Source organism: Bombina bombina, chromosome 4 (genome assembly GCF_027579735.1).
Source record: "Bombina bombina isolate aBomBom1 chromosome 4, aBomBom1.pri, whole genome shotgun sequence".
Lineage (NCBI taxonomy): Eukaryota > Metazoa > Chordata > Amphibia > Anura > Bombinatoridae > Bombina > Bombina bombina.
The window spans coordinates 1,075,398,266-1,075,470,354 of NC_069502.1; positions in this window are offsets into that span (position 1 = coordinate 1,075,398,266).

The window sequence follows — 72,089 nt, forward strand, 5'->3', positions numbered from 1 at the left end:
AGTGTCAGAATTAAACTGGATGATGAGAAGAAATGGAAGACGCCTTCTACGGTAATTGGACGCTCTCCAGAACCAAGGTCTTATGTAGTCCTTACTGATGGAGGGACAGTCATACGTAGAAATCGAAAACATCTTCAGCCTGTACCTGAGAGTTTGGAACTGGATGCCTCAATACCACCGCTGATGGGATCCCCTGTTTTAAAAGGGGTGCCTTCCCCTCAGCAAGATCATAGCGGGGATATGTCTTTGCCTCCAGCGGACTCTCAATCACTTTCTTCTGTATCAGAGGAAAGTTCATGTAGAGTTACATCAAGCGGAAGAGTGGTGAAACTTCTGGCCTGATATCGGGATTAACTTTAGTTAGAACAGTATGGGCAGAATAATCCCATGGTCACTGTGGACTAGGGTAGTCTACCCCGATGTTCAAGTCAGGATGTAATTCATGTCGTTTATATTTTCTGTAACTTGTTATTTGTTATATTCTATACAAAATTGTTGTTGTATACCTTGTTATTTGTTATATTCAAATGAAAAAAAAAGTTTATGCTTTGTCCTTTGAAAAGGGGGAAGATGTGATGAGAGCAGGAAGTGACGTCACCAGATTGGGGGCGTGGCTTAGGTCCATTTGTCTGTGTCGCAGTTAGTTAGTGAGATCAATGCTACCATGTTTCCATGCTCTACAATAAAATATTGTTGTACCATCCTTGCTGTGTCCTGCATGTGTCCTGCATCTCATGACAGGTGACCCTTGTCTAAGGAAACAAAAAACTCTTTTGTAAATTGATCCTCCAACCATGTCTTTAAAGAAACCATACTAATTGTTTTGAGTGAGATTCTACTAAATGAAAAGATTTTAGCTAATACCAAGATATCGTACAAATAAGGAAACACTGCAATACCCTGCTCTTTGATTACAGATAGAAGGGCACCAAGAACCTTTGAAAAGAATCTCTGAGCTGTTGCTAGGCCAAACGGGAGAGCGACAAATTGGTAATGCTTATCTAAAAAAGAGAATCTCTGTGGGGGGACTTCCGGGCGGTGGCCATGTTTGGTCGCATCTCTGCATGCTGCTCCAGCTTTTTGGAAGAACTTTTATAATTTCACCATATAATTGCAGCATCTATAAAAATGTTATACAGATCTGAAGTCTAATAGTAACAGAGCAACGAATGTGATAGATACTGACAAAATCGCTGCTGGCATCAGTGCTTGGAACTACTTGGAGGCCTTGGCCTCCTCTATACCCCCCCGGCAGGGAACACTTCTACCCTGTTGTGACGCAGCACTATGCATGTGCTGAACTGCAATCAGGTAGCAACTATCAATTTTGTGGGCCCTTATATTCACCATGCAACACATTCATGAAGCAATCCTTATGCTCCTGGAGGAACATTTCCGTAAGTTGCATTGCCTAGTGGATCAGTGTTTTGGCACTACCAAACTTTCTACTTGTGATCCTATCATGGCGACAGAGGGGGTTGAGGGAGATTTGCAACTTCAACCCCGGGCGCGAGCAGAAACCCTTTGCTACCTGCCATATATAGAGCCGTACCCTCAAGGGATGGAGATGTCCGGAGCGCATGTTGGCGGAGATAACTGCAGTGAGTTGAGGCCGGGGAGCGCTGAGGTCTCGGTCCACACTATGGATATCTACAATGCCGGGAGCCCTATTGGTTTCCTAAGCCTACCAGAGATGAGCAACATAATCCCTTTCTGTCTGCCAAAGTATGGGGAGCTTACAACGCACCTTGCAGCGATCTGTGTGGAGATCCGTTTTACCGCACAGAAACACTGTCTTATCCTGTTTACGAGAAAGAATACTGATGGAGTCAGACTGTTGAAGCGTTCCGGCATAGGATGAAGATTAAAACCCCATTTGCGCAACAGAGATATAGTAGACTATACAAGGGAAGTGTTTCAATATCTCTTGAGTTGCTTGCAGAGGAGCGCTGGAACTGCTCATATATAGCCACCCCGATATGGGAACTTTTTAATCTCTCACTAGATTTAATATTCTGGCCCAAACGTAACATGCTAGAACCCTAATGGCGGCTCCTAAGCCTGAATTTTGAGGGGCTGCAAGTGTCTGGACACTGTAAGAATTATCACACCATAGGTTGTGTTAGTTTCTGTAAATTGGGCTGTCTCCGTGTATGTTTGTGTTCCCCCCCCCCACTCTGTATATAATAGTAGCCAACTTGATTTGATGTCTTACTCATAATGCTTATGCAGCTTGTATGATAGTTTTAATTATTCCTGAAAGACCACATATTGTTCTATGTCATCATCCACAGAGAACAGCTGTTAAATATCGCCTAGGCGTGTGAAGGGTGAAAAATGTATAACACAGGTTTTTGCATGTATATTCTGTTTATCTACTTACCCTACTGTTAGGTCTTGGGCTAATCTGCAATACTGGAGATTAGAGTTAATAATTTGCTAAATAAGTTAAAGGTTTGTAGATTAATTTATCTATGCCACTATAGAGGTTAGTCATGAAGGAGACAATACCCTTATATACATGGCCTTTTAGTGATAATTATGAGTAATTCAAGACTCCAGAGGCTCCTCAAAATTCTTGCATATACATTTCAATAGACCTCTTATTTTGATGTTAGTTCTTCTAACCTTGTAGCCACCCTACGTTTATAATTCTTACTATTCTGACTCATTGCCCCAATGCCGCACTGTCCGCGGCCGGGACAGTTAAGGCATACCCATTATATCTACTGTTTAGATCATAGGGGATTAATGTGATATCTTTAGATAGTAGGCACAGTGGTCTACTAGACCTATGGTTGCAGGGTTAGACCTTATAGAGTCTTTTGGTATGCTGTACCGACTACATAGAAAAGCTAATTTCTACATGATTCTTCTTTAAAAACATCACATTTTGTCCTATAGTTTGCTCTCCTAAAAGTAGATTGACCAAACTTCGTATGCTTGGGTAAATAACTCCAATTTAGCCCTGTCACTTAATTTAGCGATTAAGCTAGTTGTCTTTGTCTCTGTGGTTGTTGAATTTTTCTTTCTTTTTTAAAGTTTAATGCCTATTTACAAGCTATACTTTAATTATGGTAGTACTGCGGATTGACCATTACTCTGTTTATGCCCATAGGTAGTCCTCCAGAGTCCCTTGACATTACAGCAGCCTGCTACTTATAGTATGTTACCTGATTGCTTAGTAATATAATGTTACTCCTTTTAAATTACAGAACTATTGTCCAACTTCCAATCGAGTTTACTTAAACAAGAGTTTACTTAAAAAATGTTTTATTATTATAAAAATGAGGTTTGCACTGTGAGACCCAAGAGTGGTCTCTTTAGACTCAGGTACCTTCTATACATATTATTGCTCCACATGTTTTTTGAGGCCCAAGAGTGGCCTCCTATAATTCTATTAGAAGGTTCATATTTGAAAAGGCAACCTATTCTAACCCCAGTTACTAAATTTATCACTATAATGTATAACGCATTTTACTTTAATGTTGAACTGATCCTATATTGTTCTCTGCATCTTGTAATATGTTTGTGTGCCTTGAAAATAACCTCAATATAAAAAAAAAAGAGAATCTCAGAAAACGATAGTGGTCTGAATGATTTGGAATGTGAAGATAAGCGTCCTGTAAGTCTATTATGAACATAAAGTGACCTTGCTGAACAAAAGGCAGAATAAGCCTTATAGTCACCATCTTGAAAGTAGGGACTCTTACAAACAAATTAAAAGATTTCAGATCCAGAATTGGTCTGAACGAATCTTCTTTCTTTGGTACAATGAATAGATTTGAATAGAAACCCAAACTCCTTTCCTGCAGAGGAACTGGAACAATCACCCCTAAAAATTCTAGATCTGAAAAACATTTCTGAAAAAACCTAAGCTTTCACAGTGTTTTTTGTAACATGGGAAAAAAAGAATCTTCCCATGGGAGTTTTTTATTCTGAAACCTATGCGATACCTTTGGGAAAATAACATTCTGAATCCACTGATTTTGTAAAGAAAACTATCCAAATGTGTTGAAATAAATTCAATCTGCCCCCCCCCCTCACCAGTTGAACTGGTTTGCCTTCAGGCAGTCTTAGGGGGTTTTATTTATAAAGCTTGGATTTATTCAAATTCGGAGTAGATCTCTAATTAGAGACAGAGGCCAAAGGGGAAGGAAAAAAACATTGGAAGCTTAAAATTTACTCTTAGATATCCTATCTTGGGGGAGAAAAAACTCCCTTTCTCCTGGTAATAATGGAGATAATAAAATCCAATAGAAAACCAAAAATATTACTATTCTAAAAAGATAAGATAGTAATCTAAATTTAGACACTATATCAGAGATATAAGCCATAAAACTCTTAAAATAAAGATTTAATATCAATTAAAATTACATAAAGATAGCATCACAAATAAAAAGATTAACATGTTGAAATAAAAGAACCATGCTTAGACAATTCAAGATCTGATAACTAAACTGTCCAACCAAAAAGTTGAAACAGCAGCAACATCAGCCATAGAAAATGGCAGATAAAGGATATACGGCTAGATTAAGAGTTTTGCGGTAAGAGCAGCTCGGTTCTAACTTGCAAGTTATTGTCACCGCTCACCTCCCTATAGCGCTGCTATTACAGGTTTACAAAAACCCGGCGTTAGCAGGCAATGTAGCAGCGTAGAGCAAAATTGAGCTCTATACCGCACTCCAATACCAGCACTGCTTTGAGCTGGTTTTATGTGCTCGTGCACGATTTCCCCATAGACATCAATGGGGAGAGCCGGCTGAAAAAAAGCCTAACACCTGCAATAAAGGAGCGTAAAGCTCCGTAACGCAGTCCCATTGATTCCTATGGGGAAACAAAAGTTATGTTTACAGTTAACACTCTAACATTAACCCTGAGTCTAAACACCCCTAATCTGCCGCCCCCAACATCACCGACATCTACATTATACTTAGTAACCCCTAATCTGCCGCCCCCAATGTCGCCACCACCTACTTACACTTATTAACCCCTAATCTGCCGCCCCCAATGTCGGCGCCATCTACCTACACTTATTAACCCCTAATCTGCTGCCCCCAATGTCGCCGCCACCTACATACACTTATTAACCTCTAATCTGCCTCCCCCAATGTCGCCGCCACCTCTCTACACTTATTAACCCCTAATCTGCCGCCCCCATTAACCCCTAATCTGCCGCCCCCAATGTCACCGCCATCTACATACACTTATTAACCCCTAATCTGCCGCCCCCAACGTCGGCGCCACTATACTAAAGTTATTAACCCCTAACCCTAAGTCTAACCCTAACACCCCTAACTTAAATATAATTAAAATAAATCTAAATAAAAATTTCTATTATTACCAAAATAATTCCTATTTAAAACTAAATACTTACCTATAAAATAAACCCTAAGATAGCAACAATATAACTAATAGTTGTATTGTATCTAGCTTAGGTTTTGTCTTTATTTCACAGGCAAGTTTGTATTTATTTTAACTAGGTAGACTAGTTAGTAAATAGCTATTAACTATTTACTAACTACCTAGCTAAATTAAATACAAATTTACCTGTAAAATAAAACCTAACCTGTCTTACACTAACACCTAACATTACAATACAATTAAATCAATTACATTAATTAAATACAATTAACTAAATTTAAAAAAAACACTAAATTACGCAAAATAAAAAAGAAATTATCAAATATTTAAACTAATTACACCTAATCTAATAGCCTTATGAAAAAAAAAGCTCCCTCAAAATAAAAAAAAATCCTAGCCTAAAATAAACTACCAATAGCCCTTAAAAGGGCCTTTTGCGGGGCATTGCCCTAAAGAAATCAGCTCTTTTACCTGTAAAAAAAAAAATACAATCCCCCAACAGTAAAACCCACCACCCACACAACCAAACCCCCACAAATAAAAACCTAACTAAAAAACCTAAGCTCCCCATTGCCCTGAAAAAGGTTTTCTGCCCAAAGTCCCTAAGCTAAAAATAAAACCCGCCCAATAAACCCTTAAAAAAAACTAACACTAACCCCCGAAGATCCACTTACAGTTTTTGAAGACCCGACATCCATCCTCAATGAAGCGGCAAAAGTCTTCATCCAAGCGGGCAGAAGTCCTCAACGAAGCCGGGAGAAGTCTTCATCCAAGCAGCAAGAAGTGGTCCTCCAGATGAGCAGAAGTCTTCATCCAGACGGCATCTTCTATCTTCATCCATCCGGCGCAGAGCGGCTCCATCTTCAAGACATCTGGCGCAGGGCATCCTCTTCTCCCTTGAATTCTGATTGGCTGATAGAATTCTATCAGCCAATCGGAATTAAAGGTGAAAAAATCCTATTGGCTGATGCAATCAGCTAATAGGATTGAGCTTCAATCCTATTGGCTAATCCAATCAGAAAATAGGATTGAGCTTGCATTCTATTGGCTGTTCCAATCAGCCAATAGAATGCGAGCTCAATCCTATTGGCATCAGCCAATAGGAATTTTTCACCTTTAATTCCGATTGGCTGATAGAATTCTATCAGCCAATCAGAATTCAAGGGACGCCATCTTGGATAACGTACCTTAAAGGAACCTTCATTCTTCAGTCGCCGTCAGAAGAAGAGGATGCTCCGTGCCGGATGTCTTGAAGATGGAGCCGCTCCACGCCGGATGGATGAAGATAGGCGATGCCGTCTGGATGAAGACTTCTGCCCATCTGGAGGACCACTTCTTACCGCTTGGATGAAGACAACTGCCCGCTTGGATGAAGACTTCTGCCGCTTTGTTGAGGATGGATGTCGGGTCTTCAAAAACTGTAAGTGGATCTTCGGGGGTTAGTGTTAGGTTTTTTTAAGGGTTTATTGGGTGGGTTTTATTTTTAGCTTAGGGACTTTGGGCGGAAAAAGAGCTAAATGCCCTTTTAAGGGCAATGCCCATACAAATGCCCTTTTCAGGGCAATGGGGAGCTTAGGTTTTTTTAGTTAGGTTTTTATTTAGGGGGTTTGGTTGTGTGGGTGGTGGGTTTTACTGTTGGGGGGGTGTTTGTATTTTTTTTTACAGGTAAAAAAGGCCCCACAAAAGGCCCTTTTAAGGGCTATTGGTAGCTTATTGTAGGCTAGAGTTTTTTTTTTTATTTTGGGGGGCTTTTTCATTTTCATAGGGCTATTAGATTAGGTGTAATTAGTTTAAATATTTGATAATTTATTTTTTATTTTATGTAATTTAGTGTTTTGTTTTATTTGTAATTTAGTTAATTGTATTTAATTAATGTAATTGATTTAATTGTAGTGTAATGTTAGGTGTTAGTGTAAGACAAGTTAGGTTTAATTTTACAGGTAAATGTGTATTTATTTTAGCTAGGTAGTTAGTAAATAGTTAATAACTATTTACTAACTAGTCTACCTAGATAAAATAAATACAAACTTGCCTGTGAAATAAAATAAAACCTAAGATAGCTACAATATAACTATTAGTTATACTACAGCTAGCTTAGGTTTTATTTTATAGGTAAGTATTTAGTTTTAAATAGGAATTATTTAGTTATTAATAGTAGGTTTTATTTAGATTTATTTTAATTACATTAAAGTTAGTGAGTGTTAGGGGTTAATAACTTTAGTATAGTGGCGGCGACATTGGGGGCGGAAGATTAGGGGTTAATAAATGTAGGTAGGTGGCGGCGATGTTAGGGGTGGCAGATTAGGGGTTAATAAGTGTAATGTAGGTGTTGGTGGTGTCAAGGGCGGCAGATTAGGGGTTAATATGTTTATTATAGTGGCGGCTATGTCAGGAGCAGCAGATTAGGGGTTAATAATTTTATTTTAGTGTTTGCAGTGCGGGAGGGCCTCGGTTTAGGGGTTAATAGGTAGTCTATGGGTGTTAGTGTACTTTTTAGCACTTTAGTTATGACTTTTATGTTACAGCGTTGTAGCATAAAACCCATAACTACTGACTTTCAGTATACGGTACGAAGCTTGACGGTATTGGCCTCCCAGGCAGACTCGTAATACCGGCGCAAAGGAAGTCCCATTGAAAAAGGACTTTTGGAAAGCTGCAGTAGTTACGTTGCATTACGGCCAAAAAAGTGTGCGGTGCAGCTAAACCTGCAAGACTCGTAATATCAGCGGTGGTGAAAAAGAGCCATAACGCTGCTTTTTCACTCATACCGCAAAACTCATAATCTAGCCGATAGCTTTTAAAACCTAGCAAGGTAAAAAGAAGCACTGAGTTTATATTCCTTACTAAACATATGAGAGCATCTGAAATAAGAAAAAGTTCAAGAGTAACCTCAGAAGCTTTAAAAAAACAGAATTCAAACATTTGCTATTCTTGTTATCAAGAGGACAAGATTCCTCAATACCCAAAGTAAACAATACTTCCTTAATAAAGAACAAATACATTCAGTAGAAAGGTTGATTTATCAATAACAGTCTCTGAAGTAGTGTAGTGGTTCACACCTAATTCACTTATAAGGTCTTAAAGCACAGTTATATTGAAATATAAATTCCAAGCACTGAACTTTAAATATTATATCAGTGAAACAGGTTTCATTTCTTACAAATAAAGTTTTTGAGTACAATAAAGAAATGGTACTTGAGAGGATAAAATTGTTTTAATAAAAATTTTTATTATACAAAATAATTAGCATACAGAAGCAATAAAAATTAAATTCATTTAAATCCAAATTACACACAGAGTTAATTGACTATCAGTTAAGCTTGCTTTCAATAACAACTATAACAATTGTTTACATACCACTCAGAATGACTTCTATGCAACCAGTCACCTTATCTCTAGATGGCCTAGAAAGACATGCCTCTTGTTTACAGAAGAAGTGTTTTTATAATGTTTCTGTAATCAGATGTAGACATCTTATGTTATTGTAAACATAAACATTTTATACTTATCCTTGAGAAGTTGTTATGCAAGTTTAACATACGCACTTTAAATTGCAATGAGCATCCATTTTAGAGCTATAAATTCAAGGTTGAATAAACCTCCATTTTAGATCATATAACATCTTATGTTAAAACTATTTAGTTGGTTAGTATGTTAGCAGACAGATAATAAAAACCTTTAATATTGTAAAAGACTTTTTGTTTAAACATATAAAAGTATACAGTTATACATTGTACACATTGTAGAAGTACACATTGTAGAAGAATATATTTCTTACTGTTGGTATAGTTTTTAATCAAACATTTTATAGCAATGTTAATACTAAAACTAACATTTACATAGCAGCTTTTATTGAGACAAGCATGCTATAAACAAAGTTTATTTGCAAAGTTATGCATTGTTAACTAAAAATTACATTTACAAGCACAGGTGTATCACAGGGTTAATGAAAGCCTGTTACAGTAGGATCCTCTGAGTCAGACAAAATCCTCATCAGCAGAAATATTTCAGTATGCTGTTGATCAATACAAACTTTATAAGATTTAGGAGAAGTTAGGAGAGATCTTTTATGTTAATTTGAAGGCAGGAAAGCAGTCATAGGGGCTTATCTATCAAGCTCCGAATGGAGCTTGATGCCCAGTGTTTCTGGCGAGCCTGCAGGCTCACCAGAAACAGCAGTTATGAAGCAGCGGTCACAAAGACCGCTGCTCCATAACCTGTCCGCCTGCACTGAGCAGGCGGACAGACATCGCCGGAAATCAACCCGATTGAGTACGATCAGGTTGATTGACACCCCCCCTGCTGGCGGCCCATTGGCCGCGAGTCTGCAGGGGGCGGCAAGTTGAAACTGTTAGACTGCTGGTGCAATGCTGAATACGGCGAGCGTATTGCTCGCCGTATTCAGCTAGGTCTGGCGGACCTGATCCGCACTGTCGGATCAGGTCCGCCAGACTTTCTTAAATAGGGGCCATAGCCTTCTCTATGGCTGTAGCAATATAAAACTTATATCTACAGGAATATCATGCTCATTAGACTGTGAAGTTTTAACAGTAGATATATTTGTACTATAGAACCATTATCAGTATGAAATAATATAACATACAAGTGTCACATATTTGAGCTGAAGAAATAAGATCAGCTAATCAACAATATACACACTTAACTTTGGTAGAAATTGTGTACAGGCAGCTTGGTTCCTACAGTAACATCAAAGGCAGGATCAGTTAGAGACATCTTGCAAAATGTAACAAAAAAAGAAAAAATAACATTTAAACAAAATATTCAATTTCCTCAAAATAGCAGTTTCAGGAATGGGAAAAAATGCTTATGATAAAATACTTATATGAAAATAAAATCAAACGCAAACATCATAGACCTCTGTAAACAAATGAAAGCAGAGAACAAAAGAGGAAGAGACTTAATATAGCAAATTTTTGTCTCCAACAATGACGCAAAGATGACGCAAATGTTAACAAGAAATGACACGACTCGCATCATAACAGGCGCGATTTTGCGCCCAAAAAAATTGAGGCAACAAAGACGCAAGAAATGACGCAACTCGCGTCGCAGCAAACGCAACCTCCGTGCCAAAAATATTTGTGCGAAGAATGACGCAATAAATAGAAATTCGAAGTTACAACTAGCTGGAACCCCAGGTAAGAAAAAATTACAAAATTTCTCCCAAAAACATAATTTTCAAGCTGAAACTGTTAGACTGCAAAGGGAAATAACAAAAGAAGGAGAGGAGCATGACAGTTCAAATAAAATCCAAATCTTTATTGTAGATATATATTTTAAAAAATATATATATCTACAACAAAGATTTGGATTTTATTCGAACTCGATACAGGCACAAGGTTCAGTCCGCTGTTTTTCCATGGGCTCCAAGGCTAACAGGCTTCTTTGTGGGATTGGTCATTGACACGTCACTGGATCGTCACAGATGTTGCAACCGGATGATTGGCTGAAACTAGCTATGGTCCGTCTGATCAAGGGGTGGGAAGTCTAACGAACAACGCACAGCGTTTGGCGAGGGATCGCATAGACTGTTGGGTCTCACCGAAGTATGGTAACCATTTGTTCAGCCTTGTTGCTTTTGGAGTTTATTGTATTAAGGTGGTCAATACGGACTGTTCATTTCAATATATTGTTGACCTTTAGACGCATATAACAAGGTCTTATCCTTAGTTCCCTTTCTCACTTATATTTGCAAAGGGAAATAAACATAGACCTGACTCATGGCAAATATATGCAATATACCGGTATATTAAAACTTTAAATTATAAAGTGCCAAACATAGCTGAGAGTGTCTTAAAAAATGCTATATACTTACCTGAAGACACCAATCCACATATAGCAGCAAAACCAGTACTGAAACATATCAGCAGAGGTAAAGGTAGAGGAGTATAATGTCGATCTGTAAAGGGAGGTGGCAGATAAATCCCCATGACCGAATTTACAGAGAGCCTTAGAATAGATTTCCCATAGGTGAAAACATGGCATCATCAGGCAATAGTCCCTTCACATCCCTCAGACAAACAATGTACTTTGAGAGGAATTGGGCTTCAAAATGCTTAGAAGTGCCTTTCACAGAAGAAATCAAGCGGTTGCAAAAACTAAGGTATGAGTGAGGTGGGAGGTGTATTTATGGGCATTTTGAGGTTTGGGAAACTTTGCCCACTCCTGGTAGGAATGCATATCTCATACGTCACTAGCTAATGGACTCTTGCCATTTAGATGAAAGAAATCTACATTCTCTCTTAAAATTGTACACCCATTGTCTGGTCTGAGGCTGTGTCTGGGCCCTGCACCATCCTTAGGCTAGGCCTCATTGTCACTTTTCATCTGTTTGTCCCCTGTGATGTTAATATATAGCACACAATGACAAGTCAGGAAGCTGAAAACATAATTTTAACTGTTTGTTTGTTTTTTTGGCTTATTGTTTTTATGCTTACAATTTCACAACTACAACATTCCTTTAAAGCAAAGTAGAAATGTCTCCTTCTTTTATGCAACTGTTAGCGCTCCACTGGCCCATACTTGGAACACCATTACTTTAGCCAAAACAGTTTCATGACAATGTCAAGTCAACACAGCTGTACTTGAAAATCTGACAATAAACTGTAATAAAGGATTTGGGCCATATTACATTTTCTGAAATTGAAGATGAGGCTATTTCCATTCTTCTTATAAGGTGAGCTATTTTATTTCTTTTCAGGCTATTGACTTTTTTTGAAAGCATTCTTAACCACTTGGTTAAAAATAAGTGTTCCTTTAATCTTCCAGATATCTAATTATAACTTTGTTCAGTGCTTTTTATTCCCCTCAGAGTCAGACACTGGCTTTATAGGATTGAGGTAATTTATTATCTAGTGTTGACACTCTCAATTTAATACATTTTGTGATGCTGTATTCTTTTTTTTACCAGATTTTCTTTGATTTTATATTTCTATATCATTTTATCAAGAAAAAATGCCTCCCTGTACATCTTAGCTTAAGCGGAAAGTACTAAAAAAAAAAGGTGGACTCTCCTTTTCAGTTCAATCCACAGGTTTTTTTATGGTGTTCAAGTCAGGGAACTGAGATGGCCATGGCAGGACCTTGATTTTGAGAGTTCATTTAATATCTGTTGATATTTGATAGAGTTCATGATGCAATGGGCTCCATGTACTAAGCTGTCTGCGAGGTCTTCGTGACTATTTCCGTCTAAATTTCTGCGTGCGGATCAATAACCGTATGTACTATGCCACAAATCCATTGAAAACCTTACATTAACATATGTCGAGCGAACTTGTCCGCAACTCTTGAATTCCAGTATTTTTTGTAGCTTGAAAATACTCGCTCAACATAAATCTCGCACAAAACAGTAATTACTAAACTATCTATTTATACGCTCGTGAATTTCTCCGCACCTACCTCGTGAAAAATCCCTCGCCAGCTAATAGGTGGCGAGCACCATAATAAACAATAGGGTCTATAAGATAAACGCCTACAACTGATTTAAAAGAGGGGTACAATTGAATCGTTACTCACTTTTGATCCTGCTAGCCATGGAGACACTTCTTCAACTTTATTTTATTCGTCTGATGCAAATCAGGGGTAGAAGGCAAATTCGTCAACCTGATGCCCCAAATCCGGTTAGAAGAAGGAGATTACGAGTACAGCGGGTATTCCTTCCTCGGGTTCCTTTAGATGCCCTTTCCGATAGAGAGGTTATTCAAAGGTTCCATCTGGATCGACATTCAATATTGACTTTATATGCTCAAATAGCACATTTTCTAGAGCCTGTGACGGCTCGTTCAAGGGCCATTCCCGGAATCCTTAAAGGGACATTATACACTCATTTTTTCTTTTCATAAATGTTTTGTAGATAATCTATTTATATAGCCCATAAAGTTTTTTTTTTAAATTAATGTATAGTTTTGCTTATTTTTAAATAACATTGCTCTGATTTTCAGACTCCTAACCAAGCCCCAAAGTTTTATGTGAATACGCTCGACTACCTACTCCAGCTTGCTCCTGTTTGTGTAAAGGGTCTTTTCATATGCAAAAGAAGGGGGAGGGGGGGAGTGTCTTATTTGCCACTTGCAGTGGGCTTTCCAGCTACCTTTTCAACAGAGCCAAAGTGACAGCTTCTAAGTAAGTTTTTAAACAGTTTTATACTGGATTTTTATATCAGTATCTGTGCATATTATTCTTTATAGTAGTGTCTATTACATGCAGTTATATGAAAATGAGTGTATACTGTCCCTTTAAGTTTCTTGCTGCCTTGCACTTTTTTGCCACCGGATCATTTCAGGCAGTGTCCAGCGTCATCATTGGTTTCAGTCAGTCTGCCTTTTCTCGTCATCTATCCAAAGTTATCGATGCATATATTCCCCGAATATGTTTGTCTACCATCCACCACAGAAGAGTGGCAATCAATAAAGTCGCAATTCTTCGATCTTCGATTTGGACTGTGAATCAGATCGAGAAGTAGCCATACTTAATTTATCAATAACAATAAAAGTCAGTAAAGCTTCAAGTTCGGGAACTATGCATTCTGACAAAATTGATAAATTCTACTTTATATAGTGCTGCAATATGTTCCCGCGACAAATCTGATGTTTCTGACACCTTACAGTCACGTGGGGCAAACATGACTGACAAGTTGTAAGTGAATAATAGTACATTCGCAAATAGCGAGGCGTCATATGTATGAATCATTCGCCAGTGCTTGATGCACTATCCCAATGATTCATTGGGATAGTTTTTAGTACATATGGCGGGCGGCCAACATCTCGCTAGCTGCGAGTTCAAGCGAGTCGAGCAGACACGTTGTCGGCGAGAAAATTGACGCTTTAGTACATGGAGCCCATTGTATCCTAACAAAATGTCCAGGTCCTCTAGCAGATAATCAACCCCAAAATATTATTGAACCACCACCATATTTAACCATGGGCATGAGGAACTTTTCCACATGGCTACCTCTCAGTGTGTGCCAAACCCACCTCTGGTGTTTATTGCCATAAAGCTCTATTTTGGTTTCATCTGACCATAGAACCCAATCCCATTTGAAGTTCCAGTAGTGTCTGGCAAACTGTTTTTGGATGAGAGTAGAGGCTTTTTCCTGAAACCCTTCTAAACAACTTGTGGTGATGATAGATTGTAGTTTTGGAGACTTTTTGAACCCAAGACACAACTAACTTCTCCGATTCTCCAGCTGTGATCCTTGGAGATATTTTGGCCACTCAAAACATCCTCTTCACATTGCGTTGAGACAATATAGACACATGTCCTCTTCCAGGTTGCTTTATAACATTTCCAGTTGACTGGAACTTATTAATTATTGTCCTGATGGTGGAAATTAGCATTTTCAATGCTTCTGCTATTTTCTTATAGTCACTACCCATTTTGTGAACCCAGGTGTACTAAAAAATGTAAAATATCAATGGGAATATAATTCAAATATATTTTTCTCATATGAATTCATAGGTATGCTAATAGTTGTGCTACACATATATTTAACAAAGATTTTTTTTTTTTTGGAAAAAACCTTGTATTTGCAATTGTTTGATATCCATGAGAGCAAAGTATTTTTGTGTATTTTGGAAAAAAAGATCAAAAAGTTAAACAAAGGCAATTTTTCATCGCCTTCTTTGCTCATATTTACCAAGGGTGTCAATAATAGTGGAGGGCACAATATAAATATACATATACACATACATACATATAGATATTTAGACATGTATATGTATGTATCTCTATGTTAAAGCCCTTTGCCTGCCTTTTGTTCTAACAGCTGATACCTCATATCTTTGAGCCTGTCAGGGTTTTTACCTGTTTTGTTTGCCATGTGCTGCTGGCAGCCATTTTACTCACCTCTCTTGCAGACTATGGTGCATTGTGGGGGATGCTGCTCATTTCCTGCACTTCCTTTTATGGCCAGCCTGGTGTGCATCATCCATGTGAGACAGGATGCAGTCTCAGAATTGTGATGTCATCACTTATTATTTAAAGGGCCTCTGCTCAGTATGCTTTGCCTTTGCGTTGTCTCAGACCTGCTTGTGAGAGCTCCTGTATATTACCTGGTTATCTGATGTCCGTCCTGGTTCCTGAGTCCTGGCTTGTTCCTGACTCTGCTGTTTTCCTTGTTCCTGATTCTGGCTCGTCTGACTACTCGCATTGGCTCCTGACTCGCAGAGGGTTTTTGAACCAGGTGGGCATTTACTTTGAGATGTTACCTCATGCGTTTCCCTCTGACAGAGCTAAGGTGGGATTTCTCATCTCGTTACTCTCTGACACAGCTCTTGCCTGGGCTAATCCCTTGTGGGAGACTAATAAACCTGTGATTTCAAATTACCCTGAATGTGTGGCCTCCTTTCGAAGGGTATTTGATGTTCTGGCTCGCTCCTCCTCTGCTGCTAAAGACTCATGTCCATTCAGCAAGGTACAAGATCTGTTGCTCAGTATGCCATTGAGTTCCGTACACTTGCCGCAGAGCTAGGTTGGAACAATGAGGCCCTTGTTGCCGCCTTCTTTCATGGGCTCTCTGATGCGATTAAAGACGAAGTTGCTGCCAGAGATTTACCAGAGGATCTTGAGGCATTGATGTCTTTTTTGATCCTAATTGACATCAGACTAAGTGAGAGGCCCTCTTTCAAGGAACGCTTGTGGAAGCCTCCTGTTCTGTTGTCCCCTACGTGTTCTTTCCCACCCATGCCTCCCTCTCCTCCCTTGCCTCCTGGTCCCGAGTCACCAGGTACTGCTGAGCCGATGCAGTTGGGATTCACACGTCTCTCCACGGCGGAGAGGGCCTTTAGGAAGAGGGAGGGGCTCTGCCTCTATTGTGGGTTACTGGTCCACCTTTTGAAGTCTTGTCCTACACAGCTGGGAAACGCTCACACCTAAGGTACTGTTCGGGGCAGACCTTGGGTGGTTTATCCTTGTCCCCGGAACCACTAAAGGAGAAACCTTTGGTCATGGTTGTCCTTTCCTGGGTGGACTCCTCCATAATCACCCAGGCTCTTGTTGACTCCGGTTCTGTGGGCTATTTCATTGACAGTGCTTTTGTATCAAAACAATCCATTCCTGTTTTGCCTCAGTCCATTCCACTTGCTATTGAGGCCATTGATGGCAGGCCCCTTCAGCCCGCACTCGTTACTCATGAAATTGCTCCGTTATCCATGGCTGAAGGGGCTCTACATTTTGAAACCCTCCAGTTCCAGGTGATTAACTCTCCGCATTTTCCGGTTATTCTGGGATATCCCTGGCTCCAAAAGCACAATCCCAGCCTCGATTGGCGCAGGTCCGAAATTTTGTCGTGGTCTCTGCAATGTATTTCCACTTGTCTTCGGAAACCAGTTGAAGTCTTGTGCTCTTCTTCGGTATCTCAATTGCCAGAGAAGTACTGAGAGTTCCTAGATGTTTTTGTCAAGGTGCGTGCCGGTACGTTGCCTCCTCACCGGTCTTAAGATTGTGCCATAGACCTGCAACCCAGAACCATTCCTCCTTGGGGCCGGGTTTACCCTCTGTCTGTTGCAGAGAATTGTGCTATGGAGGAGTATGTTGCTGATGCTCTGTCGCGGGGGATCATCCTGCTCTCTTGCAGGGGCTGGCTTCTTCTTTGTGAAGAAAAAGGGTGGCGAGTTAAAGGGCCATTATACACTCATTTTTTCTTTGCATAAATGTTTTGTAGATGATCTATTTATAAAGCCCATAAAGTTTTTTTTTTTTTTAAATGTATAATTTTGCTTATTTTTAAATAACATTGCTCTGATTTTCAGACTCCTAACCAAGCCCCAAAGTTTTATTTGAATACCGTCAGCTACCTTCTCCAGCTTACTCCTGTTTGTGTAAAGGGTCTTTCATATGCAAAAGAAAGGGGAGGGGGGAGTGTCTGATATTTCCCACTTGCAGTGGGCTTTCCAACTGCCTTTGCAACAGAGCTAAACTGAAAGCTTCTAAGTAAGTTTTTAAACCATTTTATACTGGATTTTTATATCAGTATCTGTGCATCTTATTCTTTATAGTAGTGTCTATTACATGCAGTTATATGAAAATGAGTGTATACTGTCCCTTTAAGGGGTCTTAATCGTCTTACCATTAAGAATGCTTACCCTATTCCGCTCATTACGGAACTCTTTGACCGCCTCAAGGGAGCTATGGTCTTTACTAAACTTGATTTGAGAGGAGCGTACAATCTCGTTAGGATCAAGGAGGGCCACAAATGGAAAACAGCATTTAACACCAGGAGTGGGTATTATGAGTATCTTGTAATGCCCTTTGGCCTATGTAATGCTCCTGCTGTTTTCCAGGAATTTATAAATGATGTCCTACGATATATGTTGCAACAGTGTGTTGTGGTGTACTTAGACAACATCCTCATACACTCACCCACACTTGAGGCTCATCGTTCTGATGTTACACGGGTTCTTCAGAAACTACATGAGAATGGCCTGTTTTGTAAACTCGAGAAGTGTGAGTTCCATCAGACTCAAGTAACCTTCCTAGGTTATGTTATCTCCATTGCAGAGTTCTCCATGGATCCTGACAAGTTATCTGCAGTTCTGCAGTGGCCTCGCCCAGTTCGTCTTCGGTCTATTCAATGTTTTTTGGAGTTCGCCAATTACTATAGAAAGTTTATTAAAAACTTTTCTTCCTGGGGGCGGAGCTTGGCCACGCACTGAGATGGCTGCATGTTAGCATAGCTCCTAGGCCCTGATCCCCCAGATCAGCATAACCTTATCTAATATGTAAGCTAGCATACCCTAAAAAAGATAATTTAGCCCTAGCAAGCATCCCAGAACATCCAGAGATCGCACTTGATGACCCGCTCCCCTCACCAGCTGACCGGCAAATAACCGCCGCATCAGAGAAGGCCCAGAGCTGAACGGGACAAGCGGCCGCATAATTGCAGCAGGGAGCGACAGCAACGCTCTCCCCGGAAGACACCTAATATACCCACAACACCGGGACACAAGCACAGCAGGGGACCCGCTGCGGTAGAGGTGAGACACCGGCGCTGACCCCCGCTAAGACGGACGTTACAACTCAGGCAAAAAGGCCCCTGACTGAGACGGTGACCAGCATAATACAAAGGTTTAGGCCCACAGACACGAGGAGAGGTAGGAAAAGGTGAGAGAACCGGCTACTTATCAGAGGCACAGTACTACCTCAACGGGCTGGGGGCAGCTGGCAAGCCACGTGGCTGACAGGAGAACCAAAAAAGGCCCCTGACTGAGACGGTGACCAGCATAATACAAAGGTTTAGGCCCACAGACACGAGGAGAGGTAGGAAAAGGTGAGAGAACCGGCTACTTATCAGAGGCACAGTACTACCTCAACGGGCTGGGGGCAGCTGGCAAGCCACGTGGCTGACAGGAGAACCTGACAGAGATAGGAACAGGAAAGCACTCTGGCCCTGTGAATAAAAGATCCCCTGACATAGCATTTGACACACATAAGAAAGTTACTGCAGTTGGCAACTGGTACGATATACCCTGGTGAAAACACGGTCAGACCTAACAAGTACATAAAACAAACAAGGCCGCACAGTCTTGTATAGAAAGCCCAGTGTGCTATATGAGTAGTAGCACACAGGTATCCAGAGGGGTAATGCCGGCCAAAAAATTAGCAAAAGCAGATAACCCCAAAATAAAAATGGATCACTATCTGAAAGCAACAGAGGGCCCATCTCACGCCTTGCCAGATAACACACAAGAAGTGCAATCATCAATGGAGACAAGAGACGTAAGCCCAGTGCCCCAAACCCCATCTAATAAACACACAGAGATTACAAGAGAAGATCTAAAACTCCTGGCCTCAAAGGAGGATATAAAACTAGCCATGGCAGATATGCGCACCATGTTTCAGGATATGAAAAGAGACATGAAGCGGATAGATACCAGGGTGGTCGCACTGGAAGAAAGTCACGAAGTCACAACACAAGATATGAACCATTTGTCGCAACTCTTATATAATCAAAAGGACACTATACAAAGCCTACAAGAGAAGGTAGAAGACCTCGACAATAGAGGGCGCAGGAACAACCTGCGTATCAGAGGCATCCCAGAAAGTATTCTTCCCAATGCCCTGATGGGATATCTGCAGGATTTATTCAGAACTCTAAAAGGTACAAACACGTCAACAGATATTGTGATGGAGAGAGCGCACAGAGCCCTGAGAGCTAAACCATCGCCAAAAGCCCCGCCAAGAGATGTAATTATAAAGTTTCTAAACCACCAAGATAAAGAGGAGATAATGCGACACGCCAGACAAAAAACCCAATTTACACACGCGGGAGTTCCCATACAGGTATATGCTGACCTTAGCCCCACTACCCTTCAGAAGCGAAGGGAGCTACAATTTATCACCACGATCCTGAGAGCAAAAGGTATTCAATACAGATGGGGGTTCCCAGTCAGCATAATTGTCATGAAGGGTGACAAAACAGTAGTCTACAGGGGCCCAGATGACTTGGAGCTATTTTGTGAAACACTAAAGGTGCGAATTGCACCCCCAAAAGAACAACCACCACTGGACAGAAACACACCTATAGACAATCATGCCAGAAAAAGTGAGGCCCACAAAGAGGACTGATATTCCACAAAGCTGATAACATAGAGACTGTGCGGCTCAAGCATAGAGACTGTCGAGCCAGATGGAATGGACACTTCTACAATGGTTGGGTAAGGTTACCTTTTGGTTATAATTTAATGTACTCACAATGTTACATGGTTCATACCCAGGTTCATGACTTTTAGCATTAACTTTGTGTGCAGGGGACAACCCTGGCCATAGGCTGCCTTATGGGTAAAATAGAACATTTTTATCATACCCAGGACAGGGGAAAGAACTACAGACAACAGTCTTCAAATGGTCCAGTTTTATTTAGGTTATGCACTCAAAAATGCTTATCAAGATGACATGTATAACGGTAGACCTATATGCATATGATAGTTTAGCAAATAGACAGTGAAAGCCCGGCTATCTGATGTTCTGTTCCAGAGATTAGTTAATATATGTTTAAGATAGCCGATCAACGAAGCAAATTGTTAATTCACAATGTCAACAATAGTAATGTTCTTTGCTTGTTATGTTAGATGTTTATAAAAATATGTTACATGGGCTGTACACTCCCTTTCTTGTTACACTAATGAATGTTCACACTCTCAAACAAGGCAGAGTGGTTTGTCAGGTTAAACGGACAGACCTGCTCGGCAGATATACAAATATAAGGTCAGACATTTTTATATACAGTTGCAAGAAAAAGTATGTGAACCCTTTGGAATGATATGGATTTCTGCACAAATTGGTCATAAAATGTGATCTGATCATCATCTAAGTCACAACAATAGACAATCACAGTCTGCTTAAACTAATAACGCACAAAGAATGAAATGTTGCCATGTTTTTATTGAACACACCATGTAAACATTCACAGTGCAGGTGGAAAAAGTATGTGAACCCTTGAATTTAATAACTGGTTAAACCTCCTTTGGCAGCAATAACTTCAACCAAACGTTTCCTGTAGTTGCAGATCAGACATGCACAACAGTCAGGAGTAATTCTTGACCATTCCTCTTTACAGAACTGTTTCAGTTCAGCAATATTCTTGGGATGTCTGGTGTGAATCGCTTTCTTGAGGTCATGCCACAGCATCTCAATCGGGTTGAGGTCAGGACTCTGACTGGACCACTTCAGAAGGCGTATTTTCTTCTGTTTAAGCCATTCTGTTATTGATTTACTTCTATGCTTTGGGTCATTGTCCTGTTGCAACACCCATCTTCTGTTGAGCTTCAGCTGGTAGACAGATGGCCTTAAGTTTTCCTGCAAAATGTCTTGATAAACTTGGGAATTCATTTTTCCTTCAATGATAGCAATCCGTCCAGGACCTGACGCAGCAAAGCAGCCCCAAACCATGATGCCCCCACCACCATACTTCACAGTTGGGATGAGGTTTTGATGTTGGTGTGCTGTGCCTCTTTTTCGCCACACATAGTGTTGTGTGTTTCTTCCAAGCAACTCAACTTTGGTTTCATCTGTCCACAGAATATTTTGCCAGTACTGCTGTGGAACATCCAGGTGCTCTTGTGCAAACTGTAAACGTGCAGCAATGTTTTGTTTGGACAGCAGTGGCTTCCTCTGTGATATCCTCCCATGAAATCCATTCTTGTTTAGTTTTACGTATTGTAGATTCGCTAACAGGGATGTTAGTATTTGCCAGTGACTTTTGTAAGTCTTTAGCTGACACTCTAGGATTCTTCTTCACCTCATTGAGCAGTCTGCGCTGTGCTCTTGCAGTCATCTTTACAGGACGGCCACTTCTAGGAAGAGTAGCAGCAGTGCTGAACTTTCTCCATTTATAGACAATTTGTCTTACCGTGGACTGATGAACAGCAAGGCTTTTGGAGATACTTTTATAACCCTTTCCAGCTTTATGCAAGTCAACAATTCTTAATCGTAGGTCTTCTGAGAGCTCTTTTGTGCAAGGCATCATTCACATCAGGCAATGCTTCTTGTGAAAAGCAAACCCAGAACTAGTGTGTGTTTTTTATAGGGCAGGGCAGCTGTAACCAACACCTCCAATCTCATCTCATTGATTGGACTCCAGTTGGCTGACATCTCACTCCAATTAGCTCTTGGAGATGTCATTAGACTAGGGGTTCACATACTTTTTCCACCTGCACTGTGAATGTTTACATGGTGTGTTCAATAAAAACATGGCAACATTTCATTCTTTGTGTGTTATTAGTTTAAGCAGACTGTGATTGTCTATTGTTGTGACTTAGATGATGATCAGATCACATTTTATGACCAATTTGTGCAGAAATCCATATCATTCCAAAGGGTTCACATACTTTTTCTTGCAACTGTATCTGTAACTTTAGACAAATGTCCTCTGTATGTACTTATGTTATATGCCACATACACCTTAACATATTCATAGCGGGTCAATTCAAGTAGGGAATCATGCATTCTATAGACACTCTGGGACAATTAGATAACCATTCACATGGTTAAAAAAAAAAAAAAATAGGGGTAAATACACATCAGATTGCTGGTCTGGGGGTAAGGGATAACACCCCACAACATTACCTAGCCTCTGGACACACTCCACGTTAGGACATTTGGCTAAAGCGCATATCAACTCACTAGAAACATAGACCAGTTGGGGTAGGGACCGCTGTCAACTCCTTTTATTTAAAACACATCTTGTGATCTGCCAGTACACTTACTACTATTTTCCACAGCGGGGGGGACCCATCACTTACTTAGCCTCAGAACCAACCAGCCCACATGGAACCGAGGGAGGAGCGCCTGCAGGCACGCAACATACGCTTAATTACTATTAATGCTAAGGGACTCAATAGCCCTGAAAAACGGTCCATAGCATTTAAGGAATTACATAGACAAAAGGGGGATATTCTCTTCATTCAAGAAACCCACTTTAAAAAGGGTAGGGAACCAAAAATACTCAGCCCAAGATACCAAAACAAATTTTTAGCGTTGGGCCCCACAAAGACAGGGGGGGTGGGAATTCTTATCAGCAATAACACTCAATTCCAGCCAACACATGTAGACCGGGACAAAGGGGGGAGATACATACTAGTGGTGGGACTACTATATAACAGATATGTAACTCTGGCAAATGTATACCTACCTAACCAACAACAACATATAACATTGAAAGCGGTTACACAAAAAATACTGGAAATAGGCAAGGGAGAGGTAATTATGGGAGGAGACTTCAACGCGGCATTAGACCCTAGTATGGACACTTCCAGCGGCTCCTCTAACGTCCCTAAGAAAGTCCTAAAATCACTCCATACCCAACTTCAACAGCTTTTATTAAGAGACACATGGAGGGTACTACACCCAAAGGAAAAAAAACTTTACCTTTTATTCTCACTCCCACCACACATATTCCAGGATAGACCTTATTCTGACAGATCCAGCAATGTTATCTCAGGTAGCAAACACTGACATCTTGGATATCTCTTGGTCAGATCATGCACCAGTGGTGTGTGATTTCGACTGGCAAGAGAAACCAATCATCCCTTTCATCTGGAGGTTGGATGAGACCCTGCTGGGTAATCCACTAGTCACACTAGAAGTCTCAAAAGAACTAGAGGAGTACTTTAGATTAAACAAAACGGATCAGATCAAACCATCTATGGTATGGGAGGCACATAAAGCAGTGGCAAGAGGGGTACTAATTAAAATCAAAGCACAACAGTGCAAACAAAATAGACAGTATTACAATTCATTGAAGGCGCAGATCGCCTACTGGGAGGGAGAACATAAGAGAGACGCATCTTCCACAACCATATACAACTCACTGGTAAAAGTAAGGGGGGAACTTCAGAAATTACAAATCAAAGAAGCGCAAAAGAGGGCACTTCATTTAAAACAACACTATTTTGAATATGGTAATAAACCCGGTGCATCACTCGCAAAAGCTCTCAAGCGAAAACAAAACAGGGCCTATATAACAAGCATTACATATAAGCAAGGGAAAAACATGAGGACAGCAAGGGAATTGCAGAAACACTGAGACAATATTACTCCACATTATACAACCTGACAATGAACCACACACCAGACGCAGAGTTAGAGACATACCTAGGTGATATAGACAACCCACAGATTAACACAGAAGAGGCAAAACAGCTAGAAGCGAACATAACACCTTCGGAAATCCTAAAAGCAATAAAAGACACCCCTACGGGGAAAAGCCCCGGACCGGTTCGGAATAGCTTACTATAAAAAATTTGCACATATATTGATCCCACACCTGGCAGACACATATAACACACTTCTGGGGGAAGGGGGATTTTCACAAAATCTACTGGAAGCACACATTACAGTACTCCCAAAACCCGGGAAAACGCCGGATAGACCTGAGAACTTTTGCCCGATCTCCCTTCTCAACTCCTATGTCAAAATCTATGCAAAGATATTGGCCACACGACTAAACAAAGTCCTACCAGGACTAATTAACTCAGACCAGGTGGGGTTTGTACCGGGTAGAGAAGCGAAGGACAACACCTTAAAGGTAATGCAATGAATCTCCCATGCCAAACATAAAGAAATCCCAATGACATTGACATCTACAGATGCTGAAAAAGCTTTTGACAGGGTGAAATGGCCCTTCCTACGGGCCACCCTGTTGAAAATGGGCGTTAGCAAACACTTTGTGGAAATTATATTTTCTCTTTACACAGCCCCATCCGCCAAGATTAAAGTAAATGGCCTCCTGTCTGAGAGTTTCAGAATCACGAACGGTACCAGGCAGGGTTGCCCCCTCTCGCCAATCCTGTTCGCCATATCTATTGAGATATTAGCTCTTAAACTACGCGCAGACCCACAGGTTACAGGGATTAAACTTGATAACACAGAACATAAGATAGCCATGTATGCGGATGACATACTCTTAACGCTCACTAATTCCGAAAAATCACTCCCGAGGGCCTTGGAAATAATACACGAATATGGAGCATACTCCAACTTCCAATTAAATGTCACTAAATCAGAAGTTTTAAACATAACTGTAACAGAAGACAAGCTATCCCAGCTAATGTCATCTATCCCGTTAAGAAGACAACTAACTAAAATGAAATATTTAGGTGTGTACCTATCAGCGGACCCGAACATAGTGTTTGAAGCTAACTACAAACAGTTGGAGAGATCGATAACTAATGATCTTTCCAACTGGAAAAATAAAAAATTGTCGTGACTGGGTAGAATCAGTGTTCTAAAGATGAATGTCCTCCCTAGGATACTCTACCTCCTACAAACGTTACCTATCCCTCTACCGGGAGATTACATCACAAAACTCCAGAGTACATTGGAGTCATACATCTGGAATGGGGTAAAACCAAGAGTTAACAAACAAACTCTGTATCTGGCAAAGGAGGAAGGGGGATTGGGCGTTCCAAATATTCAGACATATAGACAGGCCATAATGCTGCAAAGACTGGTGGATTGGAGCACAAATGATGCCACAAAACACTAAATACAAGTGGACAGAGCAATTTTACACATTAATAACCCTGGGTACCTAGCTTGGACACTAAAAAAAGACCGCCCAATGATTATTGAAAGATACCCCCTCCTTAAGGAATTGTTCGAAATGTGGAACAAAATCGCACATAATCTCACACACATATCCTCTCCAACATCCCCCATGACACCATATATGAGCAACCCGGCCCTTCCCTTAGGCTCGGTAGTGAAGTACACACATCAGGGCCAGCCGATTAAGCTGAACACAATATCACACTTAACACAAAGTCACAAAATTAAAAAGTGGGAAGACTTAGCGGAAGCAGAGACTCACCTAAACTGGTTAGCACACGCACAGATAACACACTTTGTCACGTCCCACAGAGACAAGAAAGCCCTCCTAAGACAGCTGACTGACTTCGAAAAACTCTGCTTAGCGGAGCGCTCCCGCCCTCACCTAATCTCCTTCCTATATAAAATACTCCAAAAGCATGATACTGACCATCACCCAACTTACACAAAAGCCTGGGAGAGGGAACTGGGAACAGAGCTATCTCCAAAAGTCTGGAAGAGTATTTTTGTTGACAACAAGAGCGCTTCCATATCAGCACAAGTTCAAGAGAATAATCTTAAATTCTTAACCAGGTGGTACCTCACCCCGAATAGATTAAAAATGATGTACCCATCATCCTCGGGTAAATGCTGGAGGGACTGCGTGGCAGAGGGTTCCATCTTACACATATGGTGGGACTGCCCCAAACTCCAACAATTCTGGACAGATGTTGTAACACATATTTGCAAAACACTAGAAGTTATTGTCCCCCATGACCCCAAAATACTTCTTTTCACAGGACTACCGCAGTTTAAACTCCCGGCAAAGCGTAAATTACTTTTAACAATGCTAAGTGGCGCAAAGATGCTGATCCCCCGATACTGGAAAACCACTACAATCCCCACTCTACAGGAGTGGATTAAACAGGTAGACACACTTTTACAACTAGAGTGATTCCACTACATCAAAAACGGTACGGCAGAGACACATGAGATGATGCTTCACATATGGGACCCAAACTAGTTGTTTTCGGGTATATCCAGAACACAGACCCCATCACACGCCCCAGCCCCGCACCACCTCCCTCCCCTCTTTCCCTTCAACAGCGGCTTCTGCCCCCTCCTTTGCCCCCCTCCCTGGGCCCCCCCCCCCACTGGTTAAATAATTTCAAACAGAGTAGTTAGGAGGGACACCCTAAGAAACACTTACTCTTACAACCATATTAATTCAGCATAGGATGGGGAGATATGCAGGAAGGTACAAGTCTAGCATAGATGTGCTCCTGTTCGACTTCACCGTGGACCTACAGACACGCAAATCTCACCCTTAAGCACAAGCAGTTGACATGATGGCCCTCTGGTGGGGTTGGGGGAGGGATTACAGGAGGGGTGCCACAGGGGGGAATCTGAACATACAGTTGAGCAAACTAACCCATTGTTATAGGATGTATCGATGTGAGGCAATTAAACATTGTTTTGATTTAATGTTGCATTATGTTTTATAAACTATGTTGTAAACTTACAAATATTCTAATAAAGCTTTTGAAAATTTAAAAAAAAAAAAAAAAAACTTTTCTTCCTTGGTCAAACCTATCACAGACATGACCCGTAAAGAGAATGATCCACTCCATTGGTCACCTACTGCTATTAAGGCATTTGATAGTCTTAAGACTGCCTTTGCTGCTGCTCCAGTTCTGGCTCATCCTAACCCTGTCCTGCCTTTCATTCTTGAGGTCGATGCGTCTGAGACTGGAGTAGGTGCCCTCTTGTCTCAACGTCCTACGCCTGATGGTTCCTTGCATCCATGTGGTTTCTTCTCTTAGAAATTGTCTCCAGTGGAGAGCAATTATGAATTTGGCAACAGGGAATTACTGACTATAATTTTGGCACTCAAGGAATGGAGGCATCTTCTCGAGGGTACTAGCGTGCCAGTGCTCATTCTTACTGACCACAAGAATTTAAGTTATCTTTCTGAAGCAAAACGTTTGTCACCCTGACAAGCCAGATGGGCGCTATTTTTGTCTCGGTTTAATTTTGTGGTCTCCTACCCGCCTGGTAGTAAGAATGTTAGGGCTGATGCCCTCTCTTGACAATTTTCGCCTCTGTCCAAGGAGGAGTCTGTACCTACTCCAGTTATACCTCCTGACCATATTTTGGCTACTATATATCCTAATTTGACTTCTCCCTTGGGGGAGGAAATCCTGGCTGCACATACCAATGCACCTCCTGAGAAACCTAGTGGTAAGTGTTTTGTTCCTGAGAATCTTCAAACTAAACTTTTGCACACTTACCACTGTCCTAAAGCCGCAGGTCACCCAGGCAAAAACCAAATGATTTGGTCAGTGACTCGACAATTCTGGTGGCAAGGTCTTCATTCTGATGTTGCTGCGTATGTTGCCACCTGCTCAGTTTGTGCACAGAATAAGACTCCTCAACGTCTTCCTGTGGGTCTTCTTCAACCTATTGCTAATGGTGAGCATCCTTGGACACATCTTTCCATGGACTTCCTTGTTGAGCTCTCTGTTTTTGACGGTTTTTCTAAAATATCATATTGCATTCCCTTGATTAAGCTGCCTACCGCTCAGGAGCTTGCTTCAATTTTTGCCCGTGAGGTCTTCCGTTTACATGGGTTACCCAAAGAGATAGTGTCAGACTGGGGTAGCCAGTTTGTCTCCAGATTTTGGGGTTCCTTTTGTGCTCAAATGGGGATCCAGCTTTCCTTCTCCTTGGCATATCACCCTCAATCAAATGGGGCTGCGGAACGGTCTAATCAAGCTCTGGAACAGTTCCTCCATTGCTATGTCTCAGATCACCACAATAATTGGTCTGAACTGTTACCTTGGGCTAAGTTTGCTCGTAATAGTGCTATTAATGCTTCCTCCAATTTATCCCCGTTCATGGCGAATTATGGGTTTCAACCATCCTTATTGCCCGATTGATTCATGTCTCAGGGTATTCCGGCTTTGGAGGAGCATCTCCGGCAACTCCGTTCCACGTTGGTTCAGATTCAGAATTGCCTTCATCGTTCTATGCAGTGCCAAAAGTTCCAGGCTGATCGTAGGCATCTGCCCGTGCTTTCCTATCAGGTTGGTGAGAGAGTTTGGCTGTCCTCCCGCAACTTGAACCTTCATGTGCCTTCCAATAAACTGGCTCCCCGTTATGTTGGTCCTTTTCAAATACTCCGACGAGTCAATCCTGTGGCTTATGCTCTTGACCTTCCTCCTGCAATGCGCATCTCCAATGTTTTTCATGTCTCCCTCTAGAAACCATTGGTTTGTAATCGGTATACCACTGTGTTGCCTTATCCCCGTCCTATATTTGTTGACAAGCATGAGGAGTATGAGGTCAGCAGCATTATTGACTCTCATATGTCCAGGGGCCGTGTACAGTATTTGGTTCACTGGAGGGGCTACAGTCCGGAGGAGCGTTCATGGGTTCCCTCCTCTGATGTTCATGCTCCCGCCCTCCTCCATGCTTTCGATGGCCGTTTCCCCAATAAGCGTTTTGTCCTCCCACGGGGGAGGGGTCATTGAGGGGAGGGTACTGTCAGGGCTTTTACCTGTTTTGTTGGCCATGTGCTGCTGGCAGCCATTTTACTCACCTCTCTTGTAGACTATGGTGCATTGTGGGGGATGCTGCTTATTTCCTGCACTTCCTTTTATGGCCAGCCTGGTGTGCATCATCCGTGTGAGACAGGATGCAGTCTCAGAATTGTGATGTCATCACTTATTATTTAAAGGGCCTCTGTTCAGTATGCTTTGCCTTTGCGTTGTCTCAGACCTGTTTGTGAGAGCTCCTGTATATTACCTGGCTATCTGACGTCCCTCCTGGTTCCTGATTCCTGGCTTGTTCCTGACTCTGCTGTTTTCCTTGCTCCTGATTCTGGCTCATCTGACTACTTGCTTTGGCTCCTGACTCGGCTCGTCTGACTACCAGCTCTGGTTTTTTATTCCTGGCTTGTTATTTGACTTGTGGACTTTTTATTATTTTTTGCCATTAATAAAGGTGTGATTATTTTTGCACTTCTCGTCTCAGTCTGATTCCTGGCACCCTGACAGAGCCCTTATAACTTTGTTTGTGCAATTTTGTAAATAACTTTTACAGATACTGTTATAAAGGGTGTAACTTTACCTACTAATGTATTTTTTAGGTGTTTTGGGTCACTTTTTTCTTTAACAAAACAGTTAACCAGAGCTCTGAGGAAGTTATATCCTGAGGAGCATTAACTTCAATTGCGCTCAAGCGGTCATATTTAATTTCAACTTGTAATACGAACGAAAAACCTGATACATGCGATAAACTCCTTTTCAATTAAGTGTAGCTGTTAGCGCTCCACTCGTAATCTGGCCCATACTTGGAACACCGTTACTTTAACCATAACAGTTTCATGACACTGTCAAGTCAACACTCTACTGTACTTGAAAATCTGACAATAAACCGTAATAAGGGATTTGGTCCTTAAATATTCTGAAATTGAAGATAAGGCTATTTGCATTCTTCTTATAAGCCGAGTTATTTTATTTCTTTTCAGGCTATTGACGTTTTTTAAAAAGCCTTCTTAACCTCTTGGTAAAAGAAATTGTTCATTTAATTTTCCAGATATCTAATTATAACTTTGTTTAGTGCTTTGTATTCCCCTCAGAGTCAGACACTGGCTTTACAGAATTGAGGTAATTTATTATCTAGTGTTGACACTCTCAATTTAATACATTATGTAATGCTGTATATTTTTTGTTTACCAGATTTTGTTTGATTTTACTTTTCTATTTAATTTTATCAATAAAATTCAGATTTTTTTTTCTTAACATGCCGCCCTGTACATCTTAAATTAAGCAGAAATTACTAAAAACAGAAAAGGTGGACTTTTTCAGTTCACCCCACAGGTTTTTTATGGTGTTCAAATCAGGGGACTGGGATGCCAATGGCAGGACCTTGATTCACCACCAAATGCGATCAAATAAAAAAAAGCTAAATTTTTCACAATTTTAGTTTCTCACTGAAATTATTTACAAACAGCTTGTGCAATTATGGCACAAATGGTTGTAAAAGCTTCTCTTGGATCCCCTTTGTTCAGACATAGCAGACATATATGGCGGAAAGTACTAAAAACAGAAAGGTGGACTCTCCTTTTCAGTTCACCCCACAGGTTTTTTATGGTGTTCAAGTCAGGGGACTGAGATGGCCATGGCAGGACCTTGATTTTGAGAGTACATTTAATATCTGTTAATATTTGATAGAGTCCATGATGCCATGTATCCTAACAAAATGTCCAGGTCCTCTAGCAGAAAATCAACCCCAAAATAACATAATTTATGTAAGAACTTACCTGATAAATTCATTTCTTTCATATTGGCAAGAGTCCATGAGCTAGTGACGTATGGGATATACAATCCTACCAGGAGGGGCAAAGTTTCCCAAACCTCAAAAAGCCTATAAATACACCCCCACAACACCGACAATTCATTTTAACGAATAGCCAAGTAGTGGGGTGAAAAAGAAAGGAAAAAAAAGCATCAACATAGGAATTCGGAAATAATTGTGCTTTATACAAAAAAAAATCATAACCACCATAAAAAGAGTGGGTCTCATGGACTCTTGCCAATATGAAAGAAATTAATTTATCAGGTAAGTTCTTACATAAATTATGTTTTCTTTCATGTAATTGGCAAGAGTCCATGAGCTAGTGACGTATGGGACAGAAATACCCAAAATGTGCAACTCCACTCCGCTGAGAAAATAAAATCCACAACCAAAAAAATAACGGCTAGATTACGAGTTTTTGTCGGTAAGGCTGTGTGGTGCTAACAAGCATTTTAAGCTCACCGCTAACCTACAGACAACGCTGGTTTTACGGGCTTTTACGAACCCGGCGTTAGCAGAAGAAAAGTGAACGGAGAGCAAAAATTTGCTCCACATCTCACCTCAATACCAGCGCTGCTTATGGTAGCGGTGAGCTGGCTAAACATGCTCGTTCACGATTTCCCCATAGGAATCAATGGGGCAGAGCCGGCTGAAAAAAACCTAACACCTGCAAAAAAGCAGTGTCCAGCTCTTAACGCAGTCCCATGATTCCTATGGGGAAATACTTTTTATGTCTACACATAACACCCTAACATGAACCTGAGTCTAAACACCACTAATATTACACTTATTAACCCCTAATCTGCCTCCCCCGACATCGCCAACACCTACATTATAATTTTTAACCCCTAATCTGCTGCTCCGGACTCCGCCGCCACCTACATTATAGTTATGAACCCCTAATCTGCTGCCCCCAACATTGCAGACACCTACATTATATTTATTAACCCCTAATCTGCCGCCCCAATGTTGCCGCAACCTACCTATAATTATTAACCCCTAATCTGCCGCCCCCAACATCACCGCCACTATATTAAAGTTATTAACCCCTAAAACTAAGTCTAACCCTAACCCCCTAACTTAAATATAATTTAGATAAATCGAAATACAATTACTGCAATTAACTAAATTATTCCTATTTAAAACTAAATACTTACCTATAAAATAAACCCTAAGCTAGCTACAATATAACTAATAGTTACATTGTAGCTAGCTTAGGGTTTATTTTTATTTTACAGGCAAGTTTGTATTTATTTTAACTAGGTACAATAGTTACTAAATAAGTTATTAACTATTTAATAAATACCTAGCAAAAATAAATACAAATTTACCTGTAAAATAAATCCTAACCTAAGTTACAATAACACCTAACACTACACTATAATTAAATTAATTCCCTAAACTAACTACAATTAAATACAATTAAATTAAATAAACTAAAGTACAAAAAAACAAACACTAAATTACAGAAAACAAAAAAATAATTACAAGTTTTTTTAAACTAATTACACCTAATCTAATTCCCCTAATAAAATAAAAAAGCCCCCCAAAATAATAAAAAGCCCTACCCTATACTAAATTACAAATAGCCCTTAAAAGGGCCTTTTGCGGGGCATTGCCCCAAAGTAATCAGCTCTTTTACCTGTAAAAAAAAGTACAATACCCCCCCAACATTAAAACCCACCACCCACACACCCAACCCTATTCTAAAACCCACCCAATACCCCCTTAAAAAAACCTAACACTAACCCCTTGAAGATCACCCTATCTTGAGAAGTCTTCACCCAACCGGAACGAAGTCCTCAACGAAGCCGGGCGAAGTGGTCCTCCAGACGGGCAGAAATCTTCATCCAAGCCGGCCAGAAGAGGTCCTCTAGACGGGCAGAAGTCTTCATCCATGCGGCATCTTCTATCTTTATCCATCCGGCGCGAAGCGGGTCCATCTTCAAGACCTCCGACATGTAGCATCCTCTTCCATTGATGTCCAACTGAAGAATGAAGGTTCCTTTAAATGACGTCATCCAAAATGGCGTCCCTTGAATTCCGATTGTCTGATAGAATTCTATCAGCCAATCAGAATTAAGGTAGAAAAAATCCTATTGGCTGATCCAATCAGCCAATAGGATTGAGCTCACATTCTATTGGCTGATTGGATGTTTATTTCAATTTCTTTAAATTATATTTACGTTAGGGGGTGTTAGGGTTAGACTTAGATTTAGGGGTTAATACATTTAATATAGTTGCAGTGACGTTGGGGGCGGCAGATTAGGGGTTAATAAATGTAGGTAGGTGTCGGCGATGTTATGGACGGCAGATTAGGGGTTAATAAAATGTAACTAGTGTTTGCGATGCGGGAGTACAGCGGTTTAGGGGTTAATATATTTATTATAGTGGCGGCGATCTCCGGTTCGGCAGATCAGGGGTTAAAAATGTATTATAGTATTTGCGATGTGGGGTGACCTCGGTTTAGGGGTTAATAGGTAGTTTATGGGTGTTAGTGTACTTTTTAGCACTTTAGTTAAGAGTTGTATGCTACGGCGTTAGCCCATAAAACTCTTAACTACTGACTTTTTTTTTTTTTTTTTTATAAATTTTTATTGAGGTTCTTTTCAAAACAAACAATTATTAATTGTCAACACATAATAAAAAGGAGAATAAAATGTTACAGAGTAAGCTGCCAAAACAAGATCGTATAGGTATATAAAACAGTTAAATTACAAATTACCTCTTAGATATAAGCAATAAACTCTGCTCAAACATTATACCTACTATAAGATATAAGCGGCCACTTGTAGACCGCAAAGGTGCTGTAACATAATTTAAAGCAGGTAAGCAGTGATGTGACAGGGCCACATGTGGACCCCTGCTGGAGAACCTCTATTTTATGTATTTTTAAAACTGTAGTTAGGATATATTTTAATAAGGCTTACAAGAAAATAATTTCAAGGAATAGCAAAAGTTGAAATATGCGAAAAACAAGGTAAGTTTAGAATACTAGGTACAAGCTAGATGAAAAGTATGTAGCAATATATGCTAAGCCTATGATAAAATCTGTTGAGTATATGTTAGTGCGCTGCACAAATTAAATGGTCTTAGGATGCGGTATAGACTAGAAAACCATGTTTTTAAGTCACCTAAACTAGGTGATATATTATTGCGTAGGGGGGGGAGGTGGTCGGATAAACTATGGTTTCACTGCTGGAGGATTGGAAGTTACACCTAGACTGATAGACATATTATATGGGGGGGTATGGGGAGGGAGGTGGGCATTTAAGTATGGTAGGTGTGATAAAATAGACTTCTCGTTATTGAAATAATTGGTGAAAGCAAATAGTAATGGAAATGCATGACACCGCATATAATAAGAACCTGTAGGCACTTAAGATTTCTGCAAGAGCTTATGTGAGATGTATTGATAAGTTTAACTGTGTATAAATAGTATGATGAAATTGAAGACTTAACTCAATGTGTAAACAAAAAGGGCTGATCATTTTTGCTTGTGTACATGGGAGAGATAAAGTCAGCTCTGCAGTAAAATGAAAAGCTGTAAATAAAAAAAAAGGGAAAGATAATATAGGTTTGCAGTGGTAAGTAGAGAGACCGCCTAGATAGTCCTCCTACTCTAGGAGGCATATTATAGGGTGGTGGGGGGGGAGGTGGTCATTATAATGCTGTAGTTTATTAACACACTAATTGTATATGGGATTGTATGCCTAGATTCAGGGAGCCATAGGTTATATATTCACAAGATTGGCATAGTTTATGAGGCTTATTCAAACTATAGTGTATAGGAATGGTATAAATGATAATAGTAATAATGCAGGACCTGCCTGCGCTAGAAACACTCTGTTAAGCTTCAAAATATAACTACGCGTCGCAGTGTATCGATAACTATATCAGTAGGTTATGGAATTGTGTGCTATGCCTTAAAGTAGGACGGTAGGGCACTCAGTAAGATGCCTGTAAGCTACACAGCTAAGCTTAGTGATAAATAAGTTGTGGCTGTCAGCCTCTTTTCAGATCTGTCAGTCTATAGTAGGGATATCAGAGTGAAACATATTTAGGAAATATAGTGATGTAATGAGCTACATAGGTGATAGATGGAATCTAATGTGGGTGAGATGTGGCTAATCATCTTAAGTATACAAATGGGAGCTAGGATGAGACCTCTGTAAAACACATCACAGATAACTATAAAAGACTACCCCTAAACTAATATGGAGCCTGTAACTGGGGTTGGTGTGGGAGCAGACAATATACTCTACATAAACTGTGTGACAGATATGGAACTGCAACATTATAGCGAAAGGGACAAGTCAACTGGGCATTATAAAACAACTGCGTGATAAAACATATGAAATAGGAAGGCGCAGCCTCGGCCGCTGGCAGCGCCTGTGCTATATTGACAAAACACAGAGTTCAAATCAGTAAGCCTCTAAGTAAGTTCAAATGGGTGTCAGTTGGGGTATAGAGGCAATAAGTGTCTCGCATGCATAAGAAGAGTATTATCCCAGAATATAGCTGTAAGCAGAGACAGGCTATAAGGTGAGACACCTCTTGTGAGTGGTGTCCAATGATAAGTGTAATAAGAGTAATGTTAGTAAAATATATAGACATCTACAGTAAATGTAGTCAACACTGCTAAATAGAAGCTCATGTAACCTCCAATAGTGCACACACGGGGTATATCTAGGTAGTGTACCCAGGGCCATGAAATGATAACCTCAGAATGCATCCTACAATTGAGATGTGATGATGAGTCTGAATATAGTACAATTTGACATACCCCAGAAGAGAAAAATTGCAAATACAGACCTGAGGGGTATCTTACACTTAACTTACTAAAGTCACTGAAAAATAGGTGGTCAATGGAACAATAACTAGCTTGGTAATCAAATAGGTATTTCCACCCTTGAAAAATCGAAAATTGAATATCACAGTGTGAGAAACAAACAGTATAAGTGTCCCAAATAATCAGTATTCATCAAGGAAATACTGTCTCTAGACCCCTATTGAATATTTAGTGCAACACTTGAAAGTATAACTATAATAGAAACTCATATGTGGCATAACATTTAGACTTAATTTTTAACTTGAAACACACAAAAAGTCTGGAAACGTAACAGTGCTTGGTGTATTCACTAACAAGTAGGCTAGATGAAGAGCTGGAGATCTATCCAACTCCAGTCTTTAGTCGGAGTATTTTTATGAGCTGTTGTAAGTTTGCAGTAACCATAATAGTCTTTGTTGTCTCCTCTGGGCTTACCGGTCCCCCTTTGAATAATATTCCTGCTGTACTGATGTAGGGTAAGCTGACTAACCTCAGCCGGTATAACATAGATCCCTCGTGAGCAACGTTGGGGGTTCCCTCCTTGATGTTTAAATCCACTGATAAAAGGGAAAGAGCAGATGTAATCTCCCCTCCATTACAACCGACCTTGTTGTTTATTGCTGCGTCTTCCCATGACTCTTGAGCAACATGTGTCTCCGGATGATTGTGTAGACGCGGTGATACTCTGAGCGGTTCTCCCATAGCCCTTAGAAGTCCACAGAGCAACTGCTCTAGTTCCCAGCTCTGTTCATTGAAAAGTTGTTCCATCTCGATCTCCCAATTGTCCAGCGCTGCAAGAGTGACAGAGAGCTCAGAGTAGCATTGGGTAGCCATTTTCTGTTAAGACTTGTGGATACACTGTACTCCAGTATTCTTGTTGCAGATTAAATGTCTCATGGGTAAGGTTCCTATAGATAAAGGGAAGATTCAGGCCTGTAGTTACATCTTATGTATTCAAAGATGGCCGTCAGTTAGTTGTGCCACAAGAGAAAAACTGCACCGTTGCAGCAATGACAGCCCTCATCACACTCTCAGTTCCAAGATTTAAAGATTCTGATATTAAGTCTCTTCATTGGGAAAGTTGGGCAACCCTGAACTGTCTAAAAACGTATATGTAGTTGAAGCATTCTGACCTTTCCCAGAACCAGAAAATATAACAAATAGACTAGATGTCTTGCTGAAATCTTTAGTAGCTTCAACATAATATTTCAAAGCTCTTACCACATCCAAAGAATGCAAGGATTCCTCCCAAGAATTCTTAGGATTAGGACACAAAGAAGGGAATTTTTTTTCTCTATTAATGTAGTTAGAATTCACAACCTTAAGTAAGAATTTAAATGAAGTCCACAAAACTGCCTTATCCTGATGGAAAATCAGAAAAGGAGATTCACAAGAAAGAGCAGATAATTCAGAAACGTTTCTAGCAGAAGAGATGGCCAAAAGGAACAACACTTTCCAAGAAAGTAGTTTAATGTCCAAAGAATGCATAGGCTCAAAAGGAGGAACCTGTAAGGCCTTCAAAACCAATTTAAGACTCCAAGGAGAAGAGATTGATTTAATGACAGGCTTGATACGGACCAAAGCCTCTAAAAAACAGTGAATATCAGGAAGCTTAGCAATCTTTCTGTGAAATAAAACAGAAAGAGCAGAGATTTGTCCCTTTAAGGAACTTGCAGACAAACCTTTATCCAAACCATCCTGAAGAAACTGTAAAATTCTAGGAATTCTAAAAGAATGCCAGGAGATTTTATGAGAAGAACACCATGAAATATAAGTCTTCCAAACTCGACAATAAATCTTCCTAGAAACAGATTTACGAGCCTGTAACATAGTATTAATCCCTGAGTCAGAGAAACCTCTATGACTAAGCACTAGCCATTCCATTTCCATACCTTCAAATTTAATGATTTGAGATCCTGATGGAAAAACGGACCTTGAGACAGAAGGTCTAGCCTTAATGGAAGTGGTCAAGGTTGACAGCTGGACATCCGAACAAGATCCGCATACCAAAACCTGTGAGGCCATGCTGGAGCTACCAGCAACACAAACAATTATTCAATGATGATTTTGGAAATCACTTTTTTAAGAAGAACTAGAGGCGGGAAGATATAAGCAGGTTGGTAACACCAAGGAACTGCTAACGCATCCACTGCTTCCTCCTGAGGATCACTGGACCTGGACAGGTACCTGGGAAGTTTCTTGTTTAGATGGGAAGCCATCAGATCTATTTCTGGAAGACCCCACATCTGAACAATCTGAGAAAACTCATCTGGATGGAGCGACCGGGGGATGTAAAGTCTGACGACTGAGATAATCCTCTTCCCAATTGTCTATACCTGGGATATGAGACACAGAAATTAGACAGGAGCTGGATTCCTCCCAAGCAAGTATCCAAGATACTTCTTACATGGCTTGGGTACTGTGAGTCCCACCCTGATGACTGACATATGCCACAGTTGTGATATTGTCTGTCTGAAAACAAATGAACGGTTCTCTCTTCAACAGAGGCCACACCTGAAGAGCCCTGAAGATAACACAGAGTTCTAAAATATTGATTGGTAACCTTGCCTCTTGAGGTTTCCAAACCCCTTGTGCTGTCAGAGATCCCCAGACAGCTCCCCAACCTGAAAGACTTGCATCTGTTGTGATCAGAGTCCAGGTTGGACGAACAAAATAGGCCCCTTGAACTATACGATGGTGATCTAACCACCAAGTCAGAGAGAGTGGAACATTGGGATTTAAGGATATTAATTGTGATATCTTTGTATAATCCCTGCACCATTGGTTCAGCATACAAAGCTAGATAGGTCTCATATGAAAACGAGCAAAGAGGATCACATCCGATGCTGCAGTCATGAGACCTAAAACTTCCATGCACATAGCCACTGAAGGGAATGACTGAGACTGAAGGTTCCGACAAGCTGAAACCAATTTTAATTGTCTCTTGTCTGTTAGAGACAGAGTCATGGACACTGAATCTATCTGGAAACCTAAAAAGGTGACCCTTGTCTGAGGAATCAAATAACCTTTTGGTAAAATGATCCTCCAACCATGTCTTTGAAGAAACAACACTAGTTGATTCGTATGAGATTCTGCAGAATGTAAAGACTGAGCTAGTACCAAGATATTGTCCAAATAAGGAAATACCGCAATACGCTGTTCTCTTATTACAGAGAGTAGGGCACCGAGAACCTTCGAAAAGATTCTTGGAGCTGTCGCTAGGCCAAATGGAAGATCGACAAATTGGTAATGCTTGTCTAGAAAAAAGAATCTCAGAAACTGAAAATGGTCTGGATGAATCGGAATATGAAGATAAGCATCCTGTAAATCTATTGTGGACATATAATGCCCTTGCTGAACAAAAGGCAGAATAGTCCTTATAATCACCATTTTGAAAGTTGGCACTCTTACATAACGATTCAAAATTTTCAGATCCAGAACTGGCCTGAAAGAATCTTCTTTCTTTGGGAGAATGAATAGATTTGAATAAAACCCCAGACCCTGTTCCTGAAACGGAACTGGTATGATTACCCCTGAAAGCTCCAGGTCTGAAACACACTTCAGAAAAGCTTGAGCCTTTACTGGATTTACTGGGATACGTGAGAGAAAAAACCTTCTCACAGGAGGTCTTACTCTGAAACCTATTTGGTACCCTTGAGAAACAATACTCTGCCCAAATGTTTTGGAAAAATCTTAATCTGCCCCCTACCAGCTGAGCTGGAATGAGGGCCGCACCTTCATGCAGACTTGGGGGCTGGCTTTGGTTTCTTAAATGATTTGGATTTACTCCAACTTGAAGAGGGTTTCCAATTGGAACCAGATTCTTTGAGGGAAGGATTAGGTTTTTGTTCCTTATTTTGTCTAAAGGAACGAAAGCGGTTAGAAGGTTTAGATTTACCCTTAGGTCTTTTATCCTGAGGCAAAAAAACTCCCTTCCCCCCAGTGACAGTTGAAATAATTGAATCCAACTGAGAACCAAATAACTCATTACCTTGGAAAGAAAGAGATAGTAATCTAGACTTAGATAACATGTCAGAATTACAATATTTAAGCCACAAAGCTCTTCTAGCTAAAATAGCTAAAGACATAGATTTAACATCAATTTTGATGATAACAAAAATGGCATCACAAATAAAATGATTAGCATGTTGAAGCAAGCGAACAATGCTAGACAAATTAGGATCCGTTTCCTGCTGCGCTAAACTTTCCAACTAAAACGTTAATGCAGCTTCAACATCAGCCATAGAAATGGCAGGCCTGAGGAGATGACCAGAATATAAATAAGCTTTCCTTAGATAAGATTCAAGTTTCCTATCTAAAGGGTCTTCAAAAGAAGTACTATCTTCCATAGGATTAGTAGTACATTTAGCAAGAGTAGAAATAGCCCCATCAACTTTGGGGATCTTTTCCCAAAACTCCAATTTGCTGGCAAAGGATACGATTTTTTAAACCTTGAAGAAGGAATAAAATAAGTACCAGGCCTATTCCATTCCTTAGAAATCATATCAGAAATAGCATCAGGAACTGGAAAAACCTCTGGATTAACCACAGGAGGTTTATAAACAGAATTTAAACGTTTACTAGTTTTAATATCAAGAGGACTAGTTTCCTCAATATCCAATGTAATCAACACTTCTTTTAACAAGGAATGAATATACTCCATTTTAAATAAATAAGTAGATTTATCAGTGTCAATATCTGAGGAAGGATCTTCTGAATCAGATAGATCCTCGTCAGCTGAGGATAATTCAGTATGTTGTCGGTCATTAGAAATTTCATCAACTTTATGAAAAGTTTTAAATTTACGCTTATTAGAAGGCGGGATGGCAGACAAAGCCTTCTGAATCACATCAGCAATAAAATCTTTTATATTCACAGGTATATCTTGTACATTCGATGTTGAAGGAAAAACAGGCATAGTACTATTACTGATGGACACATTCTCTGCATGTAAAAGTTTATCATGACAACTATTACATACCACAGCTGGAGATATAATCTCCACAAATTTACAACAAATGAAGCTTTGGTAGAACTGTTATCAGGCAGCAGGATTCCAACAGTGGTTTATGAGAGAGGATCAGATTGAGACATCTTGCAAATGTAAGAGAAAAAACAACATATAAAGCAAAATTATCAATTTCCTTATATGGCAGTTTCAGGAATGGGAAAAAAATGCAAACAGCATAGCCCTCTAACATAGAAAAAGACAAGAGGCACATAGGAATGGGGTTTTAAATAATGAAATTATTTGGCGCCAAGTATGACGCACAACGTAACTGAAATTTTTTTGGCGCTAACAACATCCGGAAATGACACACTTGCGTCATTGACGACGCAGCCTTGAGCAAGGAACCCGGCGTCAACTAAGACGCCGGAAATGACGAATTGCGTCATCGAACATAACTTTGCGCCAAAAAAATTCTCGTGCCAAGAATGACGCAATCAACTTCAGTATTTTGCGCCCTCGCGGGCCTAATTTTACCCACGAAATTTAAAGAGAAAACAGTCAATAGAAAAAAGACTATACCCCAGGTAAGAAAAAAATATTTTCCTAAATATGCTTTTCCCAAATATGAAACTGACAAAAGTCTGCAAAAGGAAATATACATAATTCTGACTCATGGCAAATATAAGTACAATACATATATTTAGAACTTTATATTAATACATAAAGTGCCAAACCATAGCTGAGAGTGTCTTAAGTAATGAAAACATACTTACCAAAAGACACCCATCCATATAGCAGATAGCCAAACCAGTAATAAAACAGTTATCAGTAGAAGTGGAATATGAGCGTATATCGTCGATCTGAATAAGGGAGGTAGGAGATGAATCTCTACGACCGATAACAGAGAACCTATGAAATAGATCTCCTGTGAGGAAAACCATTGCATTCAATAGGTGATACTCTCTTTACATCCTTCTGACATTCACTGTACTCTGAGAGGAATCCGGCTTCAAAATGCTGAGAAGCGCATATCAACGTAGAAATCTTAGCACAAACTTACTTCACCACCTCCATAGGAGGCAAAGTTTGTAAAACTGTATTGTGGGTGTGGTGAGGGGTGTATTAATAGGCACTTTGAGGTATGGGAAACTTTGCCCCTCCTGGTAGGATTGTATATCCCATACGTCACAAGCTCATGGACTCTTGCCAATTACATGAAAGAAATTATAGAACCACCACCATATTTAACCATGGGCATGAGGTACTTTTCCATATGGATACCTCTCAGTGTGTGCCAAACTCACCTCTGGTGTGTATTGCCAAAAAGCTCTATTTTGGTTTCATCTGACCATAGAACCCAATCCGATTGAAGCTCCAGTAGTGTCAGGCAAACTGAAGACACTTGAGTTTGTTTTTTGGATGAGAGTAGAGGCTTTTTTTCCTGAAACCCTTCCAAACAACTTGTGGTGATGTAAGATTGTAGTTTTGGAGACTTTTGGAACCTAAGACACAACTAACTTCTCCGATTCTCCAGCTGTGATCTTTGGAGATATTTTGGCCACTCAAAACATCCTCTTCACATTGCGTTGAGACAATATAGACACATGTCCTCTTTCAGGTTGCTTTATAACATTTCTAGTTGACCGTAACTTCTTAATTATTGTTCCGATGGTGTAAATTAGCATTTTAAATGCTTCTGCTATTTTCTTATAGCCACTACCCATTTTTTGAAGCTCAATAACTTTTTGCCACACATCACAGCTATATTCCTTGGTCTTACCCATTGTGATGAATGACTAAGGGAATTTAGACTATGTCTTTCCTCATATCTATACCCCTGTGAAACAGGAATTCATGGTTGAACAATCTCCTGTTCCTAGTCACCCAGGTGTACTAAAAAAAATAAAATATCAATGGGAGATCACGACTAGGTGGGAACAGATGTGGGCTAACGCACACAACATAAAACATCCTTTATCTTTACATTACACCCTATTGGCAAAATCTACCAAATCTACCCTCAAAATCCCACAACACAAAGCTTTTGAGAAAGAAATAGGATTTCATGTAGAAATTGATATTTGGCAGCAAAGGTTACAGACCACCAGAAAACTACTTCACTGCTCCACCCTATGGGAGCTGCACTACAAAATCTCCGTCAGATGGCATTTAGTCCCAGTGCAATTACACAGAACATACAGTTCACAATCTCCCTTATGCTGGAGGGCATGCGGACAACCAGGCACACACTTGCACATATGGTGGACATGCCCAAAAATACAGCCTGTTTGGAAAGAAATATACAATATACTTAACCGCCTAACTATTAATCCCCCCTACCTCCCGGAAGTTACCCTATTCCATATGCCAGTCCCCACCATAGATAGCCACAATGAGGCCCTTATGATCTACATCTTTATGGCTACTAAACTGTCCATTGCCAGGTCTTGGAAGAACAAATGCCCACCACCCCTCGCACAAATAACTTCCACTATCAGACATATTAGACTGATGGAACAGTACTCCTTTTGCATACTAGACAAGATAAATTTATATATCAGAATCTGGCATCCATGGCTATCCCTTTTCCCAGACTAGCTTAGTCAGCTACAGATGTCCCTCTGGATTCAGTACTCCCCCTCCCCCCTGTATCCCACCCAAATCAACCCTCTCCTCTCCCCCTTGTATTACATACCTAGCAGTTTACCTTCCCATTCAGATAAACATAAGTATTTTCACTTACACCCTTTCCGAGTATAGCCCACTTACAGCTAATTCTGATAAAGACTCTCACTATGTCCCATGAGGGCTCACCCCCTTACTAACCATACTTCACGGTTTCTAAGTGACACTCTTCTTCGTTACTGGTCGAATCTCCCCTAATTTAACCTAAGTTGTTGGTATCAACTGATGTATTATTTTACGCATCATCTTATTTATCATTTTACATGGTTTTATAGTGGTATCCCACTATTGTTTCCTTAAAATATAAAAAGCAGACAAAGTTCTTACACCCAGGTTACCCTTCCTTATTACAACATATGGATAAATCAAAATTTCCATAAGTACATACAAAATTTTACTACGGCAGTTTAGCCATCACCAAGCAATGTTTACTTTTAAAATTCAACTATTGCCGATATGTTGTATAATCATTTTGTTTCAAAGTTATGTACCCGTTTTTACTTTGGCTATGTTGTATTTACATGTGATTGTCTCAATAAAAAGAACTTTAAAAAAAAAAATAAAAAAAAAAATCAATGGGAATATAATTCAAATATATTTTTCTAATATGAATTCATAGGTATGCCAATAGTTGTACTACACATATATTTAACAAAGATTATTTTTTTGGGGGGAAACTTTGTTGTATTTGCAATTGTTTGATATCCATGAAAGCAAAGTATTTTTGTGTAGTTTTGAATAAAAGATCAAAATGTTAAACAAAGGCAATTTTTCATTACCTTCTTTGCTCATATTTACCAAGGGTGCCAATAATAGTGGAGGGCACTATACAAATGTACATATACACATACATACATATAGATATTTAGACATGTATATGTATGTATCTCTATGTTAAAGCCCTTTGCATGCATTTTTTTTCTAACAGCTGATACCTCATATCTTTGAGCCCTTACTACTTTTTCCGTGCAATTTTGTAAATAACTTTTACAGATAGTGTTATAAAGGGTGTAACTTTACCTACTAATTGTATTTTTTAGGTGTTTTGGGAAACTTTCTTTTTTAACAAAACAGTTAACCAGAGCTCTGAGGAAGTGATATCCTGAGGAGCGTTAACTTCAATTGCGCTCAAGCGATCGTGTTTAATTTCAACTTGTAATACGAGCGAAAAACCTGATGCATGCGATAAACTCCTTTTCAATTAAGTGTAGCTGTTAGTGCTCCACTTGTAATCTGGCCCATATTTGGAATATATATATATATATATATATATATATATATATATATATATATATATATATATATATATATATATATACACACACACACACACAGTACATACATATAGATATTTAGAAATGTATATGTATGCATCTTTATGTTAAAGCCCTGCCTTTCTTTGTTTTCTAACAGCTGAGACCTCATATCTTTGAGCTCTTATAACTTTTTTGTGCAATTTTGTAAATAACTTTTACAGATAGTGTTATAAAGGTTTTAACTTTACCTACTAATGTGTTTTTAGGTGTTTTGTGATACTTTCTTGTTTAGCAAAACAGGTAACCAGAGCTCTGAGGAAGCAATATCCCGAGGAGCGTTAACTTCAATTGCGTTCAAGCGATCGTATTTAATTTCAACTTGTAAACCTGCGATAAACCCCTTCTCACTCATGTGTAACTGTTAGCGCTCCACTCGTAATCTGGCCCATACTTGGAACACCATTACTTTAGCCATAATGACAATGTCATTTCAACACTACTGTACTTGAAAATCTGACAAAAAACTGTAATAAGGGATTTGGTCCTATTAAATATTCTGAAATTGAAGATGAGGCTATTTGCATTCTTCTTATAAGCCGAGCTATTTTATTCCTTTTCAGGCTATTGAAGCTTCTTTAAAAGCCTTCTTAACCTCTTGGTAAAAAATTGTTCCTTTAATCTTCCAGATATCTAATTATAACTTTGTTTAGTGCTTTGTATTCCCCTCAGAGTCAGACACTGGCTTTATAGGATTGAGGTAATTTATTATCTAGTGTTGACACTTCCAATTTAATACATTATGTGATGCTGTAATATTTTTTTCTATCAGATTTCCTTTGATTTTATTTTTCTATATCATTATATGAAGAAAATTAGGATTTTTTTCTTAAAATGACTCGCTGTACATCTTAAATTAAGCAGTACTAAAAACAGAAAGAAAATTATACTGATAAAATATAAATAATGATTAAAAACAAAAAAATATTCATACTATTAATGATAAAACAAAATTTACCAAGATAAATTAAAATACGTTACAGTCTCTTTACTGTTCTCATTTGTATTTTTTTACTCCCTTTAATATTTCATACTCTTGAAATTGTTGTTTTTCTGATTTTTGTGCGTATTTCAGTATAAGAAAAGTATGGAGAGCCACAGAGCTTTCGAATCTGGACACAATATTGTTGTGTCTTTTTAAGGTAGAGTCATTAGACTTTATGTACAAAGCAGTGTCCGCTGCTCATTTGCTGCAAAGGTGTCAATTAACCCTTTAATAAATGGGCCCCATAGGTTTCTCACTTCCAGTGTATAGTGTATTGTGTCTATAATCCTAATGAGTGTGATATTTCTAATGCTGGATTATTGTCTACTAGATGTTTGCCCCCTATCATACCTCTAATTCAATTTATGTTTGTTTGTAATGTAGTACTGCTCTGGACTGATCTTGGCTACTATTTTCCTTGTGATATACAAAGAAAATGCATTTAGCAAAAGTTTTACACACTACACCTGCCCTAACTCCTTCTCTATTAGGGAAACAATAAATAAGTGAAAAAATAAAGATAGTGAGTGTGCCCAAGGCTAAAGATAAATAAAGGATTTATTAGCATCCGGATTGGATAGTTTATATGATAATTACAATAATAAAATCACAATGGAAAAATACAGATAAAAGTGGGATGTCACCCAATGCTTGTAAAAAGATGAATTCATAAAATGTGCTAATTCATAAAAAAAAACTAAAATATCCAAACGTACATATGGGTGCTTAAATATTTTTCGCATTTTTACTGAACAAAAATCTGCATTATAAAATTCTACAGACGGAAATGGACCCAGGGGAAAGATTTATTATTCTTCAAATAGAGGTAGAGGGAGTAGACTTAATATTATGTAATATCTATGGTCCAAATAAACCGGATAAAGTATTCTGGGATATGTTACAAGTTAAACTTTTACCATTTTGTATGAAAAATCTAATTATAGCCGGGGACTTCAATCGGACTCTATACCCTGCATTAGATAGACTGTCACAGAAGACAACTAGAAATATACAAAGGGAAACCAGAACAGCTAAATTGTTTAATAAAACACTCAGGGTCAAAGACATATGGAAGTCGCAGAACCCAGATGTAAAAATGTACACATGCGAATCCCAGGCCCATCAAACAATGTCTAGACTGGACTATTTTCTGATAGCAGAGAAATTGTATAAGTATGAGATAGTGACAGATATTAAAGAAATCTTAATTTCAGATCATGCCATTGTTACTATAGATATAAAAACTCGGAATAATCAAACAGCTGGCAATAGGTTTTTTCCCCCTAAATACTTAGCGTCTAATGTGCAGTTTAAAGTCTGGCTCAAGATAAAATGGAGGGAATACTATAAATTTAATTATGATCCAGAAATCCACACTGAAACTCTATGGGAAACATTTAAAGCTGTGATAAGGGGAGAAATTAAGGGATATCTAGTCACACAAAAACGCTTATTCTCAGCTAGAGATACACAATTGGCGAACCAGCATGCAATAGTTATATTAGTGACCCATCTCAGATAAGATGGGACTCCTATCAGAGGAAGAAGAAAGAAAGGGAGATATTCCTGGCACAAAAACAGGCACGTGAAGAGCTAAGGACTAGGTTCTCCTTTTATAGACACGGGGGCAAAGCAGGACAATTTCTGGCCAACTTAATTAAAATGAAACAAAAAAAAAACGTTGATTGAATCTCTTAAATCCCCCCACAGTAAAATCACTAATAGTAAAAGAATAGATGATTTTATACTACAATTCTATAAGAATTTATATGCAGAACAAGAAACAAATTTAGAAATTAAAGAGAATTTTTGGAGAGAATTAAAGACCCCCAAGCTAGAGAGAGTTAATTTAGTAGAGCTAAATAAGCCTTTCTCCCTGCAAGAAGTTATGTCTGCTATTAAGAAAGCACCGGCTAATAAATCTGCTGGACCGGATCAGATCCCGGCAGAACTTTACAAATGTCTTATAGATGAAATTGCTCCAACTTTGGTAAAATTATTTAATAACTACTACATAGATGGTACACCATGCTCTAAATATTTTTCATCATCTCTAATAGCTTTAATTTTAAAAAAAAGGGAAAGATAAAGAAGAGATAAGTTCCTATAGACTGATTTCGCTTTTAAACAATGACTATAAAATACTGACAAGTATTATAGCAAGCAGGTTTAAACTAGCTATTGACCCACTTATCCACAGGGATCAAGTAGGTTTTATGCTGGGCAGAAATTCATCACACAATATTAGGAAAATCCAACTGATCTTGAACCACTACCATAATATATCACAGAAAAAAAATGGAGACAGAATATCTGATGCAGCAATAGTAACACTAGACGCAGAGAAGGCCTTCGACTCCATTACCTGGGACCATTTGTTCACTACTCTTAATAGGTTTGGAGTTGAGGGCCCGATCGCAAAATTTGTGAAGATAATTTACCATCACCCCAATGCCGCTATTATAATTAATGATAGGATAACGGAAAATTTTCAATTATCCCGAGGTACACGACAGGGTTGCCCTCTATCCCCATATTTATTCAATCTGGCATTAGAAACATTGGCTATTCGCCTTAGAGAGGAGATTGAAGGTATTAGATTTAACACAAGCCAGATTACAACACTATTATATGCAGATGACCTGCTTATATTTTTATCCAATACCCAAGTAAATGTCCCCAGGCTTTTACAAACCTTGCACGAGTTTAGTGCCTTTTCAGGCTATAAAGTAAATACTATGAAGTCAGAGATCTACTGGTTAAGGAAACAAGCAAATTCTTACTTCTGTTCTCAGTTTAAAGATTCTGGCGAAGCATTTACCTATTTGGGAATTAAACTATCCAAAGACATTAATGACTGGTATAGTCTTAACTACACCCCGCTTTTTTCTAAAATTTTTAAAGATCTCCAAAACTGGGCTAAATTTAAATTATTTTTAACAGGTAAAATAAACTTGATTAAGATGATTATATTTCCAAAATTGATGTACCTAATGCAAAATATACCGTTGTTTATAAAGCGTCAGGATTTAACTTTATTTAAACAAGCATGCCTTCAGTTTTTCTGGGGAGATAAACGTAGAGCCGTTGCCTTTAAGACAATAACACTCGCTAGGGCGGATGCAGAGATGGCGTTACCAGATTTAGAGATTCATAACTTAATAACAATATCAAAAATAGCACTTGACTGGTTAACGGATGCGGAGTATTACGTATCACATGAATTTGAAAAATATTTTGTACACCCATATGAGCTAACGGCTCTCCTTCACTGTCCAGCTAATGACTCCCCGTGCAAGGTTAAGCAAATACCTAGCATTTATAATGTTATAAGGGCCTGGCAAAAAATACTTGAAAAAATAAATGTCAATAGCAATTTTTTTGAATATTTATATATAACGGGCAAACCCGGTTTTATCCCGGCAATTGACTCTAAAATTTTCAGAGAATGGGCATCGAAAGGGCTTAAGTACATATCCCAAATTATAGATCACAACCTAGGGAAATTTAGGGCGTTTTCTGACTTACAAAATGAGTTCGGACTCAGAAATAAAGAATTTTATGCCTTTTTACAGGCACGTCATTATATACAGACCTTGATGATAACAGGTAATGGTAAGGAGGACTGGGGTAGGGTGAAACCAGTAATTAAGGTATTTAGGGCTGGTAAATACTCAATTTCCTTTTTTTTATAGGACAGTCTTAAGGCTCATGGGCCAGAGTCACCTTCAAAAGGTTGCACAGGCCTGGCAAGTTACAGCAGAGACGGTACAGAAAAGTGTCCAACTAGCTGATACTGCAATATTTTCTTCATCATGGAGAGAGTCACACTTTAAATTAATAAATAGATCTTACATCACCCCTAAGATACATGCCTATTGGGATGAGGCAGGGGCATTTTATTATAAATGTAAAATTAGAAAGGCAGACTTATGTCACTGCTTTTGGAGTTGCTATAAAATAAAGAAATTCTGGTACAAGGTAAACTATTGGCTTAATGTAGTAAACTCGAATCAAGTTAAAATAACAGAGAATCAAAAAAAAAAAAAAAATAACAGAGAATCATGTTTTCTTTTTAGTAGATAACCATAATGAGAATCAACTACGAAACAATTGTCAGCTGAATGCGGTAATAATATTGTGTAGACTATAAATTTGGAAATACTGGAAATCTAAAAAGGTGCCCAATTTGGTAGAACTTAAACAGAAAATATTAAATTTAATAATTATGGAACAGATGGATACTTCTATTAACTCAGAATCTCAAATTAAGCGCTTCTTCCATAAATGGAAGAATATTATTTTAGCATATCCCATAGAAACTCAAAAACAACGTATTGCCCCTTTTAAGGGCACGGTATATTTAGAGCTTGCCATTGCTGATAACGAATTCCCAGATATATAGAGGCCGGAGAGGGACCCGATAGGTGAGGCAGCGCTTTGGGGTCTTTTACAGAAAGGAAGGAATGGGTGGTCAAAACTCACACGTCCCAATCCCCCCCCCTTTCCTTTTTTTTTTTCTTTTCCTCCCTTTTCCCCTTATTTTGTAAGGTTTTTTGTATGTGATATATGTGTTTAAAAAAGGAAAAAAACAGCAGCAATATGTATAATGTGCTGATTGCATGAAACTTAATTGATTATGCTAATGCATTGCTATATTTTTTTTTGTCTTTTTCTCTATCCGTTGTACATCTTCTTCTTCTTTTTTTTTTTTTCTTCCTTTTGTTGTTTTGATGTACTATTTACTTGGCACCCTGCATGGTGCGGCAAGTTGCTGAACTGTACAATGGTATATGCTACTGGTTATAAATAAATATATATTAAAAAAAAAAAAAAAAAAAAAAAGTGGGATGTCACCCAATGCTTGTAAAAAGATGAATTCATAAAATGTGCTAATTCATAAAAAAAACTAAAATATCCAAACGTACATATGGGTGCTTAAATATTTTGGTAATATCAAAAACAAGATATCCGTTAATGCTGATAACCAAGAACAATGTGAAGATAACAGCGGCTAAAATACAAAAGTTCATCTGTTGTGTAATAGGGCATAAATTAACTGCCGTATGTGCAAAACTTTTAAAGCATAGAGCACGAGTCAATTCTGCTGCAAATATTGCGTTATCTACTTCTTTTTTTTAATCGTTATTTATAGACAATTAACAGTTTGCAAATCATATGCAGATTCAAATATTGCTTTTCCTGAACATACATGTTATACATTGAGTAACGTTCTGGCTAGCTTGCCGTTTGTCAAATACTAAAATAAAAACAATCTTGTGTAGCTTTAAATTCAACAGATTATGCTTTAAATAAATCAGTTTAATTTTTGGTACTTCTGCCCTTCACCTTTCAATATTACCGCTTCAACATATATAGAAAGCAACGGGCAGAGAAAAAAGTAAATTACGTCCTAAATTATAAGTGATAAAAAAGGGTGGGTGGTGGGACCCGGGAGGAGAGGAGGAGGAGAGAAAATAAAAAAAGAGGGATATTAGGGGGGAGAATCATATCATCTACACATAAAAATCGATTTAAAAAAAGAGATTACTAAAAATTCTGTCAAAATTCAAAGTTGCCACTTAACACTGCTTCCTGTATATATATTGTGTCCTTAAATGGATATACCAACTGCTTTTGAGTATTTATCGGCTCTGATTTAATAAAGGGATACTATTTTACTACATATTTTCCTATATCTAACTGCGGATTAGATACAAGGTCAAACTGGAATCTTAGTTTAGAGATACATTTGTTAAAACTAGGTTCTTTCTTAACTTTCCAGCTTGCAAATATAATCGCCCGGTCACATAGGATGGCATTGTTAATTAACTTAGACCTAGATTTGGAGTTTGGCGGTAGCCGTGAAAACCAGCGTTAGAGGCTCCTAACGCTGGTTTTAGGCTACCGCCGGTATTTAGAGTCACTCAAAATAGGGTCTAACGCTCACTTTTCAGCCGCGACTTTTCCATACCGCAGATCCCCTTACGTCAATTGCGTATCCTATCTTTTCAATGGGATCTTCCTAACTCCGGTATTTAGAGTAGTTTCTGAAGTGAACAAAACTCCAGCCGCAGGAAAAAAGTCAGTAGTTAAGAGCTTTCTGGACTAACGCCGGTTTATAAAGCTCTTAACTACTGTACTCTAAAGTACACTAACACCCATAAACTACCTATGTACCCCTAAACCGAGGTCCCCCCACATCGCCGCCACTCGATTAAATTTTTTTAACCCCTAAGCTGCCGACCGCCACCTACGTTATCCTTATGTACCCCTAATCTGCTGCCCCTAACACCGCCGACCCCTGTATTATATTTATTAACCCCTAATCTGCCCCCCACAACGTCGCCGCCAGCTACCTACACTTATTAACCCCTAATCTGCCGTCCGCACGCCGCCACCAGCTACATTATCCCTATGTACCCCTAATCTGCTGCCCCTAACACCGCCGACCCCTATATTATATTTATTAACCCCTAATCTGCGCCCCACAACGTCGCCTCCACCTGCCTACACTTATTAACCCCTAATCTGCCGAGCGGACCTGAGCGCTACTATAATAAAGTTATTAACCCCTAATCCGCCTCACTAACCCTATAATAAATACTATTAACCCCTAATCTGCCCTCCCTAACATCGCCGACACCTAACTTCAATTATTAACCCCTAATCTGCCGACCGGAGCTCACCGCTATTCTAATAAATGGATTAACCCCTAAAGCTAAGTCTAACCCTAATACTAACACCCCCCTAAGTTAAATATAATTTAAATCTAACGAAATAAATTAACTCTTATTAAATAAATTATTCCTATTTAAAGATAAATACTTACCTGTAAAATAAATCCTAATATAGCTACAATATAAATTATATTTATATTATAGCTATTTTAGGATTTATATTTATTTTACAGGTAACTTTGTATTTATTTTAACCAGGTACAATAGCTATTAAATAGTTAAGAACTATTTAATAGCTAAAATAGTTAAAATAATTACAAATTTACCTGTAAAAGAAATCCTAACCTAAGTTACAATTAAAACTAACACTATACTATCAATAAATTAATTAAATAAACTACCTACAATTACCTACAATTAACCTAACACTACACTATCAATAAATTAATTAAATACAATTCCTACAAATAAATACAATTAAATAAACTTGCTAAAGTACAAAAAATAAAAAAGAACTAAGTTATAAAAAATAAAAAAGATATCTACAAACATAAGAAAAATATTACAACAATTTTAAACTAATTACACCTACTCTAAGCCCCCTAATAAAATAACAAAGACCCCCCAAAATAAAAAAATGCCCTACCCTATTCTAAATTACTACAGTTCAAAGCTCTTTTACCTTACCAGCCCTGAACAGGTCCCTTTGCGGGGCATGCCCCAAAGAATTCAGCTCTTTTGCCTGTAAAAAAAAACATACAATACCCCCCCCCAACATTACAACCCACCACCCACATACCCCTAATCTAACCCAAACCCCCCTTAAATAAACCTAACACTAAGCCCCTGAAGATCTTCCTACCTTATCTTCACCCTGCCAGGTTCACCGATCCGTCCTGAAGAGCTCCTCCAATGTCCTGATCCAAGCCCAAGCGGGGGGCTGAAGAGGTCCATGATCCGGCTGAAGTCTTCATCCAAGCGGGAGCTGAAGAGGTCCATGATCCGGATGAAGTCTTCATCCAAGCGGGAGCTGAAGAGGTCCATGATCCGGATGAAGTCTTCTATCAACGGCATCTTCAATCTTCTTTCTTCCGGATCCATCTTGCAGACCTCCGACGCGGAACATCCTCTTCTCCCGACGCCTACTAGCCGAATGACGGTTCCTTTAAGGGACGTCATCCAAGATGGCGTCCCTCGAATTCCGATTGGCTGATAGGATTCTATCAGCCAATCGGAATTAAGGTAGGAATATTCTGATTGGCTGATGGAATCTGATTGGCCAATATTGGATTTTTCATAGACCTCACATTTTATATTTTGCTAGGTAAATGTTTTGTTTCTAGATGTATCAATGCACATAATGAGAATGGTTTGACTAAATTTGTTTCTAATTCCCGTAAAGAATAATAACCATATGTCGTCATCCAGTCTATGGCTATTTTCGCAATACATACCCAATTGTACCACTTAATAGATGGTAAACCAAAGCCACCACATAATTTACTTTGAGATAACCTATATGATGATGATAATCTTGATTTCGTACGCACTCCCCAAATAAATTCTCTAAACATTTTATTAAGACTTAATCTTTATTTTTTATAAATATAAGTACATTTTGCATAACGTAGAGTAATTTAGGGAAGTTTATCATTTTTATAAAGTTGATCTTACCTGAAAGGGAGATTGGGAGGTGAATCCATCTTGTTAATTCATCTTTGAAATAGTTCCATAAAGGCTTATAATTTAAATCGAACCAACCATCAGGTGATAAACTAAATTTAAGTCCCAAATATTTTATATATTATTTAACCTTCATAAAGGGGCTTTCTGCTGAAGAGTGGTCTTTATTAATCTATAAGATTTCTGATTTGGAGAAATTTATTCTATAGCCTGAAAAGGATCCGAAATGTTTAAGGATATATGCAAATTGTCTGCATAGAGAGCAATTTGTACTTCTGTGGTGGCTAATAAGATACCTTGTATCTTCTCTCTTAAAAAGATACATAGAGGTTCAATTGATAAATTAAATAGCGCGGGTGATAAGGGTCAGTCCTGTCTTGTGCTTTTTGTTAATGTGATATCTGAAGAGATCTCTCCATTAATTAATAATGCAGATATTGGCTTGGTATATAGTCTTTATATGAAATCTGTGAATCCCTCTCTAAACCCAAATTTAGTTAAAGTAGTAAAAAGATGATCCCATTGTATCGAGTCGAACACTTTTTCAGCATCAATAGATATAATCACGTTATTGGAATTCTTTATGGGATCTTGTCTTTTTGGCCAATAGTAATCCAGAATTAAAAGCACCTTTCTAATGTTAATCGCTGATGTTCTATCTTTCATGAAACCCGTCTGATCTGCATGTATCAATGCGGGCAAGAATGATTTTAATCGGTTTGCTAAGATACTTGAAAGTATTTTGTAGTCTGTATTTAGGAGGGATATATGGCAATATGAATCTACACTCTCTGAGTCCCTATCCTTTTTTCATATAAGAGTCACTAGAGGTTTGGTAAAACAGGGTGGTATTTCCTTACCTAAAGTATAATATTCGTTAAATAATTTATGTAAGATGGGTGTAATATTTTCTGCTAAATTTTTATAATATTCATTAGGGAGAGCATCTGGGCCAGGAGCCTTATCAAATGGCATACTTTTTATACATTTTTCAATTTCTTCCTCTAGTATTGGAGAATTTAATTCCTTTAATTTATCCTCCTCTAATAAAGGCATTTTTAAACTTTCCCATAAGTTTACCTTATTTGTGTAGTGTATCTTATCTGCTGTATAAACATCTTAAAAATGTTCAGTGAAGATTTTTTATCGCATCTGTGTGTGTGGTTTGATAGTCTCTTTTTTATTGCCTCAATTACCCTTGATCTCTTTTTTTGTTTGATCATATTAGCTAGGTATTTTCAAGATTTTTTTTTAATCAAATAATAAAACGTGTTGCTTCTGCAAGAATCATTTATAACCCTTTGCGTTATAAATACATCCCTTTCTTTTTTAGCTTCAGTATACCTATGCCATCCAGCTGAATTTGAGGTTGCTAAATAAGCATTATATGCATTAGTCACTTGATTGTTAAGTTGTATATCACTTGCATTTGTTTTCTTTTTTTAAGGCTATTAAGTATGATTTAATCTTGCCTCTCAATACCGCCTTAGAGGCTTCCCAAAATATACCAATTTTATGATAATAGCTCATATTGTCTTGAGCATAGAGTTTCCATTTACAGTTTAGCCAGGTATTACATTTAAGGTTTGAATATAGATATTTAGGGAAATAAAATTAGGCAGGCCAAGATCAGCTTTTTGTAATCTGAATATTTAGACAAATTGGAGCATGATCAGAGATAGTGAATGTCTTAATATCTGCTTTAATGCCTGTTCCTAGCAGCCTCAGATCTGCTAAAAATATATCTATTCTGGAAAAAAAAAAAAAGACTTATAGGCTTTTGATTAACAAGTGTAATCTTTAGTGTCCGGGTTTTGGACCCTCCAAACATCACATAAACCTAAATTATTCTTAATTGAACGCATTATTAAAGGTACACTGAACCCAAATTTTTTCTTTTTTATTGGTTCAGACTCTGGACAGCACTTTTTTATTGGTGGATGAATTTATCCACCAATCAGCAAGAACAACCAAGGTTGTTTACCAAAAATGGGCTGGCATCTAAACTTACATTCTTGCATTTCAAATAAAGATACCAAGAGAATGAAAAAAATAGGAGTAAATTAGAAAGTTGCTTAAAATGTCATGATCTTTCTGAATCACGTAAAAAAAATTGGGTTCAGTGTCCATTTAAGGCTTCTTTTTTATACATTCTGTTTCTGGATAATTGTTTAGTTTTATCTGATCTATCCAATGCAGTGTGTGAAACTAGATTAAAATCACCAGCCACAATCAATCAATTTTTTAAATACTCCAATTATTTTTTTTGTAATAAGTTCCAAAATTGCTTATCTAGCTTATTTGGTCCATATACGTTACATATCACAATTATTTGTTTTAAAAAAATCTATTTTTAATATAATAAATCTTTCGTTCTAAACTATCTCCTTGGATAGAATTTTATACTCTGGATGTTTATGCATTAAAATAGCAATGTCCTTTTTTCTTTTGTGGCAGGGTGTAGCAATTACTTCTCCAACCCAACCTTGTTTTAACTTTATAATTTCTGTTTGTTTAAGGTGTGTTTCTTGTAAAAATGCTATACTAGCTGAAGAATTATCTTTTTTCTTTTAAACAGGAAGTAATTCCTCCCACATTCCAAGAAACCATATTACATGACATTTAACAAAAAAAAAAACAACAACAACAAATATATATATATATAGAGAGAGAGAGGCAGCAGAGACAGCAACAACAAAAAATCTCTGTCCCTCCTTAATCCTCCCCTCCCCACCCCACCCCAAATCCCTAGTATGGATGCATATCCAGAGAATCCGGATAGCGATAAGAACTCGAAAGCCCCGACCAAAGGAAGGAACCACCCCTAGCTAAAGTCCAACACTCCAAGGAGCAAGGCTAAAAGTTGTATGAAGACACTTCTCAAAGCCTCAGGACAACCAAGGGATACTTCAAGGTCAAAAAAATCCTACTAGCAGGACTAGTCTCCCTATCACCTCCGCACAAGCAGAGGACACAAGGAAAAGAAATGCACTAAGCCTACCCAGCTCTGGAAAACACAGAGCTAAACCAAGTCCCCACAGGGAACAACCATCACCCGGAAACACAGATCCCTAAAAGGAGATCCAATTCACCCGGAGACAATGGAAGAAGACCCAAAGGTCTCTTATAACTTAGACAGACAATACACGTCAAAGAATAAGAGCTGTATCTAGATACACTATAAACAGCTTACGCGTACACCTGCAAGGTATCAAGAGCTTCAACTGGCTTCAAACTGCAAACCTTCCGAGTGCTAGACAGCTATCCTGTATAAGCTCTTGGATCAAGCCCAAAAGGACAAATCCAGGGGACTAAAAATGAAGGCCAAACTGCTCAACTGCGGTAAGCCCTCCAACCCTCCACCACATGGGGGAGAAAAACTCTTAAGTTCTGATGAAATCAGATTTCAGATAGAGTGACGCAGCGGAAAACTCCCCTGCCTGGTCATCTTTTACTGAAGGCTATAAGGACTGAAACAATCCTTCCCACCTCACGGACCCACAGGGCCTCTCGAACGCTTAGTTGAACATGAAAAACAATGATAACCTGAGCACTCTGTGCTTCTACCGAACCAGTCGAGCAGAACAGCGCCACGTGTCTGAACAGCCGCAAAACCAAACAAACCTGACAGGACCAGCCTGCACCTAGGGTCCTAACCGACAAGCTGCATAAATTCTCCCTCATAGGGGAAAAAACAGAAAACAGACATTTTTATCATAGGACTAACATGTTCAAAACAACTTCCAAAGAAGTAATAAAGAGTATCAATCACAGAAGGTTCCCAAAGAAAACAAAAACAAATAAAAGACATCTCATCAGATGTAAATAAAATATAAGGCAACCCGGAGGTTAACGCCCAAAAGACACAGGCCTACCCGCAGGACCAGCCAAATGGAGCCCTATCTTTCAAAAACTGGGATAGATCTCAAACAAATGACAAACAGGAGATTACTTCATCCCCACATGTCTAATGAGGTGCACCATTTGAATTAGCAGAATGAAAATCCCTGTATCTAGTAACGATAGGGTCATTCAATAACTGAAAAACATGTTTGAGCAATACCCGAAGGTACGCAATCCTGTAACGAAAGGCACAACACTCAGGGACAGTTACACCCGCGGGGAACTGTAGAGGCCCTCCCCAGGGCAGAAGGCCCTGGACAATAGGGCACGAGCACATTCTCAAAGAAACATCTGGACTCTGCAGATGAACAATCGCCAACATTATGTGGAAGCAAAAATGTGCTGCAACCTACGGGGGGAACATGCTACCCTGCATGAAGGAATCAGAAACTGGGTTACCCCATGTGTAGAAGTATGAATTGGTAGGGTACTCGCCTCTCAGAGGACAGGACCCCCAGAGCCGGATGGCTCAGCAGTCCCTTGATTCCCCGAGCCCGAGGAACCAGGCACTCTGAAATGGCATACGGAACAAAACTGGTTGACATGTGTCCATGAGACCAATCCGTATTCGTCACCGGACACAGAATCTGAATCTGAAATCAAAATAGTCTCAGTATCAGAATCCTCTGTAACTGAATCTGAAATTATCACAGTCTCCGCATCAGAATCCACCATAACTGGATAGAGCATATATAAATATGGACTTTAGTAGTAAAAACAAAAACGGCACCTGACACCCCCAATGGGTGGGGCACTCACCACCTCCTATGACCAGTCCCCTGCGGACTAGAACATTTCCTTCACCATGCGGTCAGGAATGCTGAAATGGAAAACGGAACGGAACCATGCCCGAACACAAGGTGAACCGTACAGTCCAAAAAGGCGCCCCCAACCAAAAGTCTGCATCACTTCCAAAGGGCTCAATGTTCCAAACCACGAGCCCATAAACATCACACATAAGCAGGTTGAATAACATAACAAACATGATTATAAACCCCCCTGTTCAATAACCCCCTCAGGAGATATTAAACCTCAATTCCAAGATACTACAAGAGACTCACTGAGACCCTTATGATAAGTTAGATCCGCAAGGTGGTAGCCTCTCGGGAAAACATTCACATTACAGTACATTGATGAATAAAGTAAAATGAAACGATCTTACCGGAATCTACACCGTGGAATAGGAACATGGCCTTTAAACTGTGACGGATAGTAGCATCACCTCCACCATGGACTTGAGAGAAGAAAGCAGACACCTGAGTGAAGTTTGACAACGCCAATTGCTTGAGGAGCTGTTAATAGGAGTCGGGATGGTTTCGCAGAAAGACTCTCCCTGCATCTCCGGACTCTAACTTTCATCCAAGCCCTCACTGAGAGACTGACAGAACTACTTAAAACTCCGGTCCCATGCCGAAGAGTACTACCCTCCATAAGAGACAAAAACAAAAATTAAAAATTCTGACACTTCTCTGCCAACCTCCTGGGACGAAAGGCAAAGAATGACTGGGGGATGAGGGGAGTGAGAGGAGTATTTAAGCCTTTGGCTGGGGTGTCTTTGCCGCCTCCTGGTGGCCAGGTTCTTATTTCCCAAAAGTAATGAATGCAGCTGTGGACTCTTTCCATTTAAGAAGAAAAGAGGGGTATTTATGTGTGATAGTGCAAATGCAGTGATAGCTTTCTTAGCAATATAACTACAATACCATTACTGTGCGCTTGTGATATGATGTTACATCTAGACATTCTTTATTACATTATGATTTTGCATCTACTAGTGCTATCTCAAATCTAACTGTATTTGCTTTCAGTAAGCAAATAGCCTGCCAGTACTATATGCTGTGTTCAGCTTCCAAGTTACATAGGTATGTCAGAATCAACTGTGTTTCAGGAACAACAATAAATATACATAAATTTCAATCTAAAGGGTGCTTAGCTTCAGCCGGAGAGTGCACAGAAATACAGCATTTTTAACTACAAAAAAAAGAACAGGACAGTCCTACATATGTATCACTGTAAAAAGTGATCAACTTCAATGAGTGTGCATAGACAGGTATTATCCTAAGAACGTTTGAATATTTTCAAAAGCAAAATAAATGTTTACTCTTATTACTAATAGGATATTAGGTTTAAGCAATAATAATATAAATGTAAGCCTGTTCCACTCCAAGGGTGTTTGATTTCACAGTCAAGTATAGCAAAAGTCTCTATGAGATTGTCTAGGTATAACTTTGTCCCAATATCCCAGCAAAGGTATTTAGCTCTATGCTCTCCTTTAAGCATACACCAGTTGCTCCAGCTATATGGGTATTTTCATGCTCACAAGCTGGCATACACTGGGATCACCGTTAGCGTATTTATGCTTTTTAACTTGCACAGAACCAACGTTGTGATCTCATAAATACTTTTGGGATATATTGACCAATGATTCCTTAGTGAACTTAAGCAGTCAAATCCACAACCTGGGAATTAAATCATCTTGCTCTTTTGAGCCCCATCATATACATTCAAGCATAATTATATTTCACCAGGTAGCTCTCATTTATGATGGTGAACAGTAAGCCCAGATCTTGCCACAACACAGGTATATTATCCAACTTATGTCCTTAGGGCACTTAAAGTGGAGGCTGTCTATCTTTGTTTGGCCAGCGCAAGGTGAATAGTTTACTCACGGTTAGTTGCACAGTTTTTCAAGATCCAACACTGGCCAGTTACCTTCCTCTCTCTGCCGTGGTAATATCTGTTACTTTTCACTGACTGTGGCAACTTCTGCAATAATTACAACACTTGCATGGTTCACAGCTCAGCTATCTCTTACAGCGATTTCACAAGACAGTTCTTTCTTACTGCGGTTTCACTTATGCATAAATATGTAGTTGCACTCCATGTGCACAATATACGTGGGAAAATCCTGCATCTTCCCTCTGAATATAGCCTCCAGCCTTCAGCCCTCCTGTATCCTGCTGTTCCTTATTGCCTTGTTGGCTGCTTTATATAGAATCCGTCTGCCAGGGTATTCAACCTTTCACTGTTTGGATCCAGTGAGTCTTTGGTTCCAATCGCTGTGGGAAGCAGCGTACGTCTGCCTCAAGACTCCTCCTGGGTGAGCGGTGCACGGCTCTTGAATGTGTTAGTAGCAAATGCTGCTAAGTTGCCGGGGAGCGCTTAAACCTTTTACTCCCAAGGCTTGCACAATTGCAGGGCCTCGGCATTCAGACGGAGAAACACGCTGTCCACACCTGCCTCGTCTCAAGGTCCCGCCTCCACAGGAAGTCGCATTATCTACTTCTTAACAAACAAAAACAGTCAATAGGACTATCCGAAGTGAGTGTATAAGTCGCTCCAAAGGTAGGTGTGAGAAACAGAACGTAATGATAGGCAGATTAGAGATCTTGAATAAAGACCTTTTAAGAACAAAATGGAAAAAGATGGAAAGGGATATGGCAGATGAGAAATAACTAAAAGAGGGAGGTCAAGTTACCCTACAGAAGAGTAATATCAACATAGAGGAGAAAAAAGACACATGGACAGTAGTTTGTCCAAAAAACCTCAACAGAAATCAATATCAGAGCAGGTCCAATTACAATAGATATGGAGACACTAACCATAAACCCATCTATTTTGGAGCTAGGGAGAATAAACACAGTTATAATCATAGATTCAATCCTGAATTTAACCCCCCACATAGAGAATACCAAAGACCATATTGGTGATCAAGAAATGAATACCATCACACGGGTATGATCCATAATAATAGGGGTTGGGACAACACTAGGGAATAAAGAAGCAATTGGCAGATCCCTTTGGAGAATAGATACACGCCATTAAGAAATACACATGACAACGAAAATAGACTAATCAAGGAGGAAAGGTCTTTTTTAGAGACAAGCCCTCTGAAGGAGGGCACATCAAGGGATCTCCTAAGACAAGAAGCTGTACAAAACACACCCCAAAACAGACAAAAAAGGTCCTTAGAGGAAAGAGAGGGAATGGCTCCAGAAAAAAAAAGCCAAAAGATGGAGATAGCGAACAACAAAATAGAAATCTTTAATTTGAGCAACACAGTACTAAATGATGATGAAAAAAGGATTCTAAGCCTAGGTTTATCTTTTGCCCCAACAACACGACTGAATAAATTCAACACCCATATACATGTAAAGAAATATGTAAGAAATCTAAACCTCAAGAGGTTTTTTATGAAACAACCCTTGGAAAAACAGACCACTACCCTAATCCAATCAAAATTATCTACCCAAACTAATTTCATTCACACCAACCTGAAACCAAAATCTAACTTCTATCCCACCTATGCTTGTGGTAGTAATTTAAAATCTTTTAGTACTTAAAGATCTAAATATCTAAAGAAAAGTAACACAACCAAAGATATGAAATATAACCTAAGTAGAAAGGATAAACAAAACCTTTGAAAATCTCCAAAAGAATAACAAAGCAACGATTAAGCCAGGGACAAAGGGGGGAAGGATAGTTGTCATAAAAACATAGAAGTATATGAAAGAAGCATACAGACTTCTCTCTGGCCAAAGGACCTACAAGAAACTTGAGCTAAACCCCACTGATAATTTAAAAAGTAAATTTATGCTTACCTGATAAATTAATTTCTTCTACGATATGACGAGTCCACGGATTTCATCCTTACTTGTGGGATTTATCCTCCTGCTAACAGGAAGTGGCAAAGAGCACCACAGCAGAGCTGTATATATAGCTCCTCCCTCCTCTCTACTCCCAGTCATTCGACCGAAGTTAGGAAGAGAAAGGAAAAGCTAAAGGTGACTGAAGTTTACAAAAAATATATATAACCTAAATCTGTCTTAAAAGAACAGGGTGGGCCGTGGACTCATAATATCGTAGAAGAAATTAATTTATCAGGTAAGCATAAATTTACTTTTCTTCTACAAGATATGACGAGTCCACGGATTTCATCCTTACTTGTGGGATACAATACCAAAGCTACAGGACACGGATGAAAGGGAGGGACAAGACAGAGACCTAAACGGAAGGCACCACTGCTTGAAGAACCTTTCTCCCAAAACCAGCCTCAGAAGAAGCTAAAGTATCAAATTTGTCAAATTTGGAAAAAGTGTGAAGAGACGACCAAGTCGCAGCCTTGCAAATCTGTTCAACAGAAGCATCGTTTTTAAATGCCCATGAAGAAGCCACAGCCCTAGTAGAATGAGCCGTAATTCTTTCAGGAGGCTGCTGTCCAGCAGTATCATATGCCAGGCGGATGATACTCTTCAGCCAAAAAGAAAGAGGGGTAGCCGTAGCTTTCTGACCCCTACGCTTTCCAGAAAAGACAATGAATAATGAAGATGATTGACGGAAATCCTTAGTCGCCTGCAAGTAAAACTTCAAGGCATGGACCACGTCCAAGTTATGCAACAGACGCTCCTTCTTAGAAGAAGGATTAGGACATAAAGAAGGAACAACAATTTCCTGATTAATATTCTTATTTGAAACAACCTTAGGAAGGAACTCAGGTTTGGTACGTAAAACCACCTTATCAGAATGAAAAATAAGGTAAGGCGAGTCACATTGAAGTGCTGAAAGCTCAGAAACTCTACGTGCAGAAGAAATAGCAACTAAAAACAAAACTTTCCAAGATAATAACTTCATATCTATGGAATGCATGGGTTCAAACGGAACCCCTTGAAGAACACTAAGAACTAAATTCAAACTCCAAGGTGGAGCAATTGGTCTAAACACAGGCTTAATTCTGGTTAGAGCCTGACAAAAAAGACTGAACGTCTGGAACATCTGCCAAACGTTTGTGAAGCAAAATTGACAAAGCAGAAATTTGTCCCTTTAAGGAACTTGCTGATAACCCTTTCTCCAGCGACAAACACCAAAGAAGAGAGTTTCTGGTCTCTTGATACAGATTTATCAAATAACTGCAGCCCTACTGACCTTAATATAAAACATATACATGTCAAGCTGTCTCTCCCAGTGTCAAGCCCAATATATATATGCAAACCGTAGTAGCAATATGTATAAACACAGGAATTTCAGTAACACCCTCAGTCATACAGGTCTACTGCTTACCCCTTCCCTTGCAGGGAAAAAATGTCAGCCAGTTCTGATATAACAAGTCTCCTCAGAAATAAAAAACTGAACATACCTCAATGCTGCTTGTAGCATGACACCATTCTCCACACTGAAGATTTCTCTTGCACTACCTTCAGAAGCTCTGTGGGAACCATAAAGGATCTTAGTAATGTCTGCTAAGATCATCAACCTCAGGGCAGAAAAATTTCTTCATTCCTTAACCATTTCTCCCTGAGGAAAATAGTACACACCGGTACCATTTTAAAATAAAAAACTTCTTGATTGAAGAATCTAAAACTAACACCTCACTTTACCTCTTCCTATTACTAACACAGGCAAAGAGAATGACTGGGGGTGGAGAGGAGGGAGGAGCTATATATACAGCTCTGCTGTGGTACTCTTTGCCACTTCCTGTTAGCAGGAGGATAAATCCCACAAGGATGAAATCCGTGGACTCGTCATATCTTGTAGAAGAAAATAAACTATATGACATTTTTAATAAAGGAAAGGAGATTGGAATTTTGAATGACAAAGAATTTGACTATCTTGCTTGTAAATTCCATAAGATCCCAATCTTCTATTTCCTACCCAAAGTACATAAATATCTTATTAACCCTCCAGGAAGACCCATAATATAGGGTAAAGATTCCCTTAGCTCGAACCTGTCCCAGTACGTAGACTCATTTCTACAAAAATATGTTAGAAACCTGAACTCCTACTTAAGAGATTCCACTCAAGTTCTAAATATCCTCGATAACCTAGAATGGCAAGAAAACTTTTTCATTGTCACTTGTGACGTAACCTCTTTATATACTATAATAGATCACAAAAAAGGAATTGAGGCAGTAAACTAATTTTTAACAAAGGATATAAGTCTAAAAAAAGAACAAAAAGAGTTCATAATAAAAAGTATTGCATTTATATTAGAATATAATTATTTTTCTTTTAAAGCAAAAATTTCCTTCAAATAGAAAGGACGGCTATGGGCACAAGGTTTGCACCTATTTACGCCAATCTTTTTATGGGTAACTTAAAAGACCAGTTCATTGGCAGTAATAGCTACAGTGCAAACCTCGTGCTCTATAAGAGATACATAGATGACATACTGATAGTATGGAGAGGGACAGAACTAGAACTAACTCGTATGTTTGATAAAATGAATGTCAGCTCTAAAGGCCTTAATTTCACCTATCATTATAGTAAAGAAAAAATAGTATTCTTAGATTTAGAGATCATGTCTATAGAAAACAAGATTTAAACAAAAACACACTTTAAACCGGTGGATTCCAACAACTATATCCAGTATCCAGGTAGAAAAAATACTCTCGAATTTATGACTTTAAGGAACAGGTAACAACATATCTAGATAAATTAAAAAAAAGAGGTTATGAGTCTAACAGCAGTAACTAGAGCAAGAAATACTGATAGAAAGTCACTTTTAACTTATAAGCATAAAATACCCGAACAAAATAACACCCTATATGTTCCCTTTATAACTGACTTTAGCACAGACCATGGCATCATAAGAAAAATTATAAAGAAGCATTGGCATATTTTGAAAGCAGACCCCATAATTGGGGATAGCCTGACCCCTGACCCAAGATTTGTGTTTAGAAAAGCCAGGAACTTCCAAACAATACAAGCACCAAGTGAATTTTCAAAAAAGCCCAAGCAGAGTCAAGTGAGAGATTTAACGGGGAGAAAAGTTTCAAGTTTCTTTCCCTGCTATACTTGCAAGGCGTGCCAATCCCAAATAATGAGGAAGAATTTGTAATGACCCCTGACCCAAGATTTGTGTTTAGAAAAGCCAGGAACTTCCAAACAATACAAGCACCAAGTGAATTTTCAAAAAAGCCCAAGCAGAGTCAAGTGAGAGATTTAACGGGGAGAAAAGTTTCAAGTTTCTTTCCCTGCTATACTTGCAAGGCGTGCCAATCCCAAATAATGAGGAAGAATTTGTAATAAAAGATCTAATAAGGGGGCGGAGTCTAGCCACGGAGATGAATGGCAGCATAAAGGTAGAGCTCCTAGGCCTGGCATTCTTGGAGGGCTGCATATAACACGCTACTGTGGCTTAAAAACTTCAACTTGGATGTGGTGATGGTCTGAGCAACTAGTTCACTTGGAGGATAACACCGGAGCCCATAACTGCAGATGACCAGCAAGTGAAAAGTTTTTTTTTTTCATTACTACTGGGGCCTCCTCACCGACATCGGCACACCACGTGGCCACCGCACGCAAGCCTCACAGCTCCCTCAGTGTGCGACACAGACAGGGATTATTACGGGGACACCCAGAACATCACTCTGTACTACAGGCAAGTGCCAATATATTCTACACAAACCGGCTAATAATAATGCTCACCAATCACCCGGTACACCGGGGCCTCAGGGGTACATATACACTACTAGGCGAGCAGCAGGTGCGGTCTATATACTATTCCTCCTGACCCTCAAAACACCACAGCACGGAGGAGACTGCAAAAGCAGACTAGGACTTTGAAGTGTACACTTGCCTGGCTATATAGAAGGCATCACAGCAGTGCAAGGGGGAGACTGCGAGTAGGGAGTATAAGACAGCTTCTTTCCTTGTCCCTAGTAAACCCACATACGCAGATAACAATATCTCTTCAATGGACACGAACCCTTTTGTTCCCTGATATATACAATTTGTCAAGCAAGAAAGGGCATTTTTTTTTACATTGCTATGCCTCAAAAGAAAGGCCAAAAAACAAAATTTATGCTTACCTGATAAATTCATTTCTCCTGTAGTGTGGTCAGTCCACGGGTCATCATTACTTCTGGGATATTATCTCCTCCCCTACAGGAAGTGCAAGAGGATTCACCCAGCAGAGCTGCTATATAGCTCCTCCCCTCTACGTCACCTCCAGTCATTCGACCAAAGGACCAACGAGAAAGGAGAAGCCCAAGGGTGTAGTGGTGACTGGAGTATAATCCAAAAAAATGTTTAGCCTGCCATAAAAAACAGGGCGGGCCGTGGACTGACCACACTACAGGAGAAATGAATTTATCAGGTAAGCATAAATTTTGTTTTCTCCTGTTAAGTGTGGTCAGTCCACGGGTCATCATTACTTCTGGGATACCAATACCAAAGCAAAAGTACACGGATGACGGGAGGGACAGGCAGGCTCTTTATACGGAGGGAACCACTGCCTGAAGAACCTTTCTCCCAAAAACAGCCTCCGAAGAAGCAAAAGTGTCAAATTTGTAAAATTTGGAAAAAGTATGAAGAGAAGACCAAGTTGCAGCCTTGCAAATCTGTTCAACAGAAGCCTCATTCTTAAAGGCCCAAGTGGAAGCCACAGCTCTAGTAGAATGAGCTGTAATTCTTTCAGGAGGCTGCTGTCCAGCAGTCTCATAGGCTAATCGTATTATGCTACGAAGCCAAAAAGAGAGAGAGGTAGCCGAAGCTTTTTGACCTCTCCTCTGGCCAGAATAAACGACAAACAGGGAAGACGTTTGACGAAACTCCTTAGTTGCCTGTAGATAAAATTTCAGGGCACGGACTACATCTAGATTGTGTAGCAGACGTTCCTTCTTCGAGGAAGGATTAGGACACAAGGATGGAACAACAATCTCTTGATTGATATTCCTGTTAGTGACCACCTTAGGTAGGAACCCAGGTTTAGTACGCAGAACTACCTTGTCTGAATGAAAAATCAGATAAGGAGAATCACAATGTAAGGCAGATAACTCAGAGACTCTTCGAGCCGAGGAAATAGCCATTAAAAACAGAACTTTCCAAGATAACAACTTGATATCAATGGAATGAAGGGGTTCAAACGGAACACCCTGTAAAACATTAAGAACTAAGTTCAAACTCCATGGCGGAGCAACAGTTTTAAACACAGGCTTGATCCTAGCTAAAGCCTGACAAAAAGCTTGAACGTCCGGAACTTCTGACAGACGTTTGTGTAAAAGAATGGACAGAGCTGAAATCTGTCCCTTTAAAGAACTAGCGGATAACCCCTTTTCTAAACCTTCTTGTATTAAAGACAATATCCTTGGAATCCTAACCTTACTCCATGAGTAACTCTTGGATTCGCACCAATATAAGTATTTACGCCATATTTTATGGTAAATCCTTCTGGTAACAGGCTTCCTAGCCTGTATTAAGGTATCAATAACTGGCTCAGAAAACCCACGTTTTGATAAAATCAAGCGTTCAATTTCCAAGCAGTCAGCTTCAGAGAAGTTAGATTTTGATGTTTGAATGGACCCTGGATCAGAAGGTCCTGTTTCAGAGGTAGAGACCAAGGCGGACAGGATGACATGTCCACTAGATCTGCATACCAAGTCCTGCGTGGCCATGCAGGTGCTACTAGAATCACTGATGCTCTCTCCTGTTTGATTCTGGCAATCAATCGAGGAAGCATCGGGAAGGGTGGAAACACATAAGCCATCCCGAAGGTCCAAGGTGCTGTCAAAGCATCTATCAGAACCGCTCCCGGATCCCTGGATCTGGACCCGTAGCGAGGAAGTTTGGCGTTCCGATGAGACACCATGAGATCTATCTCTGGTTTGCCCCAACGTCGAAGTATCTGGGCAAAGACCTCCGGATGAAGTTCCCACTCCCCCGGATGAAAAGTCTGACGACTTAAGAAATCCGCCTCCCAGTTCTCCACTCCCGGGATGTGGATTGCAGACAGGTGGCAAGAGTGAGACTCTGCCCAGCGAATTATCTTTGATACTTCCATCATTGCTAGGGAGCTTCTTTTTCCTCCCTGATGGTTGATGTAAGCTACAGTCGTGATGTTGTCCGACTGAAACCTGATGAACCCCTGAGTTGTTAACTGGGGCCAAGCCAGAAGGGCATTGAGAACTGCTCTCAATTCCAGAATGTTTATTGGAAGGAGACTCTCCTCCTGATTCCATAGTCCCTGAGCCTTCAGAGAATTCCAGACAGCGCCCCAACCTAGTAGGCTGGCGTCTGTTGTTACAATTGTCCAGTCTGGCCTGCTGAATGGCATCCCCCTGGACAGGTGTGGCCGATAAAGCCACCATAGAAGAGAATTTCTGGTCTCTTGATTCAGATTCAGAGTGGGGGACAAATCTGAGTAATCCCCATTCCACTGACTTAGCATGCACAATTGCAGTGGTCTGAGATGTAGGCGCGCAAAAGGTACTACGTCCATTGCCGCTACCATTAAGCCGATCACCTCCATGCATTGAGCTACCGACGGGTGTTGAATGGAATGAAGGACACGGCATGCATTTTGAAGCTTTGTTAACCTGTCTTCTGTCAGGTAAATCTTCATTTCTACAGAATCTATCAGAGTCCCCAAGAAGGGAACTCTTGTGAGTGGAAAGAGAGAACTCTTCTTTTCGTTCACCTTCCATCCATGCGACCTTAGAAATGCCAGTACTAACTCTGTATGAGACTTGGCAGTTTGAAAGCTTGAAGCTTGTATCAGAATGTCGTCTAGGTACGGAACTACCGAAATTCCTCGCGGTCTTAGTACCGCCAGAAGAGTACCCAGAACCTTTGTGAAGATTCTTGGAGCCGTAGCCAGTCCGAATGGAAGAGCTACAAACTGGTAATGCCTGTCTAGAAAGGCAAACCTTAGATACCGGTAATGATTTCTGTGAATCGGTATGTGAAGGTAAGCATCCTTTAAATCCACTGTGGTCATGTACTGACCCTCTTGGATCATGGGCAGAATTGTTCGAATCGTTTCCATCTTGAACGATGGAACTCTTAGGAATTTGTTTAGGATCTTTAAATCCAAGATTGGCCTGAAAGTTCCCTCTTTTTTGGGAACTACAAACAGATTTGAGTAAAACCCTTGTCCTTGTTCCGACCGCGGAACTGGATGGATCACACCCATTAATAAAAGATCTTGTACGCAGCGTAGGAACGCTTCTTTCTTTATTTGGTTTGTTGATAACCTTGACAGATGAAATCTCCCTCTTGGGGGAGAGGATTTGAAGTCCAGAAGGTATCCCTGAGATATGATCTCTAACGCCCAGGGATCCTGAACATCTCTTGCCCAAGCCTGGGCGAAGAGAGAAAGTCTGCCCCCTACTAGATCCGGTCCCGGATCGGGGGCCCTCGATTCATGCTGTCTTAGGGGCAGCAGCAGGTTTCCTGGCCTGCTTGCCCTTGTTCCAGGACTGGTTAGGTTTCCAGCCTTGTCTGTAGCGAGCAACAGCTCCTTCCTGTTTTGGTGCAGAGGAGGTTGATGCTGTTCCTGCTTTGAAATTACGAAAGGAACGAAAATTAGACTGTCTAGCCCTAGGTTTGGCTTTGTCCTGAGGCAGGGCATGGCCTTTACCTCCTGTAATGTCAGCGATAATCTCCTTCAACCCGGGCCCGAACAAGGTTTGCCCTTTGAAAGGTATATTAAGCAATTTAGATTTAGAAGTAACATCAGCTGACCAGGATTTTAGCCACAGTGCTCTGCGTGCCTGAATGGCAAATCCGGAATTCTTAGCCGTAAGTTTAGTTAAATGTACTACGGCATCTGAAATAAATGAGTTAGCTAACTTAAGGGCTTTAAGTTTGTCTGTAATCTCATCTAGTGTAGATGATTGAAGTGTCTCTTCCAGAGACTCAAACCAAAATGCTGCTGCAGCCGTGACAGGCACAATACATGCAAGAGGTTGCAATATAAAACCTTGTTGAACAAACATTTTCTTAAGGTAACCCTCTAATTTTTTATCCATTGGATCTGAAAAGGCACAGCTATCCTCCACCGGGATAGTGGTACGCTTAGCTAAAGTAGAAACTGCTCCCTCCACCTTAGGGACCGTTTGCCATAAGTCCCGTGTGGTGGCGTCTATTGGAAACATTTTTCTAAATATCGGAGGGGGTGAGAACGGTACACCGGGCCTATCCCACTCCTTAGTAACAATTTCAGTAAGTCTCTTAGGTATAGGAAAAACATCAGTACTCGCCGGTACCGCAAAATATTTATCCAACCTACACATTTTCTCTGGTATTGCAACTGTGTTACAATCATTCAGAGCCGCTAACACCTCCCCTAGTAATACACGGAGGTTTTCCAGCTTAAATTTAAAATTTGAAATATCTGAATCCAATCTATTTGGATCAGAACCGTCACCCACAGAATGAAGTTCTCCGTCCTCATGTTCTGCCGCCTGTGACGCAGTGTCTGACATGGCCCTAATATTATCAGCGCACTCTGTTCTCACCCCAGAGTGATCACGCTTGCCTCTAAGTTCTGGTAATTTAGCCAAAACTTCAGTCATAACAGTAGCCATATCCTGTAATGTGATTTGAAATGGCCGCCCAGATGTACTCGGCGCTACAATATCACGCACCTCCCGAGCGGGAGATGTAGGTACTGACACGTGAGGCGAGTTAGTCGGCATAACTCTCCCCTCGTTGTCTGGTGAAATATGTTCAATTTGTACAGATTGACTTTTATTTAAAGTAGCATCAATACAGTTAGTACATAAACTTCTATTGGGCTCCACTTTGGCATTAGCACATATAGCACATGTATCTTCCTCTGAATCAGACATGTTTAACACACTAGCAATTAACTAGCAACTTGGAAATGCTTCTTTAAGTAATTTACAATAATCTGAAAACGAACTGTGCCTATAAGAAGCACAGAAAAAATTATGACAGTTGAAAATAATTAAGTTATAGCATCAATCTTTGTCAGAAATATACAATTTTAGCAAAGGATTGTTCCCATTAGCAAAGGATAACTAACCCAGGCAGCAGAAAAAAATACACAAATAAACGTTTTTTTTTTTGGTTTTTTTTATCACAGTCAACTACAATCTTCACATGATTACCTCCCTCAAAAAAGGCTTTGGAGATCCCTGAGTTCTGTAGAGATGAACCGGATCATGCAGGAAGAAAATGAACCTCTGACTGAGTTTTTTGATGCGTAGTAAAAGCGCCAAAAATGGCCCCTCCCCCTCACACATAACAGTGAGAGAGATCAGTGAACTGCTTTAATTTAAACAAAAACTATTGCCAAGTGGAAAAAATAGTGCCCAAAACATTTTTTCACCCAGTACCTCAGAGAAATAAACGTTTTTACATGCCAGCAAAAAAACGTTTAACCTCAATAAATTAATTGTTATTTAAAACCTATTGCAAGTCCCTGCAAATTAGGTTAAGTCTATGCATACAGTATAAATCCAGTGAAGTACCATTCCCCAGAATACTGAAGTGTAAAATATACATACATGACAGCCTGATACCAGCTACATCTACTGCATTTAAGGCTGAGTTT